We start from the raw sequence: 62624 nt of genomic DNA on the forward strand, positions 1-62624 counted from the left end.
CGTCAGCAAGGTTTCATGCCTAACATTTATCCCCCAATTTAAACCTAAGATCCTGGCTGTTCCTTTTTTAACTGTTCAGTAAAATAATGCACTTCTAAGGAAGTGTGAAATACTGTTCCCTTTTATATAACTTAAGAATTTAAATTGATCGAATGTCTTTTTAACTTGAAAAACAGGATGAGTTGTCCCTAGCTGTGTTCTTTAATGCCTGTGAAGCTATCTGTATTTCAAACAAGCTGCTGCTGTTATCCCTTTGTGGGACTTATCCTTTACTTTTTAAAATCTCAAGTTTTTCTGGACTCCCATGGTTCAAATGACACATTTTCCCATTTTAATTTACAGGGTACTTTTTAAAGGATGTGACACAACCCGCCTCTCCCACCCTCCCAGGCAGTGCATTCCAGACCGTCACCACCCTCTGGGCAAAAAAGCTTTTCCTCAAATCCACCCTAAACCCCCTGCCCCTCGCTTTGAACTTGTGACCTCTCGTAACTGACCCTTCAACTAAGGAGAACAGCTATTCCCTATCCACTCTGTCCATGCCCCACATAATCTTGTGCACTCGATCAAGTTGCCTCTCAGTCTTCTCTGCTCCAGCGAAAACACCCCAAGCCTATCCAACCTCTCTTCCTAACTTAAATGTTCCATCCCAGGCAACATCTTGTGAATCACCTCTGCACCCTCTCCAGTGCAATCACATCCTTCCTATAATGTGGCGACCACAATTGCTCACAGTACTCCAGCTGTGGCCTCACCAAAGTTCTATACAACTCCAACACGACCTAATAATAATAATAATCGCTTATGGTCACGAGTAGGCTTCAATGAAATTACTGTGAAAAGCCCCTCTCTGACCTCTCTGCTTTTGTAATCTACGCCTCGACTGATAAAAGCAAGTGTCCCATATGCCATTATCACCAACCTGTTAACCTGCCCTTCAGCCTTCAGTCATCTCTAAACAAACACGTCAAAGTCTCTTTGTTTCTCGGAACTTCCCAGTGTCAGGCCATTCACTGAATACTTCCTTGTCATATTACTCCTTCCAATGTGTATCATCTCGAACTTTACCAGGTTAAATTCCATCTGCCAATTTTTACCATTTTTACCATCCCATCTATATCTTCCTATAACCCAACACACTCAACCTCACTAGTAACCACCCGGCTAATCTTTGTGTCATCCAAACGTACTGATCCTAAACCCCCCACCACATAGTCACCGATGTCATTTATATCCATGACAAACCCATCACAGGTTCCTGTGGTACGCCACTGGACTCCGGCCTCCAGTCACCAGGAAACCGTGTACAAGGAAGGCCCAAAATGGCCTGGGTGGATAATATCAGAATGTGGACTGACCTCTCGATGGGACAGGCAGTGAGAGTAGTGGAGAAATCAGTGGAGAAAGATTGATCAGATTGCCAACACTCGGAATGAGGATGTAAGACAAGACGCCTCTAGTCGTTGGAAAAACAATATTTACTATCCAGGTTAAAATTAATTTACTATTTCTGCTTTTGCAGATCATTTTAGTGGAGACATGCACTCCCAGGCTGAAAGAACATCGACTGGAAGCAAAATTGTAAAACCGGCCAGTCCAGCAGAAACAGCCCCTTGTCCACTTCACCAACAGTCAGAGTGAACATAGTTCAGCCCTGGATGTGATGGGTGGCATGCCAGCACAGTGGTTAGCACGTTGCTTCACAGTGGCAGGGACCAGGATTCGATTACCAGCTTGGGTCACTGTCTGTGGAGTTTGCATGTTCTCCCCGTGTCTACATGGGTTTCTTCCAGTTTCCTCCCACAAGTCCCGAAAGACATGTTTCTTAGGTGAATTGGACATTCTGAATTATCGCTCTGTGTACCCGAACAGGCGCCGGAGTGTGGCAACTTGGGGCTTTTCACAGTAACTTCATTGCAGTGTTAATGTAAGCTTACTTGTGACAATAATAAAGATTATTATTAACAACAGCAGAATCCAGCCCCTGTAATCACTTGTGAACTCGCTGGTGTCTCAGCAGGTGGGAGGAATCAATGATTCCCCTCTCACACTGGGAGCAGCTGAACGGCTTCTGCCCAGAGTGAACTCGCTGGTGCTTCAGAAAATTTGAAAATCAAGTGAATCCCTTTCCACACACAGAACAGGTGAACGGTTTCTCCCCAGTGTGAACCCGCTGGTGTGTCAGCAGGGTGGATGAATGAGTGAATCTCTTCTCACACATGGAGCAGGTGAACGGCCTCTCCCCAGTGTGAACTCGCTGGTGTGTCAGCAGGGTGGATGAATGAGTAAATCTCTTCTGACACATGGAGCAGGCGAACGGCCTCTCCCCTGTGTGAACCCGCTGGTGTGTCAGCAGATGGAATGAATCACGGAATCGCTTCCCACACTCCGAGCAGGTGAAAGGCTTCAGTCCAGAACAAACTCGCTGGTGTTTCTGCAGATTCGAAGACTGAGTGAATCTCTTCCCACACACAGAGCAGCTGAATGGTCTCTCTCCGCTGTGAACTCGCTGGTGGGTGAGCAGGATGAATAAATCACGGAATCCCTTCTTACACCCTGAACAGGTGAACGGTTTCTCCCCAGTGTGAACTCACCGGTGTGTCAGCAAGGTGGAGGAATCTTTAAATCCCTTCCCACAGTCACAGCAAATGAACGGTCTCTCCCCAGTGTGAACTCACTGGTGTCTCAGCAGAGTGGATGAATTAGTGAATCCCTTCCCACATTGAGAACAGATGAACAGCCTCTCTCTGCTGTGAACCCGCTGGTGTGTCAGCAGAGTGGCTGACTGAGCAAATCCATTCCCACACTTGGAGCAGATGAACGGCCTCTCTCCTGTGTGACTGCGTCGATGTGTTTCCAGCTCAGATGGGGTTCTGAATCTCTTCCCACAGACCCCACATTTCCACGGTTTCTCCAAGGTGCCGGTGTCCTTATCTCTCCAGGCTGGACAATCAGTTGAAGCCTCATCCACACACAGAGCATGTGTGCGGTTTCTCCCCTTTGTGAATGGTGTTATAATTTTCATCCTGTGTAACTGGTTAAAGCTCTTTCCACAGTCAGTTCACTGGAACACTCTCACTCGGCTGTGTGTTGTGTGGGTCTCGGAGCTTTCCCAGTCACACTGATGTTAAAATGCCTGATGGTTTTCACGTCCAAATGAATCGAGTGACTGTCAGATCTTGATGTGACGTTTGTTCTGAGATTTCTGTCCCCAAATCCTCCCCTTCTCATATTCTATAAAAGGAGTTTACAAATGACATCACTGTAAATACAGAAGAGAAATTCAGAACAGACAATTCTAGGTTCTCTGGAACATTCTTTCCACTCTCATTCCCCAAAACTCCGTCTCCCACATTCTCACTTATCTACACCTCCCAATTCTCCTCAATGTGCTAATTCATGTTGATCAATAGATCAATACACACCGCTTCATGTCCTCGACACAGAGACCATAACATAGAAAATAAGAGCAGGCCATTCGGCCCATCAAGCCTGCTCTTCCATTCAATAAGGTCATAGTAGATCTGATTGTTTTGTTAGCTCCACTATCCTGCGTGTCACCCACACGGTAGCATTGTGGATAGTACAATTGCTTCACAGCTCCGGGGTCCCAGGTTTGATTCCTGGCTTGGGTCACTGTCTGTGCGGAGTCTGCACATCCTCCCCGTGTGTGCGTGGGTTTCCTCCGGGCGCTCCGGTTTCCTCCCACAGTCCAAAGATGTGCAGTTAAGGTGGATTGGCTATGATAAATTGCCCTTAGTGTCCAAAATTGGCCTTAGTGTTGGGTGGGGTTACTGGGTTATGGGGATAGGGTGGAGGTGTTGACCTTGGGTAGGGTGCTCTTTCCAAGAGCTGGTGCAGACTCGATGGGCCGAATGGCCTCCTTCTGCACTGTAAATTCTATGAAAACCCTCGACTCCCTTTTCGATCAAAACTCTAACTGGGCCTTGTATATATTTAATGATGCAGCCTCCACTGCTCTCTGGGGAAGAGAATTGCAAAGACTAACCACCCTCTGAGGGAAGACATTTCTCATCATCAATGGGGGACCATTTAATCTGACAATCTGCCCACTCCCTCTTGAATCCCCCATGAGGGGAAACATCCTCTCTTCATCTGTCAAGATAACACAGAATCTGACGAGCTTTCATCAAATAATTTTAGAGTACCCAATTTTTTTTTCCCAATTAAGGGGCATTTTGGCATGAGCAATCCACCTACCCTGCACATCTGTTGGGTTGTGGGGGCGAAACCCACGCAAACACGGGGAGAATGGACACTTATTTATTGAACAGATATCCGGAATATTAAACTCCGGCCCAGTTACAGGAGTTACTAACAGCAACAAAAACAAATGAAGGATGTGATTAACACCAGAATCTAACCTCCACAGTCACTTGTGAACTCGCTGTTGTGTCAGTAAGTGAGATAATCGAGCAAATCTCTTCCCACACACAGAGCAGGTGAACGGCCTCTCCACAGTGTGAACTTTCTGATGTGTTTGCAGGTTCGATGACTGAGTAAAGCCCTTCCCACACACAGAGCAGGTGAATATCTTCTCCCCTGTGAGAATCCGTTGGTGTGTCACCAGGTCAGACGATGAAATTAATCCCTTCCCACACACAGAGCAGATGTACGGCCTCTCCCCGCTGTGAACTCGCTGGTGTTGAATGAGGTGAGACGACCGTCTGAATCTCTTCTCACACTGAAAACACCCAAACGGTCTCTCGTCCGTGTGAACAAAGTGGTGTTTAATTAGATCTGGTGAAATTTTAAAGCATTTCTCACAGTTAGAACATTTAAAAGGTCTCTCATCAGTGTGAACGCGCAGGTGTAACTGAAGGCTGGACATCAGAGTGAATCCATTCCCACACACGGAGCAGGTGAATGGTCTCTCCCTGGTGTGACTGCGTCGATGAGCTTCCAGCTGGGATGGGCAAAGGAATCCCTTCCTACAGTCCCCACATTTCCACGGTTTCTTCGTTGTGCAGACGTCCTTGTGTCTCTTCAGGTTGGACATACAGTTCCTCGTTCACACACACAATACATGTATGGTTTCTCCTGAATGATGTGATTTTTTTCAGGCTGTGTAACTGGTTAAAGCTCTTTACAGTCAGTTCTCTGGATCAATCTCACTGGTGGGGGTGGGGGGGGGGGGGGGGGGTCTCGCTGCTTTTCCAGTCATACTGATGTTTGAAATCTTTTCCCATAACAGAACAAAGATTTTGCCTCCCACATTCAAAGCGTGATGATATTCAGGTCCCAATGAATCGAGTGAGACCGACAGATGTTGATGTGATGTTTGGTTGGAGTTTCCACCTACAAAACATCTCCTAATATCCTGTAAACAGAGTTTACAAAAGCCATCACTGTCAGTACAGGATAGAAATTCAGAACAGACAATTCTAGTTTCTCTGGAACATTCTTCTCTTGATCCCCCAAACATGTTGTCCAATCAAACTAAAAGAGCCCGAAATAGGCAACACAGCTTTACCAAGAGCAAAGGAAATCTTCCTTGTGAAACCAGAATGTTTTTACCAGTGTTTATGAGACACTCTGTACCCTGAGGTACCCACTGATGGTGGAGGTTATGAACCGTACTGGTGGACACGGCATGCTCCTTCCCCAGACCCACCCAGACACAGACATGACCATGGACGAGAGGCCGGCAGCCCTTATGAGGGAAGATAAGGAAGTGGCTCTGAGGCCACAATCAGTTCAGCCATGGTCTTATTCAATTGTGGAGCAGGCTCGATGAGCTGATTGGCCTACTTTGCTCTTATTTCTTATATTCAGCCGGTGTCACCCTCACCACCATGCGACTGACTCAACCAAGTCCAACAAATTGCTGTTTGAGTCAGGCCCCAAAGAAGATCCTCTGACTTACCTAGTCCCTTTCACACTGGGCAGCCAAAGATTAGGAGCATGCGGCTGAAGTGTAACCAAACATTGAGGAACAGACCCTTCAGGTAGCTATACCAGAGCTGCAACCTTTCACACTGAATATATAATTGGCCCATGGACTCGTTGAGGCCAAAGACATCACCTGCAGCCTGCTGAATAGACTGGGAGGGGGGGCTGCTCATGGAGCAGTGTCCCTGCCTCTGAGCCAGAAGCTCCGGATTCGGCTCCTACCCCAGGACTTGATGACCAAGGATGGTGTGTTCATAATCCGGTCAAATAGGTTGAGTGTGTCAACCTACAAATACTTCCAAACATGCCAATGTTTGGGTTAGGTGGACTGGCCATGCTCAATTGCCCTTTGTGTCCAAAACATGTTAAGTGGGGGTTACTGTGTTACGGGGATAGAGGAGATACATGGGCTTCAGTAGGGTGCTCTTTGTGATGGCCGGTGCAGACTCAATGGGCCGAATGGCCTCCTTCTGCACTGTAAATTCTATGATGATTCTGGAATGTCTGACGGTAAGAGTGGGAGAAACTCCTGGTCAGCCACGCGTGCTGTTGTGTGGGGCACCACTCAAGGTATAAGCACGATATAACGAACTAGCGACCAGTTCCAGGAGTTATTAGCTGTGGAAACCGATGAAAGTCCGCCTTAGTGCACGACCGGGAGTGGGAAGACAATTAGAAGTTTGGCGGTTTAGGCACGAGGACCCAGGTGCGAACAGAGACGCTGAAGCTCCGCCCACCAAGAAACCAGCGCATGCGCTCTCGCCCCGGTGAATCAAGATGGCGGCCGGTCACCTTGCCCTTTTTCCGGGATAAGACCCAGAACTGCAAACGAGGGACCCGCAGATTCGTATTCGGGTCTTGAGGCCTTCAGCAGGTGTTTATATACCCTCCCCGTCCAGGCACCGGCTCCCTCCCCGTCCATCCACGGATCCAAAATTCCTCCGCGTTTCCGCTTCTTCACCAGTTTGGAGATCCGAGTGACAGGAGACTCAGCATCGCCAGCAGTGCGCCTGCTCCAACACTGGGCGGTATTGCGCCTGCGCACTACTCTCCTGTGGTGTGAATAGAGGACATTCCCCACCGCGAGGCATACTGGGTAAAGTACCCGCCATTGAAAGTTTAATTCAGTGACCAGTGAATGTTTTTATTTTCATGGGGTGCGCTGCGGCAGAAATCAATGAAATTAGAAACAAATTTTACAGACCACCCAGATAAAATTCTGATGATTGAGTGGATCCTGAACTGTGGAGGGATCTAAACAAGACACTGGGAATCTTAAAGGATGAAGGCACCAGAATTTGACTCCCATTAAAGACGAAGAATGTTATCTTAACTATTGTCAGGGCAGAAAAGTAACACATTTTCCAAATAGATATCGAAAATAGATACAAAATGAGGAATTATTAAGCTCTACTTGTTTCTAAAAAAATGAAAGATCTAATAAAATATATATATTTTTAGATATCTTTCTATACCCTTTTCTCTCACGGATTCATCTGATTTCATTTTGAGATTATCTGTTTGCCCTCAGTGGTTTCCTGTTAGTTCCACATTCTCACCAGTCTCTGAGTAAAGAAATATCAAGTGGAAACATTCTCTCCATATCTACCCCGTCCAATCCATTGATCATTTTAAAGATCTCCATCAGCTCACTGTTAACTCTTCCTTTTTCTAATGAAATAGACCCCAATATGTTCATTTAAAAAAATAAATGTAGAATACCCAATTCTTTTTTCCAATTAAGGGATAGTTTAGCGTGGCCAATCCACCTAACCTGCACATCTTTGGGTTGTGCGGATGAGGTCCACACAGACAAGGGGAGAATGTGCAAACTCCACACAGACAATGACCTGGGGGTCATGATCGAATCTGGGTCCTCAGCCCTGTAGGCAGCAGTGCTAACCACTGTGCCAGCGTACAGCCCCAATCTGTTCAATCTATCCCAGCAGCTGTAATTGTTTTAGTTTACAAAATTCCTCAGTCAGTCCAGGATAGAAATTCAGGAGGAGACAGCCATTTTTCTTGGTTTGTGTTTGCTGTGTAAATCCTCCGCTTCTAACCCCCTGTAAAAGGAGTTTCCAAACTCCAACACTGTCAGTCCAGGAGAGAAATTCACAACATTCTCTCCTCCTGCTCTGGGTTTGGCACTGGGACATTTCCTCCCGAGAGCTCTTGGGGCAACTGGGAAAGTGGTAGCTTCCCATTCGGGGTTTGCAGTATACACAACATGTTTCCGGGGTCTCTCCGCTGGATTAATTGGTTCCTCTGCCCCACAATCCCCCTATTTACCCATTGTGGACTTGAGAGAGAAGCATATGTCTCTAGTCTTGACTGACACCGTACATGCTCAAAACACTGCTCAAAACATGCTCAAAAATCCACATGGAGACCCGACCGGGCCTACTTCAAGATCCGCCCCCAGGAGCGCCCAGTGTGGGAACAGACCATGGGACCCAGCCCAACCTGCCTCAGGAAACCCCTGCCCAGGACCCCCGAAACGGCGGCGACCCCACGCGAGGGCCGGAATGTGCTGCAAGGTATTCCCGTGCCCGCAGAACGCCGGGACCCATCCAGATCACAAGCATGCCCCCCTAGCAACCCCTCTACCTCAACCAGTGCCCGGGACCCTGCCAGATGTGACCCCAGATACGTAAACAGCGCCCTGATCCCCGCCAGCGCCCTGGACCCCGCCAGACGCAACCACCTACCTTCCACAAGGTCAGACTTCTCCCATCGGATCCCAGGATCATCCAGCAGCAGCCGCCGACCGAGAAAGCGAGGGAAACGCGGCGGTCTGCAGGTTAGACTGAAGCAACGTGGTTTCAGGACCCCTCTCCCCAGCATACACCTGGCAAACGTCCAAGCGATCGAAAACAAGCTGGATGAACTTAACGCCAGACTTACCTCTCAGAGAGAAGTAAGAGACTGCTGTGAGCTCTGTTTCACAGAGACGTGGCTCACCCCCGCCTCACCAGACTGTGCCATACAACCTGAAGGCTTCTCAATTCACCGGGCGGACCGCACGGCATCATCAGGCAAAGCGAAGGTTGGGGGGGGGGGGGGGTTTGCCTCCTCATCAACTCCTCCTGGTGCTTGGATGTGGCGACTCTGGTGACCTACTGCTCCCCAGACCTGGAATACCTGACCGTGAAGTGCCGCCCATATTATCTTCCACGTGAGTTCACTTCAGCCATTATCACAGCTGTCTACATCCCACCCCAGGCAGAAGTGAGGAAGGCACTGGACGAACTATACACAGTAATAAACAACTACGAAACAGAACACCCGGAGGCCTTGTTCATCTTGGCCGGAGACTTCAACAAGGCCAACCTCAAGAGTGTACTGCCAAAATTCCACCAGCACATCTCCTGTCCCACCAGGGGCAACAACACTATTGATTACTGCTACTCAAAAATCAAGGGCGCCTACCGTTCCATCCCCCGACTGCACTTTGGGAAATCAGACCATAAGATGGTGCTCCTTCTCCCGGCATACAAGCAGAAACTCAAGCGGGAGAATCCAGCTAAGAAGGTTGTGCAATGCTGGTCCGAGGAGACAGAAGAGCTCTTACGTGACTGCTTAGAGACAGTGGACTGGTCCATATTTAAGAACTCAGAGACCAACTTAAATGAGCATGCCACCACCATCACAGACTTCATCAGCAAATGTGTGGATGACTGCGTGCCAAAGAAAGCAGTACATGCGTTCCCCAACCGGAAACCATGGCTCAATCGCGAGATTGACTCCCTACTGAAGGACAGATCTGAGGTGTTCAAGGCAGCCGACCCTGACCTATACAAGAAATCCAGGTACGACCTCCGCAAAGCCATCCGAGATGCCAAGAGAGAATATCAAACCAAGCTAGAGTCACAGACAGATTCTCGGTGGTTGTGCCAAGGACTAAGCAACATAACGGGCTACAAAGCGAAGCCGAACAGTATCTCTGGCAGCAGTGCACCCCTCCCCGATGAACTCAATGCATTCTATGCTCGGTTCGAGCAGGTAACCAACAATCCACTGGCGAGTGCCCCAGCAGCCCATAATTCACCCATACCCACCATCACAGCTTCCGAAGTCAGATTGGCCTTCCTGAAAGTGAACCCTCGGAAGGCGACAGGCCCGGACGGGATCCCTGGTTGTGCACTCAGAGCCTGCACGGCCCAGCTGGCAGAGGTATTCGCGGACATCTTTAACCTGTCCCTACTCCACTCCGAGGTCCCCACCTGCTTCAAGAAGACCACCATCATACCGGTACCAAAGAAGAACCAGGCAACGTGCCTCAATGACTACCGACCAGTGGCCCTGACGTCAGTCGTAATGAAGTGCTTCGAGAGGTTGACCATGAAGCGCATCACCTCTATACTCCCAGAACGCCTTGATCCACTGCAATTCGCATACCACTCCAACCGGTCCACATCAGACACCATTTCCCTGCCCCTACACTCATCCCTAGAGCATCTCGAAAACAAGGACTCCTACATTAGATTCCTATTTATTGACTACAGCACTGCCTTCAACACCATAATCCCAGCCAAGCTCATACCAAAGCTCCAAAACCTAGGACTTAGCTCCCCACTCTGCAACTGGATCCTCAATTTTCTGACCAACAGACCACAATCAGTAAAAATGAACAACAACACCTCCTCTACAATAGTCCTCAACACCGGCGCCCCGCAAGGCTGCATACTTAGCCCCCTACTCTACTCCCTGTACACACACGACTGCGTGGCAAAACTTGGTTCCAACTCCATCTACAAGTTTGCTGACGATACGACCATAGTGGGCTGGATCTCGAATAACGACGAGTCCGAATGCAGGAGGGAGATAGAGAATCTAGTGGAGTGGTGTAGCGACAACAATCGCTCCCTCAATGCCAGCAAAACTAAAGAGCTGGTAATTGACTTCAGGAAGCAAAGTACCGTACACACCCCTGTCAGCATCAACGGGGCCGAGGTGGAGATGGTTAGCAGTTTCAAATTCCTAGGGGTGCACATCTCCAAAAATCTGTCCTGATCCACCCACGTCGACGCTACCACCAAGAAAGCACAACAGCGCCTATACTTCTTCAGTAAACTAAGGAAATTCGGCCTGTCCCCATTAACTCTTCCCAACTCTTACAGATGCACCATAGAAAGCATCCTATCGGGCTGCATCACAGCCTGGTATGGCAACTGCTCGGCCCAGGACTGCAAGAAACTTCAGAGAGTCGTGAACACCGCCCAGTCCATCACACGAACCTGCCTCCCATCCATTGACTCCATCTACACCTCCCGCTGCCTGGGGAAAGCGGGCAGTATAATCAAAGATCCCTCCCACCCGGCTTACTCACACTTCCAACTTCTTCCATCGGGCAGGAGGTACAGAAGTCTGAGAACATGCACGAACAGACTCAAAAACAGCTTCTTCCCCACTGTCACCAGACTCCTAAATGTCCCTCTTATGGACTGACCTCATTTACACTACACCCTGTATGCTTCATCCGATGCCAGTGCTTATGCAGTTACATTGTATATGTTGTGTTGCCCTATTATGTATTTTCTTTTATTCCCTTTTCTTCTCATGTAGTTAATGATCTGTTGAGCTGCTCGCAGAAAACTACTTTTCACTGTACCTCGGTACACGTGACAATAAACAAATCCAATCCAGTCCAATCCACTGGGTGGAACCACGTCTGCACACTGCTCTGCTATGGTATGGATAGGGGACACTTCCCACCAGGGCAGGTTCAATTCAGGCATTCAAGAAGGAATTCGATGATCATTTGAAAATAAACATTGTGCAGTCATGTGGAGAAGGCAGGAGAAATGGCACTAATTGAAATGCTATTTCCAAGAGTCAGACATGACTGGCTGAATGCCCTCCTTCTATGCTCTGATAATTTTGTGATTCTGGGTAGTTTTTTGTGTTATTTCAACTAATCCCAGAACAGCACTCTGGCAGAAATCCAATAGACTGGGGTTCGACAATTGATTGCTGATTTTATATCTGGGGCCTTAGGCTGCAATTCCACACGGATCTCAAAACATCATTTACCATTCAGTAATATTGACATTTAATGGCGGTGCTATCATTCGCCGCGGCCCAGACTGCTCGCGATTTTCACTACTGGAAACACTGCGCAGCCGCGTTATTGGAGCATGCGCAGTGTAGTTAAATATGGTCGCCCGCGATGATGTCGGAGCAACATCAGGTAAGAAAGGAGTGGATAGGAATGAAGCCGGAAGGTGGACGTGGAAGAATAGAGTCTGTTGTGGGCGGGAAGAGTCGTATCTCCAAACTGGTGAAGAATCCTGTACAGGCCGCATAATAAACCAGTGACTGCACATTTACACAGAACGGGCAACAGATGCAAAGCTGAGGCTGATGAAAGGCCGGAGGTAACGGCAGCCATCTTGAGGGGAGGCAGCGGGTAGCGGGTAGCAGTGCGCATGCGCGGTGCTCCCTGTCCTGTCAGCAGGAGGAGGGAATGTTGTGAATTTCTCTTCTGGACTGACGGATGGATTCTGGAAACTGCTTTTAAAATGAAAATCGCTTATTGTCACAAGTAGGCTTCAAATGAAGTTACTGTGCAAAGCCCCTAGTCGCCACATTCCGGCGCCTGTTCGGGGAGGCTGGTGCGGGGGTTTAGAAGGGGAGGATTTTCTCACAACAAACTCAAACCAAGAGAAAACGTTTTTTCTTCTAAATTCTATTCTGGACCGACAGTGATGATTTTGCATATTGAATCTCTGCACCCCCCCCCCCCCCCCCACCACCACCAATCTCGAATGGAATGTCAAGACATTAATGATCTGTCTGAAATTCATTCTGTAAATGGTACATTACTTACCTAGAACATTCCATAAAGCTCCCTATCCACGATTCTAGGCGGCCAGTGTGTCGGTGCAGAATCAGCCTCTGCTGCGAGCATGTGTGATCTGGTGCTGCTGACAAAGTGAACACGGGGGAAGGGAGGTTGGAAAGTGCTGGTGAACAGAAGGGGGGGCCTGGAAACTGTTGGAAAACATGTGGGGTGGGCTGGAAACCATGGGTGAACACAAGGTTGGAAGGCGGCCTGGAAACGGGGTGAACATAGGTGGGGGGAAGGAGCTGGTAACTGGATGGATTGGATTTTGTCTATTGTCACGTGTACCGAGGTACAGTGAAAAGTATTTTTCTGCGAGCAGCTCAACAGATCATTAAGTACATGGGGAAAAAAAAGAAACTACATAATAGGGCAACACAGGGTACACAATGTAACTACATAAACACTGGCATCGGGTGAAGCATACAGGGGTGTAGTGTTAATCAGGTCAGTCCATAAGAGGGTCGTTTAGGAGTCTGGTAACTGCAGGTGAACGCAAGCCTGGGGAGCCTGGAAACGCAGGTTACCATTGTGTGTGTGTGTATGTGGTGGTGTGGGGGGGGGGGGGGAAGTGGAGAGGGGGGGTTGGGGGGGAAGTGGAGAGGGGGGGGGTTGGGGGGGAAGTGGAGAGGGGGGGTTGGGGGGGAAGTAGAGAGGGGGGGTTGGGGGGGGAAGTGGAGAGGTGGGAAGACATTTAAAAACAAGATGAAATACAGAGGGTTCAGAAAACTGGGTGAACATGAGAGGCGGGTTGCTGAAACCAGGCATGGAGAGTGGGAAGTCTGGAAACTGCTGTCAAATGAAGTGGGGGCCAAGGGAAACCTCAGGTTTCCCCCAGCCCACCCCACCCTCTACGATCTTGTTCAGGCTCTGGGTAAAACAATTTCTTCCTCAAATCCTCCCCCATTTCTTATCAAACCATAAATCTGTTCTCCAAGCCCTCGACCCATCAGCTAATGTAAACTGCTTTTCTTTTGTCACCTAAACCTGTCATCAATTTGTACAGCTCCATGAACCCACTCCTCAACCTCCTTTACACCAAGGAGAACAACCCCAACTTCTACAAGTTGTCGCTAAATTCCCTCATCCCTGCAACTATTCTGGTAAATTTCTTCGGCACCTCATCCTTCTTCATGTCCCCCTCCCCGTGTCTCAAATCAGACAATACAATCCTGTACTATACACATTTTTAATCTACAATATACACATCTATAGTCTAGCAGCTTGCATGAAGCTTTCTATATCCTGGATAGGAAGCGGTGAGTATGGACCTGTTGATCAGCATGAATTGGCATCTTTGGAGAATTTGGAGGGTGTATTTTCCACAGAGCGAGAGGGAAATGAAATGAAATGAAAATTGCTTATTGTCACAAGTAGGCTTCAAATGAAGTTACTGTGAAAAGCCCCTAGTCGCCGGATTCCGGCGCCTGTTTGGGGAGGCTGGTACGGGAATTGGACCGTGCTGCTAGCCTGCCTTCAAAGCCAACGATTTAGCCCAGTGTGCTAAACAGCAGAGTGAGTGAGATGGAGATTTACAGCTTTGAGGAAAAAGTGATTAAAGAATGTTCCGTAGAATCCTGAATTGTCTGTTTTGAATTTCTGTCTTGCACTGACATTGCTGACTTTTGTGAATTCCTTTTTCAGAATATCTGAAAGTGAGAATAACCAGACAGAAATCTCAAACCAAACATCACGTCAAGATCTGGTAGAGTCGCTCAATTCATCAGGACCTGAATCTCATTGGCCGAAGGCTCTAGAAGGGGTAACGTTTTTTTGTTCTGTCTTTTTTGAAATATTTTGTGACTGAAAAAGCCCTGCGACACACCGGAGAGAGTGTTTCAGTAAACTGTCTGTGGAAAGAGCTTTAACCAGGAATACAGCCTGAGAAATGTCACACCATTCGCAGTAAGGAAAGACTATACACTGGTTCTGTGTGTGGACGAGGCTTCAACTGATCATTCAACCTGGAGAGACACGAGGACAGCGGCACCATGGAGAAACCGTGGAAATGTGGGGACTGTGGAAAGGAATCCCGTTCCCCATCTGAGCTGGAGATTCATCGGCGTATTCACACTGGGGAGAGGCCATTCACCTGTGAGTGTGGGAAGGGATTCACTCATTTAAACAACTTGCGGACACACCAGCGAGTTCACAGTGGAGAGAAGGCATTCACCTGCTTTGTCTGTCAGAAGGGGTTCACTCACTCATGGAATCTGTTGACACATCAGCGACTTCACACTGGAGAGAGGCCATTCACCTGCTCTGAGTGTGGGAAGGGATTCAGTCGGACATGCAGTCTGCAGACACACCAGCGAGTTCACACTGGGGAGAGACCATTCATTTGCTCTGAGTGTGACAAGAGATTCACTCAGTTACCTCACCTGCTGACACACCAGCGAGTTCACACTGGGGAGAGGCCATTCACCTGCTCAGTGTGTGGGAAGGGATTCATTGAATCATTCACCCTGCAGATGCACCAGCGAGTTCACACCGGGGAGAGGCCATTCATCTGCTCCTTGTGTGGGAAAGGATTCACTCAGACACACCAGCGAGTTCACAAGTGATTACAGAGAATGGATTGGGCAATTATTGCTGCTGTCAATCACATAAATTACTCAATCACAAAAGGATATTTGGGAGGGAAAAGGTATTTGGCTTGCATTTCTGTTTGGAACACCAAGTTGCCTTAGAGATGGACTGTGGTGGTTAGAAAGATTGTTTGTTTAATTTAGCTGGGTGTTTCTACAAAGTTTTGTGGGGAAAGTTGGTTGAGGTAGATTGGGAAGCTACATTAAAAGCTATGACAGAAGACAAGCAATACCTAGCATTTAAGGGATTAATACATAATTTACAACAAGTGTACATTCCTTTAAAGAACAAAAATCCAACTGGAATAGAGATGTAACCGTGACTAACCAGAGAAGTGAAAGTTTGCATTAATCAAAGGAAGAGGCTCAGGAGGGGCTGTTTAGCACAGGGCTAAATCGCTGGCTTTGAAAGCAGACCAAGGCAGGCCCGCAGCACGGTTCAATTCCCGTAACAGCCTTCCGAACAGGCGCTGGAATGTGGCGACTAGGGGCTTTTCACAGTAACTTCATTTGAAGCCTACTTGTGACAATAAGCAATTTTCATTTCATTTCATTTTCATAAAGCAACCAAAAAAGCAACAAGACCGAGGATTGAGAGCTTTTTAGTATTTAGCAAAAGAGAACCAAGATACTGATGAAGAAAGAGGAAACCAAAATGAGAAAAAACTAGTGAGAGACATAAAATCTGACTGTAAAAGGTTTGATCGATATGTGAAAAAGAAAAACATGTGTGTTCATTACAGACAGAATTAATAATGGTGAATGAGGCAGCAAAAATAAACAATCATTTCTGTAGAAAAGCCATATGTGACTCAAAATGTTTACTGTGTTCCTCTTTCCACATATACTGTCTGACCTGCTGAATTTATCTAACATTTCCTGTTTTTATTTAGTGTTAAACAAATGTGTGTCTGTCTTAACCCAGGAATTTGCAGAAATCATCCCAATGATACTCGAGAACCAAGTGCATGAGGAACATAAAGAGATTAGTATTAGGAAACAGTAGTACTAGAAACATTAATGGGATTGAACATTGATAAATGCCCTGGCCCTGAGGATCTACATCCCAGAGTGTTGAAAGAGGCAGCTGTAGAGATGGTGCATCCATTGGTAATCAACTTCCAAAATTCTATGGATTCTGGAATAGTTCCTCCAGTTGGAAGGTGGAAAATGTTCACTCACTATTGAAGGAAGGAAGGAGAGAGAAAATGGGGAACTGCAGACCTGTTAGCCTGATGTCAGTCTATTCGAAAGGATGTGAAAACGGCACACTTGGAAAATAGCAGAGTCAGTGTGGATTTATCAAAGGGAAGCTGTCTATATCAGTGATTTGGATGTTGTGACATGGTACCACAGTGGTTAGCACTGTTGCTTCACAGCGACAGAGCCCCAGGTTTGATTCCCTCCTTGGGTCACTGTCTGTGTGAAGTCTGCACGTTCTCTCCGTGTCTGCGTGGGATTTCTCCGGGTGCTCAGGTTTCCTCCCATAAGTCCCGAAAGGCATGCTGTTAGGTAATTTGGATATTCTAAATTCTCCCGCTGTGTACCCGAACAGGAGTCGGAATGTGGCAATGAGGGGATTTTCACAGTAACTTCATTGCAGTGTTAATGTGAGCATACTTGTGACAATAATAAAGATTATTATTGAGGATCAGTTGTAATGTTTCCAAGTTTGCTGCTGACCTAAAACTCTGGAATTGTGTGATGCGAGGAGGGTCAGATTTTTAGATACTAAAAGCATTGAGGTGACGTGGAGACAGTGCAGGAAAATAACCTGGAGGTAGATCAGCCATGATCTAGTTGAATGGCAGAGTAGGCTCATAGAATCATACAGTCCCTACATTGCAGAAGGAGGCCATTCAGCCTATTGAGTCTGCACCAACCCTCCAAAACAACACCCTATCGAGGCCCAAGCTCCAGCCCAATACCCGCAACCCTACCAAAACATTTGGACTCTTCCAGAGGCAATGTAACACAGCCAATCCACCTTACCTGCACACCTTTGGACTCGAGCGGGCAAAAGGTCTGCTCCTACCCTCCTGTTTCCTCTGCTACTCAAAGGCAGTTTTTTAAAAGTTCATTTACGGGATGTGGGCATTGCTGGTTAGGCCAGCATTTATTGCCTGTCCCTAGTTGCCCTTCAGAAGGTGCTGATGAGTTGTCTTCTTGAACAGCTGCAGTACTTGACGTTAGGTAGGAGGAGGAATCAAGCGGGCTGCTTTGTCCTGGATTGAGTTGAGCTTCTGGAGTATTTATTGGAGTTTCACTCATCCAGGCAAGTGGGGAGGATACTATTATATTACACACTTGACTTGTGCCTTGTGGATGATAAGCTTTGGGGGGGTCAGGAGGTGAGTTACTCACCGTAGGATTCCTAGCCGTTGACCTGTACTGGTAGCTGCAGTATTAATGTGACTAGTCCAGTTCAGTTTCTGATCAATGGTACCCCCCAGGATGTTGATTGTGGGGGATTCAGCTATTGTAATGCCATTGAATGTCATTACAATTGAAGGGGCGATGGTTAGATCCTCTCTTGTAGGAGATCATCAGTGCCTGACACCTGTGTGGCACAAATGTAACTTGCCACTTGTCAGCCCGAGCCTGGATAGTGGCCAGGTCTTTCTGCATTTGGGCAAGGGCTGCTTCATTATCGAAGGAGTCGCAAATGGTGCTGAATATTGTGCAGTCATCCGCAAACATACCCACTTCTGATCTTATGATGAAGGCAGGTCATTGATGAAGCAGCTGAAGATGGTTGGGCCGAGGACACTACCCTGAGGAACACCTACAGTGATGTCCTGGAGCTCGTGGTTGGCCTCCAACCATCACAACCATCTTCCTTTGTGCCAGGTACGACTCCAACCAGCAGAGAGTGTTCCCCTGATTCCCATTGACTCCAGATTAGCTGGGAGTCCTTGATGCCATACTCGGTCAAATGCTGCCTTGATGTCAAGGACTGCCACTCTCACCTCACCTCTGGCATTCAACGCTTTTGTGCATGTTTGAACCAAGGCTGTAATGACTGCAGGAAGACATCAATAGACTGATCAGCCGGCCAGAAAAGTAGCAAACTGAGGTCAATCCAGAGAAGCGCGGGGTAATAAATACATTTGGGGAGGACAAACACGAGGGAAGGAATATGAATGGTATGATAGTGAGGTGTTGAGGGACAGAGGGGCATGAGAGTGCAAGTCCACAGATCCCTGAAGGTGACAGGAGAGGTAGATACGATGATTGTAAAGGCAGAGAGATACTTTGTTATTCACGGGGACATAGAGTACTACAGCAGGGAATATTCCCAGCAATTTCTATTGGAGGAAAGACCTGAAACCCCTCTCTCCACAGATGCTGCCAGAGCTGCTGAGTATTTCCAGCATTTTCTGTTTTTATTATAAGATCAGGGAGATTATACTGGAGCTGTCCAAAACACTAGTTAAACCACAGCTGCATTACTGAGTACAGTTCTGGTCACCACATTACAGGAAGGATGTGTTCATACCAGAGAGGATGCAGAGGAGATTGACCAGGATGTTGACACAAATGGAGAATTTTAACAATGAGGAAAGATTGGAGAGGCCGAGGTTGTTTTCTGTGGAACAGAGAACACTGAGGAGAGATTAACTGAGGTGTTTAACATTCTGAGGGGCCCTGGATAGAATGGACAAGAAGGATTTATTTCATTAATAGGTCAATAACCAAAGGGTTTAGATTTAAAGTAATTAGCAACGGATTGGGAGTGGAAGGGGCATAATGGATCTCTGTGTCTATTCGGAACCCTGGATATGTGTTATCCCTTCTCAGTTCCCAAATAACAGAGGTCAAGTCTGTGCTTTTTGGCAAAGTCCAGTTGAACTTTATTTGTCAGCTGTGCCACTTGTTTTTAATACAAAATTTAGAAAAAATCAACAACTAGCCCTGCAGTAAGCTAGTCAGATTAATTGTCTTTAGCGAATACAGAAGTTGAGTTTTCATTTAAATCATAATACACCAGATAAAATAACTGGGTAATTTTGATTAGCAAAGCGAGCAGCAAAGGTTTCATAAATAGATGGAGTGAGCAAGAAGAGAAACCGAACAGAGCAACAGAAGCACTTTTCCATTCCGGTAAGTGATTCTTAAGAGAATTGTTATCTCAATGTCTGGCCTTCTTTTTATTGCTGATTGGCTTTAACTAATTTATAATTCATCAATTTGACCAAAGTGTCTATCCATCAATTTAAGAGATATATGTATTTGAGTATGTTGGCGGAATTCTCCCATTCCATCGCTTGCCAATTTTCCAAATTATTGACACCTGCATCTCAACATTAATTAGAAAAAAAACAGCCTTCAGGGCATTATGACCTTAGACTGTCTATTACCATGGAAACGAGACTGTCCGTGCTGGAAAAGCAGCAGCATACAATGGGGTCTTTTAGCTAGTTGGCGTCACTGACCTTGCTTGTCTCAAGCAATTTGCAAATGTTAAAATCTAGGTTTAATGAACGAAAACTAAAGTGTATGATCTGGATTAACCCTTAATGGGTATCCAGCTATTGTTGCACTCAAATAATGCTTCATATGCTTCCTGAGTTCTCATTTAACTATTTTACCGTTATCATCTATAGGTAACTAGAAAGCCCATTTCTATCAGTCCCCCCTTTTGATTCTTCTAAAGATTAATAAGATGAATCAAAATAACGAATAGAAGTTAGGGAAGAAATGTGATAGGATAGAATTAAGCGCAGGGAGGAACTCATTTGCGTTTTCTTTAATGGTTCACTTGTTTGAGAACAGCCATCAACACTGGAACGGGCAAAGCTTTGCAAGCGTTACAAGCATTCTGGACGTATTTTATGCAAAAAAGTGATTATATAGTACAATAACAATTCAGTAATAATGGAAGTTAATTATATGATTGCAGTAATAATTGGGTAATAATGCAGTAATGACAGTTCAATAGTAGGAGCCTGGTTCAATGTCATGGGCTGGTGGTGCAGTTGGACAACTATGAACCACTTTGATTGTTGGGGCATTATGGGTAGCCATACATTGGGCAATGCATCTGATCGGCAAGATCACTACCTAAATGACAAACCCAAAAATGAAAAATGAGAGAAGTCCCTGAATGATGGAAATTCCTGTGCTACCCACCCATCCAGAGAGCCATCCCCTAAGAGGGGTGTCAGAGAGTTGTTAAAGTTTCCCAACTTCTTCTGGAATATGTGCTGACAAGCTGTTGATTTCTTCCGAATTATCTGGGATGTAGGTGCAACACTCTGCACCAATCAGGGCACAGGTGCCACCTTTCTCGGCTAGCACATAGTCAAGTGCCATCCGATTCTGTAAAGCCACAGTTCGATTGGCTAGCATCTCGGCTGAAATGCTACTGAGAGCTCGGGCAGTGTCATTGGCTATTTCCTCGAAGGCTGTGGCCAATTTAATGTATTCTCTGCTCAATACGATGATGCCATAGGCAGGGATGAGAGCAGAAAAGAATTTCTCAGCCCCTGTGATCTCGCGTTTAGACCTCGTGATGATAGTGGTCAGTTGATATTTCTCAAACTGTGGGATGAAAGGTCCATGTTTTGAGTCTGCGTTTATAGCATCGGCTAGGGAAACGGAAACGAATGGCGGATGAAGGGGACAATGAATCATAAATAGCACGCTCCTCTGCAGCTCACTGGGAGCCAAGGGTCTGCAGTATTACTGTAATAGGTGCCATTATAGGTAGAATATTGGGCAACCACTTGTGGGTATCAATATTCTGTACAATTTGTCCCATCGGTGTGATTATTAGATATCCTTTTAAAGTCGATGGGATTCCCTTCATGTCCAGAGACCACTACCTTGTGTCATGAGTGCACTCTGTACTGGCACTCACATCCAATAATATTCACATTTACTGTATCCCACATTCCATGCTCTATGATTATAGCCGATTAAACAAATGGTCCCAGTATGATTATGACCAGTTGGGAAGGTTACTTGGGCTGGTTTCTGTTTCCGATCAGAGACATGTTGATACCATCCCTTGAAAGTATTTACTGGGCGGCCTGCAGATCGCCATCTCTTAACCTCATCGTTTATCATTTCTTTGGTTCTGGTGTCTCCACATTGGGGAAGGGAAGAGTCGGGATTTTGGAAAATGTACCATTGTTCCATTTGGGATAAAGTAAAAGGAACAGGCTGCAGTGGGATAGCTGTTTGGGAATTGGTAGGGATAGAAGAACACACCCAGCAATTAGAGACGTTAAAGTCTCTGGCATAGGTATAGGACATGTAAAGGAACGTGTTAACATTGAACTCCTGGGTAAGGCCTGCTGGGCCAAACACATAACTGAAAATCAATATTATGGCAAACATTTTTACAGATTCTGATTTTGGTAAGCGCGCTTCACATATGACGCGTGAATCCTTGATTTCTTTCTTTGGAGTTTCACGGCTGACTGGGTTGAGAGTAATATCTGGTAGGGGCCTTCCCACTTGGCTCCTAATGGTTTGTGCTGAATTTGTTTTATGTAAGCGGATTCGACGGGCACCAAGTCGTGGCCCCATCAGGAGGATCGCCCCACTCCATCGAGGCCTGAAAGCATTTGTTAAGTTTTGACAATAACTAAGTAAAGCATCACTCATCACATGACAGTCTGTCTTTCTTAAGTCAATAGTTCCTGCCAGGGACATGGGTCTACCAGTGATGACCTTAAATGGGCTTAGTTTGGGGTTGCTCTGATACTGCACAAACCTAGTGGCAGGGCTTGAATCCAATTCATGCCTTCTTGGTTGTATCTGGACAATCGTTCTTTTAAAGTCCGGTTCATGCGTTCCACTTGTCCTGATGATTCTGGATGATCAGGGCAGTGTAGATTCCAATCGATGTTCAGTAATCTGCACACCTCCTGGCAAACAGCAACTGTAAAGTGGGTTCCACTGTCTGAGTCAATCTAGCTGGTACTCCCCATCTGGGAATATAGCCTTTGCATAGGACTTTGGATGTATGGGTGGCTGTAGCCCTCCTGGCTGGAGCAGCCTCTACCCATCTAGAGAACTTATCCACTATTACAAGGAAGTCAGTGTATCTTTGACATGTAGGAAGGGTGATGTAATCGACCTGTATATTCTGGAATGGTCCTGCAGGGGCAGGAGCTTTTAGCTGAGGCATTGATGTTATAGGTCGTAAGTTGTTCTTTTCACAGGTTACACAGCAGTTTGATACCAATTGTGCATATTTTTTGAATCCTTTGCCACACCAACTTTTCTGGAATCAAGCCATCATCTGTCCTGGGCCAGAAATGGCAAAATGGCATCAGTGCCTGTGGTGCAACTGGTTTATCAGTCTGAACTTGTCTCCAAATATCATCACCATACAACTGGATACCTGAGTCTAACCATGACCATTTCTCTTCTTGTGCCGAGTCATGTTGCATTTCAAGTAGATCTTGCAATAAATCGGTCACTCCCAATTTGTAGATGTGTCTTGGTTCTGCTGAAGAATCCCACTGGGAGGCAGCTTCCTTCGCTACTCTGTCTGCAAGGGTGTTTCCTTGTGCTTCTATAGTGTTGTCTTGAGTAATGGCAATACCATTTAGAATGGATACTTCTTTTGGCAAAGCTATGGCTTCTCGGAGGTCATCATTTCAGTGGTGGGAGTCTAGAACTCGCTGTCTCATAGGGTCCTAGAAGCAGAAATCCGGATCACTTTAAAATAAATGTCTTGGATATCCAATTGAAGGACTGGGACATACAGGGCAATCGACTGAGATCTGCAAAATAGGATTTAGCCGAATAGTTCCACTTCAGCCAGCACTCACACAATGGGCCAAATGGCCTCTATCTGTACCAGAACTTTGAGGTTTTTACTCTGATAGTTGGAGTTTGTTTCTGATGATAATAACCTCTAAGGGACTGGAGTTTAACATTCTAGATATTGGTGAAATAAATCAGCTGTTTTAAACACGTTGTAGATTTTTGTCTTTCCCGCCTGAGTGTTTAACATCACCTGGCTGGAGCTCAGAAAGGACAATCTCACCTCATAGAATCAGAGAATTTACAGTGCAGAAGGAGGCCATTCGGCCCATTGAGTCTGTACCAGCCCTTGGAAAGAGCATCCTACTTAAGCCCACACCTCCACCCTATCCCCGTAACCCCACCTAACCTTTTGGACGCGAAGGGCAATTTAGCATAGTCAATCCACCTAACCTGCACATCTTTGGAGTATGGGAGGAAACCGGAGCACCCGGAGGAAAGCCACACAGACACGGGGAGAACGTGCAGGCTCCGCACAGACAGTGACCCAAGCAGGAATCGAACCCGGGTTCCTGGCGCTGTGAAACAACAGTGCTACCCACTGTGCTACCGTGCCGCCCTTGCATCCAAGCTCCCGGATTGTCTGTCTTCTCTCCGGGTAAGATTCTGTTTGTCGCTTGTATTTCACTGTGGCAGGGCAGAGACCTGATTGAAGGGTTCAAACATTGGAGTTCTGGGAAAGATGGTCAAAGATTTGGGAGGTGGCAACATGTTCAAACAGTTTGGAGAGGAGACGGAGGTTTAAGATGGGGCAGTAATTTGTAAGGATGGCAGGGTCAAGGGTTTGTTTTATTGAGGAGGGGGTGATGATGGCAGATTTGAAGGACAGAGGGACAGTGACTGAAGAGAGAGAAATGTTGACAATATCCGTGGATACAGGGGAGTTGGCTGATCAGTAGCTGAGTGGGAATAGGGTCGATGGAGCAGGAGCTGGGTCTCATGGACAAGATGGGCTCTGAGAGGGCATGAGGGGAGAGAAACTAGAGAAAGATGTGGGTTCAGGGCTCAGGAAAGGATGACATTTAGAGACAGTTTGGTCCGGTGGGCTCGTGGAAGGGAGGGAAGCAGCAGAGACAGCTGATCGGATTTACTCAATCTCAGTCACAAAGAAGTTCCACAAGCTCCTCACACTTCTTTATGGAGGTGAGGATGGAAGAGACAGGGGAGAGTGAGAGTACTTCAAAAGGAACTAACCTGTGTCAGAGATATTAAAACGTTTCAACACACTGCGGATTTAACTCAAATCTAATGTATTTGACTTTTAGCCAGAATATTAGCCCCTGTAAATGGGCTGAAGTTTGTTATCAGCAGAAAGAGATCCAAATGAACATGGTTCAGTCCTGAATGTGAGTAACAGCAAAACCCATTCACTGTGGTTATTTGTGGCCTCGTTGGTGCTGCTGCAGGTGGTATGAAATGGTGAATCCCTTCCCACACTCAGAGCAGGTGAACGGTCTCTCCCCAGTGTGAATTCGCTGATGTACAGTGAGGTTAGATGATCGTCTGAACCCAGTCCCGCAGTGAGAGCATCTAAACGGTCTCTCGTCAGTGTGAACACGTTGATGGCGCATCAGTTCCACAGGACTTTTATAGCACCTCCCGCAGTCTGGACATTGGAACGGTCTCTCGCTGTGAACTCGCTGGTGCTTCTGTAGGTTGTAAGACATTTTGAATCCCTTCCCACACTCTGAACAGGTGAACGGTCTCTCTCCAGTGTGAACTCGCTGGTGCTTCTGCAAGTCAGATGACTGAGTGAATCCCTTCCCACACATGGAGCAGGCGAATGGCCTCTCCCCAGTGTGAATTCGCTGGTGCTTCTGCAAGTCAGATGACTGAGTGAATCCCTTCCCACACTTGGTGCAGGTGAATGGCCTCTCTCCAGTGTGAATTCGCTGATGTACAGTGAGCTGAGATGAGTGTCTGAACCCAGTCCCGCAGTGAGAGCACCTAAACGGTCTCTCGTCAGTGTGAACACGTTGATGGCACATCAGTTCCCCAGAACTTTTATAGCACTTCCCGCAGTCTGGACATTGAAACGGTCTCTCATCAGTGTGAACTCGCTGGTGTTTCTGCAGGGTGGATAACTGAGTGAATTCCTTCCCACACTGGGAGCAGGCGAATGGCCTCTCCCCAGTGTGAATTCGCTTATGTACAGTGAGGTGAGATGATTGTCTGAACCCAGTCCCGCAGTGAGAGCACCTAAACGGTTTCTCGTCAGTGTGAACACGTTGATGGCTCATCAGATCCCCAGAACGTTTGTGGCACTTCCCGCAGTCTGGACATTGAAACGGTCTCTCATCAGTATGAACTCGCTGGTGACTCAGCAGGACGGATGACTGAGTGAATCCCTTCCCACACTTGGAGCAGGTGAATGGTCTCTCCCCTGTGTGAACCCGCTGGTGTTTCCGCAGGGCGGATGACAGAGTGAATCCCTTCCCACACTTGGAGCAGGTGAATGGTCTCTCCCCAGTGTGAACTCGCTGGTGTGTGGACAGATTAGATGACTCAGTGAATCCCTTCCCACACTTGGAGCAGGTGAATGGTCTCTCCCCAGTGTGAACTCGCTGGTGTGTGGACAGATTAGATGACTCAGTGAATCCCTTCCCACACTTGGAGCAGGTGAATGGTCTCTCACCAGTGTGACTGCGTCGATGAATTTCCAGATGGGATGGGGAAGTGAATCCTTTCCCACAGTCCGCACATTTCCACGGTTTCTCCTCGGTGTGACTGCATTTGTGTCTCGTGAGGCCTGATGATCGAGTGAATCCTCGTCCACACACACAACACGTGTACGGTTTCTCCTCACTGTGAACGATGCTTTTTCTTTCCATGTTCAAAGTACGATGATGTTCAGAATATGATAAATTGCAAACTCTGTCAGATCCTGGTGTGATATTTGGTTTGCATATCTGGACTTTGAAGCCTCCCCTTCGAACACCCTGTGAAAACAGAAAATAGGGAGTGAGAGAGAACCCACAAAAACACAAAGGCAGGTTGTGAAATTGAGCTGAATGAATCTGGTCATTTGTGGGGCCGGCACTGGGAAAAAGTGACCATGAAAACTGCTGGATTGCTGTAAATACCCAACTGGCCTCTTCGGGAAGAGGGAGAAAGAGGTGAAGAGGGATTTTGTATATTTACAAGACATATCAAGGGAGTAGTTGGCAAAGCAAATTCAATCTTCAGCTTCATAAACAATAATATTGATACTGAAACTATGCTTCTGGTGGCATGGTGGTTAGCACTGCTGCCTCACAGTGCCAGGGACTCAGGTTCAATTCCGACCTTGGTGACTGTGTGTGTGGAGTTTGCACTTTCTCACCGTGTCTGCGTGGGTTTCCACCCGGTGCTCAGGTTTCCTCCCACAGTCCAAAGAAGGGAACATTAGGTGGATTGGCCTTGATAAATTGCCCCTTAGTGTCCAGCGATGTGCAGGTTAGGTGGGGCTATGGCGTTACAGGGACAGGGTAGGGGTGTGGGCCTAGGCAGGGTGCCCTTTCAGAGAATCAGTGCAGCCTCGATGGGCCGAATGGCCCCCTTCTGCACTGTAGGAATTCTATGGCTCTAATTCTATTCTATGAATCTTTCTGAAGCTCTGGTCACCACTCTTCAGGAAGAACAAAGAACAAAGAAAAATTACAGCACAGGAACAGGCCCTTCGGCCCTCCCAGCCTGCGCCGATCCAGATCCTTTATCTAAACCTGTCGTCTCTTTCCAAGGATCTACTTCTCTGTTCCCCGCCCGTTCATATATCTGTCTAGATGCATCTTAAATTATGCTATCGTGACCGCCTCTACCACCTCCGCTGGCAAAGCGTTCCAGGCACCCACCACCCTCTGCGTAAAAAACTTTCCACGCACATCTCCCTTAAACTTTCCCCCTCTCACCTTGAAACCGTGACCCCTTGTAATTGACACCCACACTCTTGAAAAATTTTGTTGCTATCCACCCTGTCCATACCTCTCATAATTTTGTAGATCTCAATCAGATCCCCGCTCAACCTCCATCTTTCCAACGAAAACAATCCTAATCTACTCAACCTTTCTTCATAGCTAGCCCCCTCCATACCAGGCAACATCCTGGTGAACCTCCTCTGCACCCTCTCTAAAGCATCCACATCCTTTTGGCAATGTGGCGACCAGAACTGCACGCAGTATTCCAAATGTGGCCTAACCAAAGTCCTATACAACTGTAACATGACCTGCTGACTCTTGTACTCAATACCGCGTCCGATGAAGGCAAGCATGTTGTATGCCTTCTTGACCACTCTATCGACCTGCATTGCCACCTTCAGGGTACAATGGACCTGAACTCCCAGATCTCTCTGTGCATCAATTTTCCCCAGGACTCTTCCATTGACCGTATAGTCCGCTCTTGAATTAGATCTTCCAAAATGCATCACCTCGCATTTGCCTGGATTGAACTCTAACTGCCATTTCTCTTCCCAACTCTCCAATCTATCTATATTTTGCTGTATTTTCTGACAGTCCTCCTCGCTATCTGCAACTCTATCTGAATGTGAAGGTTCTTGGAGAAGATGCAGAGGAGATTTACCAGAATGGTTCCAGCAAAGGAGGTTGAGGGGAGATTTGATTCAGGGACACAGATTATGCCAGATTTCCATCAGGTGGACAAAGAAACTCTGTTTCCATTCACTGGTCATACAAGCAGTCGGGACACAGATTTAAAGTTTTGGGTAAAACCTGGATTGAACAATATAAGATCCTGAGGGGTCTTGACAGGGTGGATGTGGAGAGGATGTTTCCTCTTGTGGGAGAATCGAGAACATCACTGTTGCAAAATAAGGGGTCACCCATTTCAGATGGAGATGAGGATTTTTTATTCTCTTGAGGGTTGTAAAACTTAGGAACTCACGTCCTTAAAGGCAGTGGAAGCAGAGGCCTTGAATATTGTTAAGGCAGAGTGGGATAGATTCTTGATGAGCAAGGGGGTGAAAGGTCATCGGGGTAGACAGGAATGTGGAGTTAACGTTAGAATGAGATCAGCCGCAATCTTATTGAATACTGAGCAGGCTCGAGGGGCCGAGTGGCCTGTTCCTAGTTTGTATGTAAAAGGTACAGGAGATATGAGGTGATATGAGATGTATGTTTTGACACAGCGAGCGGCAATGGCCTGAAACTTGCTGCCTTGGAGAGAGTTTGAAAATAAACACAATGAATGATTTGATTTCAAAAGGAAATTTGATGGACATCTGAGGGAAATTACCTGCGAGGACACAGGGAGAGATCAGGAGAATGGCACTGACTGGATTGCTCCAGAGAGCTAGCATGGACTCAATGGGCCGAATGCCATTCTCTGTGCCAACATGTCTCTGAATCCTTTGTGTAATCTAATTTTGTAATTTAACCCCGGGGGGGTTCAGATATCACTCAGCTAAATCTGTGCTACACTCCCTCCGAGGCCATTCTATCCTTCCTCAGGTTTGTTGCCCAGAACTGAACACAGTTCTCCAGGTTTGGTCTAACCAGGGTTTGTGAATCTTGGGGCTTTTCCAGTTACACTGAGACTTGAAATCTTCCCTCACAGACAGAACAGACAAACCTTTTACCTTCCACACCCAGATGCTGCTGATATTCAGGGTCTGATGAACCTAGTGACTCTGTCAGATCGCGATGTGACGTTTGGTTTGCGTTTCCCGTCTGTTAAACCTCCACTTCCAGTATCCTGTAAATTTACAGAAACCTCACAGTCAGTTAGGACAGAAATTCACAACATTCTCTCCTCGCCAACTTTGATTAAATGGAGGTTTGATCACATGACCTGCCCCCATCCTCCAGCCATTAATCGGTCAACACATCCATCCTTGTGACACACTGCCTTCCTCGGCCAATTGGGAAGCAAAATGACTCATTACCTCACAGGACAGTTACTGACCTAACGATTTTCCAGACACCCAGGTGTGAATCTCACCAACGCAGGGAGCGGAGTTGGTGTGAACTCGGGGAGAGGAGCTTCGGAACAGTAAATATAAATAACTTACCTCAGGGATTCAGGGCAGCACGGTAGCCTTGTGGATAGCACAATTGCTTCACAGCTCCAGGGTCCCAGATTCGATTTCGACTTGGGTCACTGTCTGTGCGGAGTCTGCACATCCTCCCCGTGTGTGCGTGGGTTTTCTCCGGGTGCTCCAGTTTCCTCCCACAGTCCAAAGATGTGCAGGTTAGGTGGATTGGCCATGATAAATTGCCCTTAGTGTTGGGTGGGGTTACTGGGTTATGGGGATAGGGTGGCGGTGTTGACCTTGGGTAGGGTGCTCTTTCCAAGAGCCGGTGCAGACTCGATGGGCCGAATGGCCTCCTTCTGCACTGTAAATTCTATGATAATCTATGATGATTCACGGCCTAGTCGGCAGGGAGAGGCGTTGGCCCGGATCCGGGGAGGAACGGCAAGTATAAATAACTTACCTCGGGGATTCATGGCCTTGTCTGCAGGGAGCGGGGTTGGTGCCAATCCGGGGAGGAAGAGCTTCGGAACAGTCAGTATAAATAACTTACCTGTTGGGTATCTGGACTGGGGGAAAAAACTGAAACGTGACATTAGAGTAATTAACTAAGTCGGGGAGTAACTAGGAGATTAGTAACTAGGAGATTGCTGATTTTTATCTATATCAACGATTTGGATGAGAATGTACAAGGCTTGATCAGTAAGTTAGCAGATGACACTAAAATAGGTGGTATTGTAGACAGTGAGGAAGGTTATCAGAAATTGCAGCAGGATCTTGATCAGCTGAGGAAGTGGGCCGAGAAATGGCAAATGGAGCTCAATACACATCAGTGCGAGGAGTTGCATTTCGGAAAGTCAAATCAAGGTAGGACTTTCACAGTGAATGGTAGGACCTTAGGGAGTATCGTGGACCAGAGCGACCTTGGAATTCCGGTGCACGGTTCTCTAAAGGTGGAGTCACAGGTAGACAGGGCAGAGTTTGTGGCATGCTGAACTTCATCAGTCAGGGCATTGAGTATAGAAGTTGGGAAGTTATGTTGCAGTTGTACAGGACGTTGGTGAGGTCGCACCTGGAGTATTGTGTTCAGTTTTGGCTGCTTTGCTGACAGAAAGATGTTATTAAACTGGAGAGAGTGAAGAAGAGATTTACAAGGATGTTGCCCGGACTCAAGGGACTGAGTTACAGGGAGAGATTGGACAGGCCAGGACCTTTTTCTTTGGAGCGTAGGAGACTGAGGGGTGATCTTATCGAGGTGTGTAAGATCATGAGAGGCATGGATAGGGTGAATACGCTCAGTCTTTTCTCAAGGTTGGGGAATCAAGGACTCGAGGGCATCGGTTTATGTTCAGAGGGGAAAGAATTAATGGGAACCTAAGGAGCAACGGTTTTACACAGAGGATGGTACGTATGTGGAATGAGCTGCCAAAGGAAATGGTTGAGGCAGTGACATTGACAACATTGAAAAGGCATTTGGACAGATACATGGATAGGAAAGGTTCAGAGGGATATTGGGCCAAATACAGGCCAATGGGATTGGCTTAGGTGGGCTTTTTGGTTGGCATGGACCAGTTTGGGCCGAAGGACCTGTCTCCATACCATAGATTCTATGAACCCCAAGTCTCTTTGGACACCCACTGTACTTAACCTCTTTCCATTTAGAAAGTACTCAGTTCGATCTTTTTTTGGTTCAAAGCAGATAACCTCACACTTGTTTACATTGCTACAGTGTTGCTCATTCACCTCGTCTGTCAATATCTCCTTACAATTTTATGCTATCATCTAGGCTGTCTACGATGCCACCGAACTTTGTATCATCAGCAACAGGCAGAAGAGGCCCTTCGGTCCATCAAGTTTGCATCGACACATGAAAAGCCTGACCCACCTACCTAATCCCATTTGCCAGCACTTGGCCCATAGCCTTGAATGTTATGACGTGCCAGTCTTCATCCAGGTGCTTTTTAAAGGATGTGAGGCAACCCGCCTCTACTACCCTCCCAGGCAGTGCATTCCAGACCATCACCACCCTCTGGGTAAAACATTTTTCCTCAATTCCCCCCTAAACCTCCTGCCCCTCACCTTGAACTGGTGTCTCCTTGTGACTGATCTTTCAACTAAGGGAACGACTGCTCCCTATCCACCCTGTCCACGCCCCTCGTACACCTTGATCAAGTTGCCCCTCAGCCTTTTGCTCCCACAAACACAACCCACGCCTATCCAACCTCTCTTCATAACCTAAATGTTCCATCCCAGTCAACATCCTGGTGAATTGCCTCTGCACCCCCTCCAGTGCAATCACATCCTTCCTATAATGTGGCGACCAGAACTGCACACAGTACTCCAGCTGTGGCCTCATAATAGTTCAATACAACTCCCAACATGACCTCCCTGCTTTTGTAATCTATGCCTCAATTTGATAAAGTGTCCCGTATGCCTTTTTCCCCACCCTATTAACCTGCCCTTCTACCTTCAGAGATCTATGGACAAACACGCCAAGGTCCCTTTATTTGTCAAACTTCCCAGTGTCATGCCATTAGTTGAATGCTTCCTTGACAAATTACTCCTTCCAAAGTGTGTCACCTCAGACTTTTCAGGGTTAAATTCCATCTGCCACTTTTCTGCCCATTTGACCGTCCCGTCTGTATTTTCCTGTAACCAAAGACACTCAACCTCACTGTTAACCACCAGGCCAAGCTTTGTGTCATCCACAAAAACTGATCCTACCCCCCACATAGTCATCTATGTTGTTTATATAAATGCTGAATAATAGGGGGCCCAGCACAGATCCCTGTAGTACGCCACTGGTCACTGGCTTCCAGTCACTGAAGCAGTTGTCTGTCATCATCCCCGGATCACAGCTACGCCAATTTTCAATTCACCTCATCAAATTACCCTGTATCCCATGTGCATTTGCTTTCTTTTTCTGGGTCTGTACTCGTTGGGAGTTTCGAAGGATGAGGGAGATCTTATTGAAACTTACAGAATACTGAGAGGCCGAGAGAGAGTGGACGTGGAGAGGATGTTTCCACGAGTGGGAAAAACTAGAACCAGAGGGCACAGCTTCAGACTGAAGGGAAGATCCTTTGAAACTGAGATGAGGAAGAATTTCTTCAGCCAGAGGACAGTGAATCTGTGGAACTCATTGCTGTGAAGGCTGGGGAGACCTGTAGCCACGTAAAATGGCTGCTTCCCGATTAATTTGGCCAAAACCCGATTTAAAATGGCTAACCGGAAAGGCTGATGGGAAAAGCAGGTAACAAGACACAAACGGACAGCTGCAGGCAGAATATCATATTCGGCTCTGGGGAAGTCGGCCCAGATCGATACTCAGGGCTATTAACAGCCCATCAACCAAGACATCTGCAGTTATACTCAGGACTATTAGCAGCCCATCAACCCAGACATCTGCAGTTTAATCGGCTATCCCCGGAAACAATTGCAACATATTAGCAATTGAATACCGGGCCAGACCTGTCGGCGCCTGCAGTGGCCGAAACAAAGGCAGGTGAACGACCACCCCCCGATCGGGGAATCGCCTCGCAATTGGACGTATCGAACCCAGTGATTGGGAACAAGTCCAATCACTTGGGACTCAGGGTCAAGGGCCGCCCCGAGAGGCGGGAAGCCCCTGGGCCCTATAAAGTGAGGGGCCAAGTTCAGATCTCTCTCTCTCTCCCTTCTTCGCCTGCTCGAGACCTTCGCAAGAACACCAACCAGCAACTGTAAGTTTGAATCCAGCGATCGCTATCCGATAAAGACTCCTAGCCATCGACCTGTATCAGCCTTTTGAATCCCGCGGGCCAGATCTGATTGGATAAGCCATTCGTTTCCCTGACCTGGTGGGCTCTTCCTAAAGTTAAGTATTGGCCAGTAGTGATAGGTTTATTATATAGATAGTAGGATTATTGTATAAACATTACTTGTTGTATATAATAAATGACCGTTGATTTCAATCTTACTAAGCGGTGTGCTGACTTATTAACCATAACTTGAACCACGTGGCGGTATCAGAAAGATACCTGGCGACTCGTGACCAAAGGTGACGTAATCAGAGCTAATAAACTACGGCTAAAAAGAGCAACAGTCCAAATCAGAGTGTCTTTAAGACAGAGATAGATAGTTCTTGATTAATAAGGGCATCCGGTGAATAAGGAGAAGGCAGGAGAATGAAGAAGAGAAACATATCAGCCATGATTGAATGGCGGAGCAGACTCGATGGGCCGAATGGCCTAATTCCTTTTTAAAAATAAATTTAGAGTATCCAATTCATTTTTTCCAATTAAGGGGCGTGTTTAATCCCCCGACCTTGCACATCTTTGTGTTGTGGGGGCGAAACCCACGCAAACACGGGGAGAAAGTGCAAACTCCACACGGAGAGTGACCCAGAGCCGGGATCGAATCTGGGATCTCGGCGCCGTGAGGCTGCAGTGCTACTCACTGCACTACCGTGCTGCCCGGCCTAATTCTGCTCCTATGTCTTATGGTCTTCCAAGTCTCCCATTGGGATCTTGTCAAAGATTTGCTGAAGTCCATGTAAACAGCATCAACTGCACTACCTTCATCTACACAGCTCGTCACCTGCTCAAAAAATGCAATCAAATTTGGTCAGCATGACTTCCTTCTGACAAATGCTGACTATTCCTGATCAAATCCTGCCTCTGCAAGTGGAGATAGATTCTCTCCCATAGTTTCCCTACCACTGACGCAAGACTCACTGGCCTGCAGTTTCCTGGCTTATCTCTACAACCTTTCTTAAACAGTGGGGCCACATTAGCTGAACTCCAGTCCTCTGGCAATTCCCCCGTGGCCAGAGAGGAATTAAAAATTTGGGTCAGAGCCCCTGCAATCTCCTCCCGCGCCTCCCACAACAGTCTAGGGCACAACTCATCCGGACGTGCAGATTTGTCCACTTTTAAACCTGCCAACACCTCCAATACCTTGTCACTCCCGATGTTAATTTGCTCAGGAACTTCAGTCTCTGCCTGAATTCCATATCTGCCTCCTCATACTCTTGGGTGAAGACAAATGTGAAGTGTTCGTTCAACACCCTACGTCAGACTGTTGTTCATAGACTACAGCTCCGCCTTCAACACCAATAGCCCAACAAAACTAATAACCAAACTCTGCAATCTTGGACTTGACCCTTCCCTGTGCAGCTGGATCCTTGTCTTCCTCACCAACAGACCGCAATCTGTCAGGATAGGTAACAGCATCTCCTCCACAATAGTCCTCAACACCGGGGCCACACAAAGATGTGTGCTCAGTCCTCTACTGTACTCCGTATACACACACACAAGACTGTGTGGCAAGCTTTAACTCCAATTCTATCTATAAGTTACGAATGATACGAATATGATGGATCGTACCTCAAACAACGACGTGTCAAACTACAGAAGGGAGAAAGATCACTTGGTTGCTTGGTGGACAGAAAACAACCTCTCTCTCAATGCCAGCAAAACCAAGGAACTGATCATCGACTTCAGGAAGTGTAGTACGACACACGCTCCCGTCTACATCAATGGCTCCGAAGTGGGAATGGTCGATAGCTTAAAGTTCCTGGGGGGTCACCATTACCAACAGTCTGTCCTGGTCCACTTACATTTATGCAACAGTGAAGACAGCCCAACAACGTCTCTACTTCCTATGGAAGCTAAAGAAATTTGGCATGTCCGCATCGACTCTCACAATCTTCTACAGATGTGCGAAAGAGAGCATCCTATCCGGCTGCATCACATCACAAGAAACTTTTTTTTTTTTTTAAATCACAGCAGTCCAGATGGTTTCTAACCAGGATTTTATATATCTCAGTACTTCTCCAGTCACACAGATACTGGAAATCTTTACCTACAAACAGAACAGACCCGAAGAAATAGGAACAGGAGTCAGCCGTTCAGTCCTTTGAGCTGCTCCACCATTTAATAAGATCACGGCTGATCTCACACTCACTAAGTCCACTTTCCTACCTTCCCTCAGTAATCCTCAATTCCCCTACTGATTAAAAACAGATCGATCTCAGCCTTGCAACTGATCACGGACTCGGCCTCCACATTTCCTGGGCTAAATAATTCCAAGATTCACCAGTTTGGGAGAAGAAATTCTTTCCTCATTTGGCAGTCCCTCCAAACCCAGGATCACCCTCGTGAACCTCCTCTGTACTACCTCCAATGATAATATATCTTTCCTGAAATAAGGGGACCAAGACTGTACACATTATTCTAAATGTGGCCTCACTGGAAGCTTGTACAGTTTTGTGCAGCAACACAACTTTGTGTGTAGAATCCAGCCCCCTTGAAATAAAACATGCAGGACGAGGCTAAAAAGATGGCCTCTCCTCCTAGAATGTCCAACAAGGGGAAACATCCGCTCTACGTCTACCCCGTTAATCCCCTTTAGCATTTAATGTACCTCAATTATATCTCCTCTTTCTTCTAAACACCAGTGAGTATTGGCCTAAACTGCTCAAATCTCTCATCACAAGACAATCAATCTAGTGAACCTTCTCTGAACCGCCGCTAATGTATTTATGCCATTGTCCAAGGGACAAAATCTGCATCACTCCCAATGTGGTCTCACCAACGGCCTATACAGTTACAACAGCACTGCCCTACTTTATACTCTATTCCATTAGCAATGAAAGCCAACATTCCATTTGCCTTCCTTATTACCTGCTGCACCTGCAGACTGTCTGCGATCCGTGTACAAGGGCACCCAGATCCCTCTGTACAAAAGCATTTTGAACTTTCTCTTAATTTAGATAATAAGTTGCTTTATTATTCCTCTGAGCAAAATGGATAACCTCACACTTATGCAGGTTAAATTCCATCTGACACAGTTTGACCCACTCACCTATTTCTCATTTCCTCATCGCAGCTTGCTTTCCCACCCATTTCAGTGTTAGCTGTAAATTTGGCTATCGGAAGACCAAAAGACTGTAAGACATAGGAGCAGAATTAGTCCACTCGGCCCATCGGGTCTGCTCCGCCAATCAATCATGGCTGATATTTTCTCATCCCCATTCTCCTGCCTTCTCCCCATAACCCCTGATCCCCTTATTAATCAAGAACCTATCTATCCCTGTCTTAAAGACACTCAGTGATTTGGCCTCCACTGCCTTCTGCAGCAAAGGGTTCCACAGATTCACCACCCTCTGGCTGAAGAAATTCCTCCTCATCTCGGTTTTAAACGATCGTCCCTTTAGTCTGAGATGGTGTCCTCTGCTTCTAGTTTCTCCTACAAGTGGAAACATCCTCTCCATGTCCACTCGACCCAGGCCTCGCAGCATCCTTAAAGTTTCAATAAGGTCCCCCCTCATCCTTCTAAACTCCAACAGACCCAGAATCCTCAACCGTTCCTCATACGACAAGCTCATCATTCCAGGGATCATTCTTGTGACCTCCTCTGGACCCTTTCCAAGGCCAGCACATCCTTCCCAGATACAGGGCCCAAAACTGCTCAGAATACTCCAAATGAGGTCTGACCAGGTACAACCTCAGAAGCACATTCCTGGTCTTGTATTCTAGCTCTCTTGACATGAATGCTAACATTGCATTTGCCTTCTTAACTGCTGACTGAACCTGTACATTAACCTTAAGAGAATCATGAACAAGGACTCCCAATTACCTTTGTGCTTCTGATTTCCGAAAGCATTTCCCCATTTAGAAAATAGTCTATGCCTAAATTCCTCCTTCCAAAGTGCATAACCTCACACTTTTCCACATTGTATTTCATTTGCCACTTCATTGCCCACTCTCCTAACTTGTCCAAATCCTTCTGCAGCCCCCCCTGCTTCCTCAATACTACTTGTCCCTCTACAGATCTTTGTATCATCTGCAAAATTAGCAACAGTGCCTTCACTTCCTTCTTCCAGATCATGAATCGTACATTCTATCTGTCCCATAGTCATTAATTTAGACTGTAAATAGTTGGGGGCCGAGGACCGAACCCTGTGGCACACCACTAGATACAGCTTGCCAACCAGAAAAAGACAGACGAGCCCTCCAAGACCCCTCACACCTGTGTTATTCTCTCTTCCATCGGCAGAAGCTACAAAAGTCTGAGAACACGCACCAACAGATTCAAAAACAGCTACTTCCGTGCTGTTACCAGACTCCTGAATGAGCCTCTTATGGACTGAACTGATCTCTCCAAGCATCTTCTTGGGACGGTCAATAGAGAATTAAAGGTGCTATATTTAAATGCGCGCAGTGTACGGAACAAGGTAGATGAGCTTGTGGCCCAGATTGTGACTGGCAGGTATGATGTGGTAGGCATCACAGAGACATGGTTGCAGGGGGTTCAGGACTGGCATTTAAACATCCAGGGATTCACAACCTATCGAAAAGACAGGGAGGTGGGCAGAGGGGGCGGGGTTGCCTTGTTAACTAGGAATGAAATTAAATCAATAGCACTAAATGACATAGGGTCAGATGATGTGGAGTCTGTGTGGGTAGAGTTGAGGAACCACAAAGGCAAAAAAAACATAATGGGAGTTATGTACAGGCCTCCTAACAGTGGTCAGGACCGGGGGCACAAAATGCACCACGAAATAGAAAGTGCATGTCAGAAAGGCAAGGTCACAGTGATCATGGGGGACTTCAATATGCAGGTGGACTGGGTAAATAATGCTGCCAGTGGACCCAAGGAAAGGGAATTCATTGAATGTTTACAGGAGGGCTTTTTGGAACAGCTTGTGATGGAGCCCACGAGGGAACAGGCCATTCTGGACTTAGTGTTATGTAATGAGCCAGACTTGATTAAAGATCTTAAAGTAAGGGAGCACTTAGGAGACAGTGATCATAATATGGTAGAATTCAATCTCCAATTTGAAAGAAAGAAGGTAGAATCAGATGTAAAGGTGTTACAGTTAAATAAAGGTAACTAAAGGGGCATGAGGGAGGAACTGACGAAAATCGACTGGGAGCAGAGCCTAGTGGGAAAGACAGTAGAACAGCAATGACAGGAGTTTCTGGGAGTAATTGAGGACACAGTGCAGAGGTTCATCCCAAAGAAAAGAAAGGTTATCAGAGGGGGGATTAGGCAGCCATGGCTGACAAAGGAAGTTAGGGAATACATCAAAGCAAAAGAGAAAGCCTATAATGTGGCAAAGAGTAGTGGGAAGTCAGAAGATTGGGAAGGCTACAAAAACAAACAAAGGATAACAAAGAGAGAAATAAGGAAAGAGGATCAAATATGAAGGTAGGCTAGCCAGTAACATTAGGAATGATAGTAAAAGTTTCTTTAAATACATTAAAAACAAACGGGAGGCAAAAGTTGACATTGGGCCGCTCCAAAATGACGCTGGTAATTTTGTGATGGGAGACAAGGAAATAGCTGAGGAACTAAATAAGTACTTTGCGTCAGTCTTCACAGTAGAAGACATGAGTAATATCCCACCAATTCCGGAGAGTCAGGGGGCAGAGTTGAATATGGTAGCCATCACAAAGGAGAAAGTGCTAGAGAAACTAAGAGGTCTAAAAATTGATAAATCTCCGGGCCCAGATGGACTACATCCTAGAGTTCTAAAGGAGATAGCTGAAGAAATAGTGGAGGCGTTAGTTATGAGCTTTCAAAAGTCACTGGAGTCCAGGAAAGTCCCAGAGGATTGGAAAATCGCTGTTGTAACCCCCCTGTTCAAGAAGGGAACAAGGAAAAAGATGGAAAATTATAGGCCAATTAGCCTAACCTCGGTTGTTGGCAAGATTCTAGAATCCATTGTTAAGGATGAGATTTCTAAATTCTTGGAAGTGCAGGGTCAGATTAAGACAAGTCAGCATGGATTTAATAAGGGGAGGTCGTGCCTGACAAACCGGTTAGAGTTCTTTGAAGAGATAACAAATAGGTTAGACCAAGGAGAGCCAATGGATGTTATCTATCTTGACTTCCAAAAGGCCTTTGATAAGGTGCCTCACGGGAGACTGCTGAGTAAAATCAGGGCCCATGGTATTCGAGGCATGGTACTAACATGGATTGACGATTGGCTGTCAGGCAGAAGGCAGAGAGTTGGGATAAAGGGTTCTTTTTCGGAATGGCAACCGGTGACGAGTGGTGTCCCGCAGGGTTCAGTGTTGGGGCCACAACTGTTCTCTTTATATATTAACAATCTAGATGACGGGACTGGGGGCATTCTGGCTAAGTTTGCCAATTATACAAAGATTGGTGGAGGGGCAGGTAGTATGGAGGAGGTGGGGAGGCTGCAGAAAGATTTGGACAGTTTAGGAGAGTGGTCCAAGAAATGGCTGATGAAATTCAACGTGGGCAAGTGCGAGGTCTTGCACTTTGGAAAAAAGAATAGAGGCATGGACTATTTTCTAAACGGTGACAAAATTCATAATGCTGAAGTGCAAAGGGACTTGGGAGTCCTAGTCCAGGATTCTCTAAAGGTAAACTTGCAGGTTGAGTCCGTAATTAAGAAAGCAAATGCAATGTTGTCATTCATCTCAAGAGGCTTGGAATATAAAAGCAGGGATGTACTTCTGAAGCTTTATAAAGCATTAGTTAGGCCCCATTTAGAATACTGTGAGCAATTTTGGGCCCCACACCTCAGGAAGGACATACTGGCACTGGAGCGGGTCCAAGCGGAGATTCACACGGATGATCCCAGGAATGGTAGGCCTAACATACGGTGAACGTCTGAGGATCCTGGGATTATATTCATTGGAGTTTAGGAGGTTGAGGGGAGATCTAATAGAAACTTACAAGATAATGAATGGCTCAGATAGGGTGGATGTAGGGAAGTTGTTTCCATTAGCAGGGGAGACTAGGACCCGGGGGCACAGCCTTAGAATAAAAGGGAGTCACTTTAGAACAGAGATGAGGAGAAATTTCTTCAGCCAGTGAGTGTTGGGTCTGTGGAATTCATTGCCACAGAGGGCGGTGGAGGCCGGGACGTTGAGTATCTTTAAGACAGAAGTTGATAAATTCTTGATTTCTCGAGGAATTAAGGGCTATGGAGAGAGAGTGGGTAAATGGAGTTGAAATCAGCCATGATTGAATGGCGGAGTGGACTCGATGGGCCGAATGGCCTTACTTCCGCTCCTATGTCTTATGGTCTTCTCTACTGAGTAGTTCTACACTCCTTATGCTTCATCCGATATCTATATCTATGTATTTACATTTTGTATTTATCGTATGTCCTATGATTTTCGTGCATGGAACATTCTGCCTGGACTGTACCCAGAACAATAATTTTCACTGTACCTCGGTACATGTGTGGATAAATCTAATTCTAATCTAAATCCAATATAATCTAATCCCCACTCTCTGCTGTCTGTCGGTTAGCCAATCCTCTATCCAAACTAATATATTACCTCTCAGCCCTGTGAGATATTACCTTGTTTATTACAAAGAAAAGTACAGCACAGGAACAGGCCCTTCGGCCCTCTAAGCCTGCGCCGACCATGCTGCCTGTCTAAACTAAAATCTTCTACCTTCCGGTGTCCATAATCCTCTATTCCTATCCTATTCATGTATTTGTCAAGATGCCCCTTGAACGTCAGTATCCTCCCTGCTTCCTCCACCTCCTACGGCAGCGAGTTCCAGGCACCCACTACCCTCTGTAAAAATACTTGCCTCGTACATCTCCTCTAACCTTGCCCCTCGCACCTTAAACCTATGCCCCCCCAGTAATTGACCCCTCTACCCTGCGAAAAGGTCTCTGACTATCCACTCTGTCTATACCCCTCATAATTTTGTAGACCTCTATCAGGCCGCCCCTCAACCTCCGTCGTTCCAGTGAGAACAAACCGAGTTTATTCAACCGCTCATCATAGCTGATGCCCTCCATGCCAGACAACATTCTGGAAAATCTCTTCTGCACCCTCTCTAAAGCCTCCACATCCTTCTGGAGTGTGGCAACCAGAATTGAACACTATACTCCAAGTGTGGCCTAACTAAAGTTCTATACAGCTGCAGCACGACTTGCCAATTTTTATACTCACTGCCCCGGCCAATGAAGGAAGCATGCCGTATGCCTTCTTGACTACCTTCTCCACCTGTGTTACGCCTTTCAGTGACCTGTGGACCTGTACACCTAGATCTCTCTGACTGTCAATACTCTTGAGAGTTTCTACCATTCACTGTAAATTCCCTATATTAGATCTTCCAAAATGTATTACCTCACATTTGTCCGGATTAAACTCCACCTGCCATCTCTCCGCCCAAGTCTCCAAACAATTTAAATCTTGCTGTATCCTCTGACACTGGGGCTGTTTAGCACAGGGCTAAATCACTGGCTTTGAAAGCAGACCGAGGCAGACCAGCAGCACGGTTCGATTCCCGTAACAGCCTCCATGAACTGGTGCCGGAATGTGGCAACTAGGGGCTTTTCACAGTAACTTTATTTGAAGCCTACTTGTGACAATAAGCGATTTTCATTTCATTTCAGTCCTCATCGCTATCCGCAATTCCACCAACCTTTGTGTCGTCCACAAACTTACTAATTAGACCAGTTACATTTTCCTCCAAATCATTTATATATACTACGAACAGCAAAGGTCCCAACACTGATCCCTGCGGAACACCACTAGTCACAGTCCTCCAATCAGAAAAGCACCCTTCCAGTGCTACTCTCTGCCTTCTATGACCTAGCCAGTTCTGTATCCACCTTGCCAGCTCACCCCTGATCCCATGTGACTTCACCTTTTGTACCAGTCTGCCATGAGGGACCTTGTCAAACGTCTTACTGACGTCCATATAGGCAACACCCACTGCCCTACCTGCATCAATCATCTTTGTGACCTCCTCAAAAAACTCTATTAAGTTAGTGAGACACGACCTCCCCTTCACAAAACCGGGCTGACTCTCGCTAATACGTCAACTTGCTTCCAAATGGGAGTAGATCCTGTCTCGAAGAATTCTCTCTGAGGTTGTTTGTGGAGAGAAAGCGGCGGATAGTGAGAGTGGAGAATGTTCTTGTTTCACATTCTGCTCTGGGGCCCCACTGGGGTTTGTAAACCCCGCCCCCGACCTCTCACCTGACACCTCACAATGCGCGGAGTGATTGACGGCAGCACTGACCAATTGGCAAAGAGTGGGCGGGTCCAGAGGACCGGTCGGGAGTGACTGGTCCTCCAACCAATCAGCGTGAATGTGGAGGCGGGACTGGGCTGAGTGAAGCATACGCAGTGTGATTAATGGCGACAAAGAAAAAGTTCTTTCTCGGATCCACAATCCGTGAAGGTGGGAATGGCGGGACGGAGGGAGAGCTGGATCAGGCGGGTCGTTAGACACGCTTCGTTTTATCTTAACCGAAAATCCGGAAAAATAACCTCCCGGTACCTGGGGATCTGAGCGGGAGCTGCAGCTTTCTCGCAGACAAGGTGAAGCAAACACCATCTTTCTTTGGCTCTGGCAGACGTGCGCATGCGCCTTCTCAATAGTGGGTTACTTGCAGCAGTGGGCATGCGCCATCGGCATCCTAAGTTGGATCACTAGCGACAGTGCGCATGCGTACCCACCATCTTTATTGGGGCATGAGCAGCAGAGCTCAGGCTCAGTCGCCATCATTGTTGGGGGCAACATTTTTGAAACGTTTCTTCCTGACAGAATGTCCATCAAATTGTTTCACTCTGAGTTACAAATTCCTATTCATGGGGCAGAATATATCCAGGGCTGTGACAATAATTCGAATTTATATTGTGACTTGAACAGAATAAAACTTTTAAGACTTAAGACTTTCAGAGAAACGTTACAAAGTAACAATTGACACTGAGCCACAAGAGGAGATATTAGCTTTTAAGGACAATCTTAACGGAGGAAAGTGAGTCAGAGAGTTTTAAGGAGGAAATTCCAGAAATTGAGGCCTTGGTAACGGTGGTGCGATTAAAATCGGGAATGCTGAAGTGGCTGGAATTAAATGAGTGCAGAGATCTCAAAGGGGTGTGTGTGGAGGAGATTACAGTGATCAGGATGATCATTACCATGGAGTAAAAGAATGAGAAATTTAAACTTTTTGTGCCTTTTCAAAGGAAGCGTTTGTAGATCAGTGGGCACAGGGGCTGGTGTGAGTAAGCACATGGGTAGCAGAGTTTGGGATGGGATGGAGGGGGTTGTTTAATGTTGCAGTCCAGCTGCGAGTGCGTTGGAATAATTTGGTTAAGTGGTAACAGAAGAATGGATGATGGTTTCTGCAGCAGATGAACAGAGACTAAGGTGGAGTCGAGCTGTGTTCCTGAGGTGGAAATCGGCAATCTTGGTGATGATGTAGATCTGTGGTCAAGAGCTCATCTGGGGTGAAATATTTCACCATGGTTGTGAACAGTCAGCTTCAGCCTCAGACATTGGACAGGGATGGAATTGGTGGCAAGGGACTGGAGTTTGTAGAGGGGATGAAAGGGAATGGGTTCAGTCTTGTCAATATTTAAATGGAGGAAAGTTCTGCTCATCCAGCACTGGATGTCAGACAAGATCAGACAGTGTGTGTCTTGGAAAGCAACTTGCAGGTGGTGATGTTCACATACATCTGCTGCCCTGCTCCATCCAGGTGGTGGAGGTTAAGGGTTTAGGAGATTCTGTCAAATTGTGATTCAGTTGCTGGTCCATTGCTTCCTGTTACCCTCACTCCGTTCTCACTCTCTCTCCCTTTCCATCAATCTTTTTGATTCTCTCTCCCCTACTACTCACTCTCTTTCTCTCTCACTCTGTTTCTCACAAGGTTCTCTAGCCCAGAGGGTTGAGGATGATAATAATAATCATTATTGTCACAAGTAGGCTTACATTAACACTGCAATGAAGTTACTGTGACCATCAGTGAATATATATAAGGCTGAGATGGTGAGATTTTTGGTCTCTCAGGAAGTGAAAGGACGCAGAGAGCTCACGGGAAAGTAGAATTGAAGACTGAGATCAGCCACAATCGTGTTCAATGGCAGAGCAGGTTTGACGGGCTGAATGGTCTACTTCTGCTCCTATTTCTTGTGTTCTTGCAGAGGCCTGAATCTTGTGTGGGCTCAGGCTGGGTGGCAGGTTCCCTTCCCTGAAGGACATTAACAAACTGGTTCAAAAAGTTTCAACAGTTTTCGTGGTCACTTTTTCCCAGTGCCGGCCCCACAAGTTACCAGATTCATTCACCTCAATTTCACAACCTGTCTTTGTGTTTTGTGGGAGCTCTCTCACTCCCTTTTTTCTGTTTTAACTCAATTTCACAGGGTATCAGCAGGGAAGGATGTGCAATTGGGAAACTCCAACCAAGCGCCACATCAAAATCTGACAGTCGTGTAACTGATCGCAACCTGAATATCATTAGATTTTGAACATGGAAGAAAAAAAGCACAGTTCACAGTGGGGAGAAACCGTACACGTGTTCTGTGTGTGGACGAAGCTTCAGCCGATTATCTGGTCTGTCAAAGCACAAGCGCAGTCACAGCAGGGAGAAACCATGGAAATGTGGGGATTGTGGCAAGGTGTTCAATTACCCATCTGACCTGGTAACCCATCGACACATTCACACTGGAGAGAAACCTTTCATCTGCCCCGAGTGTGGGCGTGGATTCACTCAGACATACAGCCTGTTGATGCACCAGTGAGTTCACACTGGGGAAAGGCCTTTCACCTGCCCCGAGTGTGGGAAGGGATTCACTCATTAATCCCAACTGCTGACACACCAGCAGATTCACAATGATGAGAGACCTTTTAAATGCGGGATGTGCTTTAAAAGTTCACGGGATCAGGTGTCCCTTCAAAGAGTTCACACTGATGGAAGACCGTTCAAATGCCTCGACTGTGGGAAGTGCTTTAAAAGTTCCGGGGAACTGGTGTCCCATCAACATGTTCACACTGACAAGAAACCATTAGGGGCTGGTTTAGCACACTGGGCTAAATAGCTGGCTTTTAAAGCAGACCAAGGCAGGCCAGCAGCACGGTTCAATTCCCATACCAGCCTCCTCGAACAGGCGCCGGAATGTGGCGACTAGGGGCTTTTCACGGTAACTTAATTGAAGCCTACTTGTGACAATAAGCGATTTTCATTTCATTTTTCATTTCAGGTGCTCCGACTGTGGGACTGGGTTCATAAGATCATCTCAACTCACTCTACATCAGCGGATTCACACTGGGGAGAGACCATTCACCTGCTCCCAGTGTGGAAAGGGATTCATTCACTCAGGCAACCGGCTGAGACACCAGCGGGTTCACAAGTAACTGCTGTGATTGGACTTTGCTGTGAATCACATCCAGGACTGAACCATGTTCATTGGACTCGGGTTTGACTCATATTTATAAACGCTAATCCAGTTATAAGGGATAATATTCTGGATAAAAGTCAATTATTTAACACAAGTGTGTTTCGAATCTTTTAACATCCCATCACAAATTAGTTCCGTCTGAAGGTCTCTCTCTCTCCCCTGTCTCCTCCATCCTCAGCTCAAGTGTGTGGAGTTCATGAAGCTTCTTACTCACTGAAATTGAGACAGTCAGATCAGCTGCCTCTGCTGCTTTCCCTTCTTCCACTGGGCCAAACTGTCTCTAAAATTCCACATGGTCTGAGCTCTGAACTCATCTTTCCCTAGTTTCTCTCATACCATCTATCTTCCTCAGAGCTCATCTTGTCCATTCGACCTGCCTCCTGCGCCAGGGTCCTGGGTTCGATTCCCGGCTTGGGTCACTGTCTGTGCAGAGTCTGTGCGTTCTCCCCGTGTCTGTGTAGGTTTCCTCCGGGTGCTCTGGTTTCCTCCAACAAGTCCTGAAAGACATGCTTGTTGGGTGAATTGGACATTCTGAATTCTCCCTCTGTGTACCCCAATGCCGGGGTGTGGCCACGAGGGGATTTTCACAGTAACCTCATTGCAGTGTTAATGTAAGCCTACTTGTGACACGAATAAAGATTGTTTGATTATTATTATTTAACCACATTCTCACAAAACTACTGACCATTCAACTTCTCCATGTTGTGTGATATTGTAAATAGTTCTGTCTCTTGGTCCTGTCGCTCATCTTTAAATGCACCATCATCACCCATCCGAAAACAATATTTAACCCACCATCAGTGCAAACTACCACATCAAAATCTCCCTTTCCTCTCCAAGTCCTTGTACTCGGTGTTCCCCAAGGATCTATCCTCAGCCACTCCTATTTCTCAACTACACGCTGCCACTAGGGGACATCATCCCAAAGCACCGTGTTAGTTTTCACATGTACACTGACAACACCCAGCTCTCCCTCACCCCCATCCATTCCTCCACTGTTACTAAATTATCAAACTGCTTATCCCACATCCAGTACTGGATGAGCAGAAATTTCCTTCAATTAAAAATTGGAAAGACCAAAGCCATTGTCTTCAGTCACCATTCGAAATTCCGTTCCCTAACTCCCGAGTCCATCCCTCTCCCTGGGAACTGTCTGAGGCTGAACCACACTCTGCACAATCTCTGTGTCAGATCTGACCCCAGGATGAGTTTCTGACCCCATATCCACACCATCACTAATATCAGATATTTCAATCTCCATAATGTCATCTGCTGCTGAAACCCTCATCCATGCCCCTGTTACCTTTAGACTTGATTCCAAGACATTCCTGTCCAGCCTCTCCCATTCACTCCACATGGAAACATGAGCTCATCCAAAATTCTGCTGGACGTGTATTTTCTCACACCAAGTCCTGTTCACCAAGTCCTGTTCACCATCACCCCTGTGCTCACTGACCTACACTGGCTCTGATTAAGCAAAGCCTCCATTATAAAATTTGCATTCATGTTGTCAAATTCCTCCGTGGCCATGAACATCGTCAGCCTTTAACCATGGAAGCAAAGAGCCCTGTTCAATGTGGGGAGAAACAGTTCACGTGGTCTGAATGTAGATGATGTTTTAGCTGATGGTCTGACCTTTCAAACGATATGTAGTCTCGCTGGGAGAAGCTTTGGAAATCTGGGGACTGTGAAATAAGATTTAGTCAGACTTGGAGATTAATCGACCTGTTCACACTGAGGAGTGAACGTTGATGTTCTCCGTGTGTGGGAATGGATTCACTCAGCTAACCAGCCTCACTTCTTCATGGTCAATCTGTGCAGGACTGTTACCAAGTGCAATGTATCTTTCCTGAGGTTTGGTGCCCAGTACGGAACACAGTTCATGCAGCAAGTGCGGAAAAGACAGCAGGAATTTCTCTAATCTGTGATTTACAAGGAAACATTCCAGGTTCCCAGCAGTTATGTTACTTCAGTAATTTCCTCATTCTCTATTAACTACCCTGCCTGTTAATTCTATTATTTCTGATAGTTCCATTATTGTAGCTGTAAACATCATGCATCAGAATTTAAGAGCAGTGAGGTCATGAGTCAGGTTTCAAAGTTGCAGGAAGGTGGTTTAAAGTGTGTCTTCTTCAATGCCAGGAGCATCCGGAATAAGGTGGGTGAACTTGTGACATGGGTTGGTACCTGGGACTTCAATGTTGTTGCCATTTCGGAGCCACGGATAGAGCAGGGACAGGAATGGTTGTCGCAGGAGCCGGGGTTTAGATATTTCAGTAAGCTCAGGGAAGGTGGTAAAAGAGGGGGAGGGGTGGCATTGTTAGTCAAGGACAGTATTACGGTGGCAGAAAGGACGTTTGATGAGGACTCGTCTACTGAGGTAGTATGGGCTGAGGTTAGAAACAGGAAAGGAGAGGTCACCCTGTTAGGGGTTTTCTATAGGCCTCCGAAAAGTTCCAGAGATGTAGAGGAAAAGATTGCAAAGGTGATTCTGGATAGGAGCGAAAGCAACAGGGTAGTTGTTATGGGGGACTTTAACTTTCCAAATATTGACTGGAAACTCTGTTCGAGTACTTTAGATGGGTCCGTTTTTGTCCAATGTGTGCAGGAGGGTTTCCTGACACAGTATGTAGATAGGCCAACGAGAGGCGAGGCCATATTGGATTTGGTACTGGGTAATGAACCAGGACAGGTGTTCGATTTGGAGGTAGGTGAGCACTTTGGTGATAGTGACCACAATTCGATTACGTTTACTTCAGTGATGGAAAGGGATAGGTATATACCGCAGGGCAAGAGTTATATCTGGGGGAAAGGCAATTATGATGCGAAGAGGCAAGACTTAGGATGCATCGGATGGAGAGGAAAACTGCAGGGGTTGGGCACAATGGAAATGTGGAGCTTGTTCAAGGAACAGCTACTGCGTGTCCTTGTTAAGTATGGACCTGTCACGAACTTCCGGTGACGGCGGGCGGGAGGCAGCCGCGTGTTGGAGGGCTCCCGTTCGGGAACGGCATTGTCGGGGGTTAACGCCCGGTCCTAGGGCCAGCGAAGGCAGTAAAAGTCGGGAGACAGCACAGAGGGGAGGAATGTCGAAGACCAGCAAAAAAACGGCCGTGAAAAAAGCAGCTGAAAGTCCGTCGGGGAGTGGAAAGGTCACCGCGGGGTCAGTAAAGAAAATGGAGGCTGGAGGACCAAGGGGAGGCCACATTGCTTACAGCTGAAGAAATAACTAAGGTGATGGCTGTGGAATTCGAAAGGCAGTTTGCAAAATGCATGGAGACAGTGCGGAAGGAGATGAGGGAGGTTTTGAGTGCGCTGGTGGAGGAGGCGATTTCCCCGGTGATGACGGCGGTGGCGAGTGCAGTGGCGGATGTGCGAGAGCAAGGGGAGGCGCTGAAGGAAGTGGAGGAGACATTGCAGCACGGTGATCAACTTGCCTCGATGGGGACGGAGATGCGGAAGGTGATGGACATTAACAAGGATCTGCGAGGAAAAATGGAAGACCTGGAAAAAAGATCCAGGCGACAGAATTTGAGGATTATGGGGCTGCCCGAAGGAGTTGAAGGACCAAAGCCGACTGAGTATTTTGCCGTGAAGCTGGCAAAACAATTGGGGGAGGGGGAGGATCCCTCCCGATATGAACTGGATCGGGCTCATTGGTCGTGGAGGCCTGTACCAAAGGCGAGTGAGCCGCCAAGGGCAGTGACTCTGTGCTTCCGTAGGTGCAGTGTGAAGGAGAAGGTCCTGAGCTGGGCCAAGCAGAAGCGGGTGGTGCAGTGGGCTGGAGCTGGTATACGTGTATACCAGGACATAACGGAGGAACTGGCGAGGAGGCGGGCTGCCTTCAACTGGGTGAAGAGGGCACTGTACATTAGCAAGGTGCAGTGCGGCATTGTATATCCAGCGAAGCTGAGGGTGACTTATAAGCTCAGGCACTTTTATTTTGGAACGGCGGAAGCAGCGGAGGAGTTTGCGAAGGCAGAAGGACTGTGGCAGAACTGACAAATTGAGAAATGGCCATGTGCCGATGTAACCTCATGACTGTATTTTCTTCTTTCTTGTTTCACTGCGTGCGAGTGTAGGGGCTAAAGGAGCCAATGTTGTATATATTTGGACAAGGGAAGGGATGGGACTTTCACTCGAAATGAGGGCTCTTTGGGGTGTAGGTGGATATGCGGGGTTTGTGTGCTCAAAGGGGATCTCTGAGCTTTCCTAGGGCCGGGAAAGGGACCCGGGCGGGGACCTCCACGCTGGCCGGTTTAAGCCGGCCAGTGAACGGGAGTGAGGTGGGGGGATGGGTTGCGGCCATTGGAGCCTGGCAGAGCAGGGTCCGAGTGGTTTAGCCGGGGTGGAAAGTTGGGGGGAAGGAACAGAGGTTGGGAGGAGGAGTTTTACAAGAGGCAGTGGACGGGAGGAGTTTTACAAGAGGCAGTGGACGGGAGGAGCTGAAGACTTGGGGGGGGGGGGGGGGTGTACAACTCTTGGGTATCATGTACGGTACTCTTTCAGAGGCTGGATGGCGTTGAGTGTGGGGGGGGGGGGAGTGGGCTCCATAGGTCAGTGGTGACCATGGGCGGTCCCGGACTCCTTTTTCTCCTTTGTTTTTTGTTTCCACCGTGGGACGGTTTGGTTTATTGGATGCATATATTGACAGGTGGGCCGTTGTTTGGGGTGGTGGGAGGATGGGATCATTGGTATTGTTAAGGGGATTGATTTGGTATTTGTTACCATTTACTCCTAAATTTATAATGTAAATTTTTGAAGGAAAATGTGAAAATGTAGAATAAAAAAATATATATTTTTAAAAAGTATGTACCTGTCAGGCAGGGAGGAAGTGGTCGAGCAAGGGAACCGTGGTTTACTAAAGCAGTCGAAACACTTGTCAAGAGGAAGAAGGAGGCTTATGTAAAGATGAGACATGAAGGTTCAGTTAGGGCGCTCGAGAGTTACAAGTTAGCTAGGAAGGACCTAAAGAGAGAGCTAAGAAGAGCCAGGAGGGGACATGAGAAGACTTTGGCAGGTAGGATCAAGGATAATCCTAAAGCTTTCTATAGATATGTCAGGAATAAACGAATGACTAGGGTAAGTGTCGGGCCAGTCAAGGACAGTAGTGGGAGGTTGTGTTTGGAGTCCGAGGAGATAGGAGAGGTGCTAAATGAATATTTTTCATCAGTATTCACACAGGAAAAAGACAATGTTGTCGAGGAGAATACTGATATTCAGGCTACTAGACTAGAAGGGCTTGAGGTTCATAAGGAGGAGGTGTTTGCAATTCTGGAAAGTGTGAAAATAGATACGTCCCCTGGGCCGGATGGGATTTATCCTACAATTCTCTGGGAAGCTAGGGAGGAGATTGCTGAGCCTTTGGCTTTCATATTTAAGTCATCTTTGTCTACAGGAATAGTGCCAGAAGACTGGAGGCTAGCAAATGTTGTCCCCTTGTTCAAGAAGGGGAGTCGAGACAACCCAGGTAACTATAGACCAGTGAGCCTTACTTCTGTTGTGGGCAAAATCTTGGAAAGATTTATAAGAGATAGGATGTATAATCATCTAGAAAGGAATAATTTGATTAGAGATAGTCAACACGGTTTTGTGAAGGGTAGGTCGTGCCTCACAAACCTTATTGAGTTCTTTGAGAAGGTGAGCAAACAGGTGGATGAGGGTAAACAGTTGATGTGGTGTTTATGGATTTCAGCAAAGCATTTGATAAGGTTCCCCACGGTAGGCTACTGCAGAAAATACGGAGGCATGGGATTCAGGGTGATTTAGCAGTTTGGATCAGAAATTGGCTAGCTGGAAGAAGACAAAGGGTGGTGGTTGATGGGAAATGTTCAGACTGGAGTTCAGTTACTAGTGGTGTACCGCAAGGATCTGTTTTGGGGCCACTGCTGTTTGTCATTTTTATAAATGTCCTGGAGGAGGGAGTAGAAGGATGGCTGAGTAAATTTGCAGATGACACTAAAGTCGGTGGAGTTGTGGACAGTGCGGAAGGATGTTACAAGTTACAGAGGGACATAGATAAGCTGCAGCGCTGGGCTGAGAGGTGGCAAATGCAGTTTAATGCAGAAAAGTGTGAGGTGATTCATTTTGGAAGGAATAACAGGAAGACAGAGTACTGGGCTAATGGTAAGATTCTTGGCCATGTGGATGAGCAGAGAGATCTCGGTGTCCATGTACATAGATCCCTGAAAGTTGCCACCCAGGTTGAGAGGGTTGTTAAGAAGGCGTACGGTGTGTTAGCTTTTATTGGTAGAGGGATTGAGTTTCGGAGCCATGGGGTCATGTTGCAGCTGTACAAAACTCTGGTGCGGCCGCATTTGGAGTATTGCATGCAATTCTGGTCGCCACATTATAGGAAGGATGTGGAAGCATTGGAAAGGGTGCAGAGGAGATTTACCAGAATGTTGCCTGGTATGGAGGGAAGATCTTATGAGGAAAGGCTGAGGGACTTGAGGCTGTTTTCGTTAGAGAGAAGAAGGTTAAGAGGTGACTTAATTGAGGCATATAAGATGATCAGAGGATTGGATAGGGTGGACAGTGAGAGCCTTTTTCCTCGGATGGTGATGTTTAGCACGAGGGGACATAGCTTTAAATTGAGGGGAGATAGATATAAGACAGATGTCAGGGGTAGGTTCTTTACTCAGAGAGTAGTAAGGGCGTGGAATGCCCTGCCTGCAACAGTAGTGGACTCGCCAACACTAAGGGCATTCAAATGGTCATTGGATAGACATATGGACGATAAGGGAACAGTGTAGATGGGCTTTAGAGTGGTTTCACAGGTCAGCGCAATATCGAGGGCCGAAGGGCTTGTACTGCGCTGTAATGTTCTATGTTCTAATCTGTTCTATTGCTCACTCTGGTTTAAGTTTATGTTGCGGTTAATAACAGACAAACTCTGTCCTCCCACCGATCTGATTAGAGTTTCCAATGAGTCGATTCTGTGGAATGGAATGTCTTATCAGCGTTTCCACGGTGACCTGTCTGCAGTGAAGGAATGGCTTATCAGCGTTTCCATGGTGATCTGTCTGCAGTGAAGCGCCTGCTTGAGTTTCTAACTCAGACTAAACTTCTCTCTCCCATAACACACATTATATCAGACATTGGATGTCAATGTATTTCAGCCATGTTATGTTAATGTCTCCAAAACCCTAAAAGGAGTTTCAGATACACAAACTTTTAAATGTGGGAGGACAAGTTGATAAAGTGTCTAAAAAACACATGGGATCCAAGGTTTTATAATTCTGGGTGTGGGGTACAAAAAGGACAGAGGTCATGTAAATCTGTACAATCATTGGTTAGACTGCAGTTCAAATATTAGATCAGGTTTTGGGGATTTTACACCAGGAAGGATGTGAAGGCCATGGAGAGGGTGTAGAAGAGATTCACTGAGATGATCCCAGGGAAGAGAGGCTTTAGTTTCCAGGAGAGATTAGAGAAACTGGGGCTCTTTTCATTCGTACAGAGGCTGACTGGAGATCAGAGGGAGGGGGGTTCATTCCAGCCTTGGGTGACTGTGTAGAGTTTGCACTTTCTCCCCGTGTCTGCGTGGGTTTCCTCCGGGTGCTCCGGTTTCCTCCCACAGTCCAAAGATGCACAGGTTAGGTGGATTGGCCATTCTAAAAGATTTCCCCTGAGTGTCCAATGGTTAGGTGGGGTTACGGGGATAGGGTGGAGGAGTGGTCCTCTACATTGGCCCATCAAACGCTCCCATGATAGGTTTTGCACAAGGTTGGATACAATGTAAATGTATCAGTGGTTAGCACTGCTGTCTCACGGCACCGAGGTCCCAGGTTCGATCCCGGCTCTGGGTCACTGTCCGTGTGGAGTTTGCACATTCTCCCCGTGTTTGTGTGGGTTTCTCCCCCACAACCTAAAGATGTGCAGGGGAGGTGGATTGGCCACACTAAATTGCCCCTTCATTGGAAAAGATGAATTTAGTACACTAAATTTTTTTAAAAAATCAATTCTACTAGTTACATCCTCAAAATTGAAGTTTCCCTTCATAAATCCATGCTGAATCTGTCCAATCCTGCCACTGTTTTCTAAGCGCTCAGCTATAAAATCTTGATTATGGATTCAACAATTTTCCCCACTTCCTACATCAGGCTTCCTGGTCTATAATTCCCTGTTTTCTCTCTCCCTCCCTTTTTTAAATAGTGGAGTTACATAATCCACCCTCCAATCTGCAAGAATTGTTCCTGAGTCTGTAGAATCCTGGAAGATGAGCACCAATGCATCCACTATTTCTCGAGCCACTTCTTTAAGTACTTTGGGTTGCAGATTATCAGGCCCTGGGAATTTATCAGCCTTCAATTCCATCTATTTCCCCAACACAATTTCTCTACTAATATTGATCTCCTTCAGTTCCTCCCTGTCAGTTCTCATAATTAATTTAGGCTCATCCAGCTTTTTATAAGTGATGCACGATCAATAACCTCAGAAACGAGATTGGGGACATTTGAAGGCTTTAATACACCAGATGTTTCCCCCAGCTGCGCAGGTACAGAAGAAAGCGGCTGGGGCGGCACGGGCTCTTATACCCCGCCTTGCAAGGCGGAGCTAACATACAAGCTTAACTAATGGGAACAAGTACATTCTCCACCAATGGTATTCCGGCATTACTAGGTACCGTAATCCTCCTAACACAGACTACCACATTCACCCCCTGTAAAAAATGAGTCCGGCGGGGGTGCTGGCTTCGTATTACACGTGGTAAAAGTGGTAGAAGTTACAGTTATGAAGGTACGTAATGCCTCCGTACAGTGTTTTGCCTCATTACATCTTAACTATTTACAACAGTAATGTACATTTCAAAAGGAAGCAATTAGTTGATCGGGGGCCCTGGTCATCCTCTGCGATCGCTGTAGCCTTGGTGGTGATGCCGGTGGAGGTTCGGGTGTCTGTGACTCCGGGAATGTGGTTTTGGCTTCTGTGGTAGCTTCATCACCCCTTGACGTGGCTGGTGGAAGGGCCGACTGACTTGGGAAGGGGGCGGCTGTGGGGTGCGCCGGTGGGCAGGGCCTAGACGGGGCCTGTGGAAGAACCGATCCACCTGGGAAGGGGGCGGCTGTGGGTTGCGCTGGTGGGAGGGAGGGTGGGACTAGTCACGGGGGATCCAGTGGTGTGGGGATCCAGTGGGCGCTAGGTCCCGTAGGGAGACCGTATCCTGTTGGCCGTCGGGGTACGCCACATAGGCGTACTGAGGGTTAGCGTGGAATGATGGACCCTCTCGATCAATGGGTCCGATTTGTGCACCCACACGTGTTTTCGGAGCAGGACGGGTCCGGGAGCTGCCAGCCAGGTCGGGAGCGAGGTCCCAGAGGAGGACTTCCTGGGGAAGACAAGGCGACGTGCATGAGGTGTTTGGTTGGTCGTGGTATAGAGCAGTGACCGGATGGAGTGGAGGGCATCCGGGAGGACTTCCTGCCAGCGGGAGACTGGGAGATTCATGGGCCGTAGGACCAATAGGACGGTCTTCCAGACCGTTCCGTTCTCCCTCTCTGCCTGTCAATTTCCCCGGGGGTTGTATCTGGTCGTCCTGCTCGAGGCAATGCCCTTGCTGAGCAGGAAATGACGCAGTTCGTCGCTCTTAAAGGAGGACCCCCTATCGCTGTGTATGTAGGCGGGTAAACCGAACAGCGTAAAGATACTATGGAGGGCTTTTATGACGGTGGTTGCGGTCATGTCAGGGGATGGCGAATGGGAACCGGGAGTACTCGTCAATCACGTTCAGGAAGTACGTCAGGAAGCGGTCGGTGGAGGGGAGGGGGCGTTTGAAATCCATACTGAGGCGTTCAAAGGGACAGGATGCCTTTATCAGGTGCGCTTTCTCTGGCCTGTAGAAGTGCGGCTTGCACTCCGTGCAAATTTGGCAATTCCTGGTGGCTGTCCTGACCTCCTCGATGGAGTAGGGCAGGTTGCGGGTCTCGATGAAGTGGAAAAATCGAATGACCCCCGGGTGGCAGAGGTCCTCGTGGAGGGCTTGGAGGTGGTCCACTTGTGCATTGGCACATGTGCTGCGGGATAGGGCATCAGGAGGCTCGTTTAACTTCCCGGGATGATACAAGATCTCATAGTTGTAGGTGGAGAGTTCGATCCTCCACCGTAAGATCTTGTCATTTTTTAATCTTACCCCGCTGTGCATTATCGAACATGAAAGCAACCGACCGTTGGTCAGTGAGGAGAGTGAATCTCCGGCTGGCCAGGTAATGCCTCCAATGTCGCACAGCTTCTACTATGGCCTGGGCCTCCTTTTCGACTGCGGAGTGGCGGATTTCGGAGGCCTGGAGGATGCATGAGAAGAAGGCCAAGGGGTCTGCCCGCTTGGTTGAGGGTGGCCGCCAGAGCTACGTCAGACGCGTCGCTCTCGACTTGGAAGGGGAGGGACTTGTTGATGGCGTGCATCGTGGCCTTTGCAATGTCTGCTTTGATGCGGCTGAAGGCCTGGCGGGCCTCTATCCACAGGGGAAAAACTGTGGATTTGATCAGTGGACGGGCCTTGCCTGCACAGTTGAGGACCCACTGGGCATAGTAGGAAAAAAACCTAGGCAGCGCTTCAGGGCCTTGGAGCAGTGCGGGAGGGGGAACTACATAAGGGGGCGCATGCATTCAGGGTCGGGGCCTTTCACTCCATTACGCACTACGTAGCCGAGGATGGCTAGGCGGTCTGTGCTGAACACACATTTATGATTGTTATACGTTAGGTTAAGGATTTTCGTGGTTTGGAGGAATTTTCGGAGGTTGGTGTCGTGGTCCTGCTGGTTGTGGCCGCAGATGGTGACATTATCGTGGTATGGGAATGTGGCCCGTAAGCCATACCAGTCAACCATTCAGTCCATCTCTCGTTGGAAGACCGAGACCCCTGTTAGTGACACTGAAGGGAACCCTTAAGAAGTGGTAGAGCCGCCCATCTGCTTCGAAGGCAGTGTATTTGCAGTCACTAATGCGGATGGGGAGCTGGTGGTAGACGGACTTAAGATCCATCGTGGAGAAGACCTTGTATTGCGCAATCCTGTTGACCAGGTCGGATATGCGGTGGAGAGGGTACGCGTCAAGCTGCGTAAACCTGTTGATGGTCTGACTGTAGTCGATGACCATCCTATGCTTCTCCCCGGTCTTTACAACCACTACTTGAGCTCTCCAGGGACTGTTGCTAGCCTCAATGATGCCTTCCTTCAGTAACCATTGGACCTCTGAGCTAATAAAGATCCGGTCCTGGGCACTATACTGTCTGCTCCTGGTGGCGACAGGATTGCAATCCGGCGTGAGGTTCGCAAACAGGGAAGGCGGATCGACCTTGAGGGTCGCGAGGCTGCGGACAGTGAGGGAGGGGGGGGTATTGGGACACCGAATTTGTAAGTTAGACTTTGGAGGTCGCACTGAAAATCCAACCCTAGGAGTGTGGCTGCGCAGAGATGGGGAAGGACGTAGAGTCGGTAGTTTTTGAACTCTCTTCCTTGAACTGTGAGGTTAGCTACACAAAACCCCTTTATCTCTACTGAGTGAGATCCGGAGGCCAGGGAGATTTTTTGATTAATGGGGTGGACGGGGAGAGAACAGCGTCTTACCGTGTCGGGGTGTATGAAGCTCTCCGTGCTCCCAGAGTCGATTAGGCAGGACGTTTCATGCCCATTGATAAGCACCGTTGTCGCAGCAGTCAAGAATGTTCGGGGCCGAGACTGGTCCAGGGTCACCGAGGCTAATCGTGGCAGCAGTTGGATGTTCGATTCGGGCAGTGTGTGGTCAGCCGAACTGGGGTCCTGGGAGTCCATCCAAGATGGCGGCGCCCACGGGTCGCACATGGCTGGGGGTGCACAGAATGGTGGCGCCCATCCATCGCACGTGGTGTCCGCGGGACAAGATAGTGGCGCCCGGAGGCCACACGTGGCCCTGGAGGGGGAAGATGGCGGCGCCCGCTGGCACACGGGGTCCGTGGAGAGAGTTGTGGTGGCGGTCCGTATTCGCCTCCGGAGACCGCAGCGACCGCCCGGGCCTGGAATACTGCCACGAAGTGGCCCTTTAGGCCGCATCCCTTGCAGATAGATGAATGGGCCGGACAGCGCTGTTGGGGGTGCTTGGCTTGCCCGCAAAAATAGCAGCGGGGCCCTCCGGGATTGCCAGGCCGTGTCGCAGCACAAGCTTGTGGGGGATGGGAGATGCCTCGGGGTTGGCTGCGGGAGGGTTCCACGCTGCCCAGGGGGCTGCCGCACGGTCGGGGACGTAAGCGCGGGCATTTCGGGAGGCCACATCCAGGGAGCCAGAAAGAGCCCGTGCCTCCCTGAGGCCTAGTGTCTCTTTCTCCTGCACTCGCTGGTGGATTTGGGAGGACAGCATACCTGCAACGAAAGCATCCCGGATCAAAAGTTGTGTGTGATCGCTCGCCGAAACTTGTGGGCAGCTGCAGTTTCTCCCATACACCAGGAGCGCACGGTAGAATTCTTCCAGTGATTCCCCAGGGATTTGTCACCCTTTCGCTAGCCGATGTCGAGCGTAGACCTGGTTTACAGGGCGAATATAATGTCCTTTCAGCAGCTCCATTGCTGCATCGAAATCGTCCGCGTCCTCGATGAGGGTGTAAATACTAATGAGCTAATTTTACCAGATTTCTGGGCTCACCCTCGAGTGCAGGACTAGAAGTTTCTGTTCTCCCGTGGGTGTGTTTTCGGCCGTTCCGAGATATCCGTTGAAACACGCCAGCCAGTGCTTGAAGGTTGCCACTGAGTTTGCCGCGTGGGGGCTGAGTTACAGACACTCCGGCTTAATTCGAAGCTCCATTCTTTTAAATCTAGCGTATTAAATTGATGCATGATCAATAACCTCAGAAACTATATTGGAGACAATTGAAGGCTTTAAGACGCTAGATGTTTCCCCCAGGAGCACAGGTACAGAAGAAAGCTGCTGGGGCGGCATGGGCTCTTATACCCCGCCTTGCAGGGCGGAGCTAACATACAAGCTTAACCAATGGGAACAAGTACATTCTCCACCAATGGTATTCCGGCATTACTAGGTACCTTAATACTCCTAACACGTCCCTAGTAGCCCGGCGCAGGATCCTACTCATGTGGAAGGAGGCAAAACCTCCCGGACTGGAGGCCTGGGTAAATGATATGGCGGGGTTCATTAAACTGGAGCAGATAAAGTTTGCCCTGAGAGGATCGGCTCAAGGATTCACCAAGCGGTGGCAGCCATTTCTCGACTACCTAGGGGAACATTAAAGGGAAGACAGATGACCAGCAGCAGCAACCCAGGGGGAAGGGGGGGAGGGGGGGGGGGGGGTTAGTTTAGTTTAGGTCAAAGATAATGGGGTTTTGTTACTTGTGTATTGTTAAAAATTTCTGTATTGTTATTGTTGCGTTTGCTTTGTAAGAGGGGAAAAATTGTTGTTTGGGAAAAAAATTTCAATAAAACATATTTAAAAAAAAAAAAAATACTTCTAACACAGTCTACCACAATAAGATATGAGCTAGTTTCCCTAACTTCTTGATTACATACCAGAGAAGACACACTGAAACTGGTAAAATTAGCTCATTAGTATTTACTTGAATAAGCACGCTGCACGTCATTCAATTACATTCCTTATCCTCAGCAGAGCTGCTAATTCTAAAATACTAGGAAATAACTGGGGGCCGGTTGAGCTCAGTTGGCTAGACAGCTGGTTTGTGATGCGGAATAAAGTCAACACCGCAGGTTCAATTCCTGAACTGGCTGAGGTTATTCATGAAGATTGCCTTCGCAATCTGACCCCTCGCCTGAGGTGTGGTGATCCTCAGGTTAAATCACCACCAGTCAGCTCGCCCCCTCAAAGAGGAAAGCAGCCTCTGGTCACCTGGGGCTCTGGCGACTTTAATTTATTAACAAATAAGGCTAAGTACAAATCATTAAAGTGACAGATCGCGCTTGGATTTGAAGATTCTCCAGCTCTCCCTTCGCCTGTATCCATCTTGTGGATCGTTCTAATTCAGTATTATTTCTTCCAAGCCTTCAATTGTCCAAACTCAATTCCCTTTTCCTTCAATGTTACTCCTGTTGACCATAACCAGTGTTTTCCGTTCTGTCCTGATTGGAGTATGAGTCAATGCCTTGATGATTTTAAAATGTTTTCTCCATTTACGGTCACATTTTTTAAAAAAATTACGGAATGTGTGTGTCATTGGCTAGGCCAGCATATTGCTCATCTCCAGAAGCCCTTGAGAAGTTGGTGGTGAGCTGCCATCTTCATCTGCTGCAGTCCCTTAGGTGTGGGTACACCCACTGTGCGGTTATGGAGGGAGTTCCAGGATTTTGACCCAGTGCCAGTAATATATATTTTCAAATATATATATTTCCAAATAGGAATGGTTAGTGATTTGGAGGGAACTTCCAGGTGGTGGTGTTCCCAGGTATCTGCTGCCATTCTGCTTCTAGATGGTAGAGATCCTGAGTTTGGAAGCTGCTGCCTAAGGAGCCTTGGTGAGTTACTGCAGTGCATCTTGGAGATGGTACACATACCTGCCATTTTTCATACGTGGTGAAGGGAGTGAATGTTTGTGGATAGGGTACCAATCAATTCTTTGTCCTTCTTGAGTGTTGTTGGTTCTGCACCCATCCAGACAAGTGGAGAGTATTCCCTTACATTCCTGATGTGTCTTGTAGATGGTGCACAGGTTTTAGGGAGTCAGGAGGTGAGTTACTCGCTGCAGGATCCTAGCCTTTGATCTGCTCTTGTAGCCACAATATTTATGGCTAGTTCAGTTTGGTTTCTGGTCAATGGTAACCCCTAGGATGTTGACAGTGAGGGATTCAATGATGGTAATGCTATTTAATGTCAAGGGGCAATAGTTTAGATCCTCTCTTGTTGGAGATGATCATAGTCTGGCATTTGTGTGGCACAAATGCAACTTACCACTTGTCTGGATAAACCTAGATATTATCTCGCTGCATTTGGCCATGGACTGCTTCCTTAACTGAGGAGTCGCAATTGTGCAGTCATCAGCGAGCATCCCCACTTCTGACCTTATCATGGGAGGCCGGTCATTGATGAAGCATCAGCTGAAACTAGTTTGGCCTAGGACACAGTTTGAACATGTCTGGGATTCATTCTTCAGTGAATTTCACAAAGCATTTCTGAATTAGTTGTTTTATATTTGACAAATCACATCTGCACACTCACACCGATATCCTCACATGAGGCTACAAGGGCTCCATCCAATGCAGACAATTCAGAGACTTTCAGGTGATCTCATATTAAAACATAGAATTGTTTAAGTCTAATTGCAATCAACCAATCCACCAGTGTTTGTAAATAGTTCACTCGATTGTTTTAGTTTGAACAAGACTGAACAATTCGGGAGGACAGGAATTTCAGATGGTAAATTGAAATACTTTAAAAAATATATATATACATAGCGATACAGAAGGAAAAGGGTAAACTGATCGATACAGAAGGAAAAGGGTAAACTGATCGATACAGAAGGAAAAGGGTAAACTGATACATACAGAAGGAAAAGGGTAAACTGATCGACACAGAAGGAAAAGGGTAAACTGATCGATACAGAAGGAAAAGGGTTAACTGATCGATACAGAAGGAAAAGGGTAAACTGATCTATACAGAAGGAAAAGGGTAAACTGATCGATACAGAAGGAAAAGGGTAAACTGATCGACACAGAAGGAAAAGGGTAAACTGATCGATACAGAAGGAAAAGGGTTAACTGATCGATACAGAAGGAAAAGGGTAAACTGATCGATACAGAAGGAAAAGGGTAAACTGATCGATACAGAAGGAAAAGGGTAAACTGATCGACACAGAAGGAAAAGGGTAAACTGATCGATACAGAAGGAAAAGGGTTAACTGATCGATACAGAAGGAAAAGGGTAAACTGATCGATACAGAAGGAAAAGGGTAAACTGATCGATACAGAAGGAAAAGGGTAAACTGATCGACACAGAAGGAAAAGGGTAAACTGATTGACACAGAAGGAAAAGGGTAAACTGATCGATACAGAAGGAAAAGGGTTAACTGATCGATACAGAAGGAAAAGGGTAAACTGATCGATACAGAAGGAAAAGGGTAAACTGATCGATACAGAAGGAAAAGGGTAAACTGATCGACACAGAAGGAAAAGGGTAAACTGATTGACACAGAAGGAAAAGGGTAAACTGATCGATACAGAAGGAAAAGGGTAAACTGATCGATACAGAAGGAAAAGGGTAAACTGATCGATATAGAAGGAAAAGGGTAAACTGATCGACACAGAAGGAAAAGGGCAAACTGATCGATACAGAAGGAAAAGGGTAAACTGATCGACACAGAAGGAAAAGGGTAAACTGATTGACACAGAAGGAAAAGGGTAAACTGATCGATACAGAAGGAAAAGGGTTAACTGATCGATACAGAAGGAAAAGGGTAAACTGATCGATACAGAAGGAAAAGGGTAAACTGATCGATACAGAAGGAAAAGGGTAAACTGATCGACACAGAAGGAAAAGGGTAAACTGATTGACACAGAAGGAAAAGGGTAAACTGATCGATACAGAAGGAAAAGGGTAAACTGATCGATACAGAAGGAAAAGGGTAAACTGATCGATATAGAAGGAAAAGGGTAAACTGATCGACACAGAAGGAAAAGGGCAAACTGATCGATACAGAAGGAAAAGGGCAAACTGATCGATGCAGAAGGAAAAGGGTAAACTGATCGACACAGAAGGAAAAGGGTAAACTGATCGACACAGAAGGAAAAGGGTAAACTGATCGATACAGAAGGAAAAGGGTAAACTGATCGACACAGAAGGAAAAGGGTAAACTGATCGACACAGAAGGAAAAGGGTAAACTGATCGACACAGAAGGAAAAGGGTAAACTGATCGACACAGAAGGAAAAGGGTAAACTGATCGACACAGAAGGAAAAGGGTAAACTGATCGACACAGAAGGAAAAGGGTAAACTGATCGACACAGAAGGAAAAGGGTAAACTGATCGATACAGAAGGAAAAGGGTAAACTGATCGATACAGAAGGAAAAGGGTAAACTGATCGACACAGAAGGAAAAGGGGAAACTGATCGACACAGAAGGAAAAGGGTAAACTGATCGATACAGAAGGAAAAGGGTAAACTGATCGATACAGAAGGAAAAGGGCAAACTGATCGATACAGAAGGAAAAGGGTAAACTGATCGATACAGAAGGAAAAGAGTAAACTGATCGACACAGAAGGAAAAGGGTAAACTGATCGATACAGAAGGAAAAGAGTAAACTGATCGATACAGAAGGAAAAGGGTAAACTGATCGATACAGAAGGAAAAGAGTAAACTGATCGACACAGAAGGAAAAGGGCAAACTGATCGATACAGAAGGAAAAGGGTAAACTGATCGACACAGAA

At 47.0% G+C, this 62624-nt stretch overlaps 1 protein-coding gene and 2 long non-coding RNA genes across 5 annotated transcripts; 1 reads left to right on the forward strand and 2 right to left on the reverse strand.

Moving 5' to 3' along the window:
• Positions 1 to 785: 785 nt before the first annotated feature.
• Positions 786 to 6883, reverse strand: LOC140418611 (uncharacterized). Its single transcript, XR_011945165.1, has 3 exons — positions 6706 to 6883; positions 4386 to 5341; positions 786 to 3234 (listed from the first exon to the last, which is right to left on the reverse strand). It is a non-coding gene; the product is annotated as an uncharacterized lncRNA (long non-coding RNA).
• A 12292-nt stretch (positions 6884 to 19175) lies between these two features.
• Positions 19176 to 42468, reverse strand: LOC140418594 (uncharacterized). Of its 3 annotated transcripts, none has more exons than XM_072502112.1 (3): positions 42368 to 42468; positions 28700 to 28815; positions 19176 to 26069 (listed from the first exon to the last, which is right to left on the reverse strand). In XM_072502112.1, exon 3 carries the CDS (start codon positions 25959 to 25961, stop codon positions 24507 to 24509), a length of 1455 nt encoding a protein of 484 aa, XP_072358213.1. In that variant the 5' UTR covers positions 25962 to 26069; positions 28700 to 28815; positions 42368 to 42468; the 3' UTR covers positions 19176 to 24506. The 3 variants fall into 3 exon arrangements, with proteins under 3 accessions (XP_072358213.1, XP_072358215.1, XP_072358214.1); XM_072502114.1 differs by having other exon boundaries at positions 28693 to 28815; XM_072502113.1 differs by lacking the exon at positions 42368 to 42468 and adding an exon at positions 29132 to 36096.
• Positions 42152 to 45364, forward strand: LOC140418610 (uncharacterized). Its single transcript, XR_011945164.1, has 2 exons — positions 42152 to 42408; positions 45073 to 45364. It is a non-coding gene; the product is annotated as an uncharacterized lncRNA (long non-coding RNA).
• Positions 45365 to 62624: the final 17260 nt, after the last annotated feature.

Source organism: Scyliorhinus torazame, chromosome 5, assembly GCF_047496885.1.
Source record: "Scyliorhinus torazame isolate Kashiwa2021f chromosome 5, sScyTor2.1, whole genome shotgun sequence".
In the NCBI taxonomy this organism is placed as follows: domain Eukaryota; kingdom Metazoa; phylum Chordata; class Chondrichthyes; order Carcharhiniformes; family Scyliorhinidae; genus Scyliorhinus; species Scyliorhinus torazame.

Bases quoted from the DNA above. Each gene is read 5' to 3' on its own strand.
- LOC140418594 (XM_072502112.1), bottom strand. From the start codon at position 25,961: ATGGAAAGAAAAAGCATCGTTCACAGTGAGGAGAAACCGTACACGTGT.